Genomic DNA, 57,326 nt, shown 5'->3' on the forward strand with positions numbered 1-57,326 from the left:
TGGGGCTCTGCAAATGGTAAAAATGAAACGGTGGGCAACATGCAGCAAAGCATCTGATGCAGAACTACGGGGATCAGTACGAAAATAGAGTCAGCAACACCCTGCTTTAGGTAACGTCTGACTCTAGAAGAGTCCTTAGTAGACACATTTAGTACACATTATCAGAGAAGTAGAACCAACATTCTTAGTTTTAAACACAAAGCAACTGTGGCAATTGGTCAACACAGAAAGACCATTAGGGTTGGAGGTAGCTCTGCAGTAGGAAAATAAAAAAAATTTACCAATGCATAGAATACCATAAACCACCTTACAGCAATCAAATTGATGTCTGTGTTCTACCTCCTGCCAGAGATTGTCTCCTCATGAAATCATTATACCTGTCTCTCCAATTCAAATCAGCTCTATTATTTAAATGAAACACTATCAGAAGATAACAAGCTCTGCCACAGTGTACAGGACTTGGTGCTTTTAATATCAGAAAAAATTATTATGCAACCGTGTTCTGTTTTTCAGTTATTTTGGCTGATTTCTTACTCAACCATCAAGCTGCTATTTGTAAGGATCCATGGAAGGAAATAGCCATGCTCACCTGCTGGCACATGAGGGTCATTCCCTCCACCTGGTAGGAGCCCCAGGTGATGGTAAGGATACCCTCATACTTCTGATGGGCAGTTGGCTGCTCTCCAACACCATTGGCAGAAAGGCATCTGCACTTCAGAGTGAGGTCAACAGCTTACCTTAAACAGTCTCCACCACTACTTGACTTTCCCAGTCTCACAACTACAGCATTTTAAGGGATTGTGGAAATGGTCATCTCCTTCAGCCAGTATCAAGTCACGGTATCATTGTCCATAAGGTGGGCAAGAGCCTGAAATCAGCCCTGAACTACTGAATCAGCACAGCGTGGTCATGGCTCTACCAGCATCTGCAATTGAGCGAATTTACACAAGAGGCACAAAACCACAATTAAAAGGACTGTACTCAAGATAACTTCCCATTTTTCAACCTGTCCCACAGAAGATCAGATGGGCATCAGGACCTGTGATCAGACAGCAAACCCTCACACCCCAGGTTCCTAAATAAACTTCTAAAATGGGACGCCTGTCAGTCAGCATTTTAAGAAAATCCTATCAGCATCCAAGAAATAGATAGACTAACATTATTCTTGTGTTTCTGATTCCGCCTCAGGTTCACTACAAAGTAACTTGCAGCTCAATAAATTTTGACATGTTTTCATGTTACAAAAACAAAAACTTACTTATTCACTTTTTACCTCATACATCCCAAATCAATAATTGCACCTATTGATCCATGACATAAATTCAAAACATTAATTTACATTGAGTACCATAATCTAATAGGAAGGCAACAACTGAATTTGTTGAAATCGATTTTCCTTTTGTTTCCAACAGAAAATCTTTTGGCCCGTAGAATAATAAGATGCAGTGCACGGAGCCTTTAATTATCAATGAGTATCACAAAAAGCTAAAATTAAATTTCTTTTTGAATATGGAAAGAAAGCGTTGAGTCTCCAGGGCTGATGTTTAAGCAAAAGAAGTTTCTTGTACCTCTTCCACATGTGTATTCAAGCAATGTGAATCATGGAAAGGTGAATTTCAGCATGTACTAAAATCACTTTATAATGTAAATAAGTAGAATTATTTCAGAGATATGTACCTACAGAAGCTATAAAGTAACGCTGAAACATTTTGTTTTGAAAGGGCAGTATTTATTTATTTCTTTAAAATTCCAGCAACATAATTTTAATAGTAAGTCACTGAAGTAAAATCCTGTGGTACAAAGTGATGCTGTTTTTTGTGGTGTAGAAGGGCCTGCCTTCAGGCAGCAGTTGAATGCATGTGAATATAGAGTCAGCACAGTTCTTGCACGCTGGCTCAGAGCTGCTCAGAGTACTGCACTGAGTGCCACATCAGCTAATAACGTAGTTTAAATTTTGATAGAGGCTTTTTAAGTTGAACATAATACGTTTTTTGGACAGGAAGACCTACCCAAATCACCTCTCGTGTGGTAATTATCCAGCCAGCCAGCCAAGAACTTTGCAGGTACGTTTGGTAAGGACTGGCACACTCTGAGGAGACAGCTGGACTATAGCCCCATCGAGACAAAAATCTAAGCAATTGCAGAGAGCACCTCAGCATTGCCACACCACTGGCCTCATCCACACGCGAAGGGAGCAGCTCCGTCCTCAGATTCTCTCCTTTTTTCTGGGGTCTGAACGGGTGAAAGAACGAGCGTGCTGCAAACAGGGAAAGCAAGGGAGGAGAAAAGCCTAACGCTGTCTCCACAAGCTACGCTCCGTCCTGAAGCACACACACAGCCCCAGTGCCTTTGGTGGTAACTCCACTCACTCAGCAGCAAATTACAGTGGCTTTACTTTAAATTTCAGTTTACTACCAATAAAAATAGATAGATTTAGCCATCAATCTCCAGCTAATTACACACAGAGTTTCCCAGCCCAGCTCTCACCCCAGCCTGGCACTGGCAATTGTGTCCAAGATTCGACCATTTCCCTCTGCGTTTCAACTGTCAGAAGAGGAGCCTGCTGCGAGAGCAGCGTTTGCACAATAACTGGGAATTGCGCCAGGACACCCAACCTGTTAATTTGGACAGGTTTCCAAGGAGCCTCTTCATGAAAATATCCATGATGTCAACTGACCCAGCAGGATTTGAAATAAGGCCTAGAACGAAAGGCTTCCTCTCAACCAAGAGCCGCATCTTTATTAAGCGCATCACACATACCTGTGCATCCTCCTGCTCTTTACAGGGACTTGACCACCCTTCTATCCAAATACCAACCAATACTTAAAGCAGGTTACAGGAGTAACTTGCAACTTCTTGTCTCTTCTCCATTTTCCAGCCTTGTAAGCACAGTTCAGCATGCAGAGGCACAGCTTGGTATCAGGCTCCAGGACTGGCCCAACTTGGTGCCCAGAGAGGTCACGCAGACTCCAGACAGGAGAGCGACAAGTGCCTCCGAGGAGGGTTTGTAACCCCCAGCCAGAGACGTGCCTAACCGATGGTGGCCTCACACGGGCTGCAGGGCAGAAGGGAAGACCAGACAAGTAATAGCCTCCTTTGTGCCAGGGTACAATTTACTGAATGAAAATACTAATCCACACATTTGAAATCCTATGGGGCACTCAAGGTTTCCAAGCCCATGAATGGCCTTGTTCAGCTCCAGAACCAGGCACAAGTGTCACCTCAAGACAGAGCGGGCAGCCACCGGCCCAGAGGGCCTCTCCTGCCACCCAGAGCAGAAACTAGGCAGGCACAAGCCACATCAGGTTGAGGTTTTTTTTGAAAGGAGCTGACTGAATGAGAGGGGAGATGGTGCAGAGTAGGCAGGGGAACACACGCATGCTCATACTGACAGCCAGACTAAAAGGTCCCTGCAGCATCGGGGCTCTTGAAGCAGATACCGTCCCGCACCTTCGCCCAGGTTACACCACACCCAGCTGAAACAGCCTTCTAAGTCAAACACAAACACCCAGAAAACATAGTCGGAAATATCTAACTGTTCAGTGGCATCACCTAAATCAGGTAATCAGTGCTCTTGTTTGACACTGCTGAATCAAAGATATTAATACATTTACCAATGTTTTACTAAATAAAAGCTAAGAGTCAGTATCAGTGAACAGCTGAAAATCAACTTCTATTTTTCTATGCTGTTATCATGCCTCCTACCATGGAATATGAGTTCATTTAACAAAGCATTAATCAATGAAAATATATTTCAGGCAGGAAAAAAAAAGTAATTAGCAAAGTTGTCAACATTTTATCCATACGTACATAAAGGAAACAATTATTGACATTGAAAAGAAAGTTTATGGTTTACCAATATGGCTATTTATATTGCTGACTTTACTGTAAGATGGTAATATTTTATAGCCGGTTTCTCAAGGTGAATGATGATTAAAAATTTGTAACAGCCAATTTCTTCAAGAACCCTAAACTGTACTGAGTTACTACTTGAACAAAATGCTGTATTATATTTACTTAGAAGTGAGAACTGACTGCTAACAGCATGGATATATCCTTGGAATTTTGTAAAAGTTCCATGAAATTCATAAACCACCAGTGTGCAACACAGTTTGCACTATTTTCACAAAATCTCAATTACAATTTTATGAGTCTAAGGACTATCAACCTTAGGATTATTTTAATAATTTGAAATACTCAGTAGTTAATACACTTTTTTTTCTTTTCCTAAGCAGAAATCACAAAATAAAAGGCAAAAAACAAACAAAAAAACCCAACAAAAAACGCAAAAAAAACCCTGAAGTAATAGAGAAACAAGAATCAAGGTATCTAGAAATTCAGAAGGCCATCTTAAGAAAATGTGAAAGCAACAGTTCTAAGGAAAGAGAAATAACATTAGCCTTACTGGACTCTCAACCCTCACTGTGAAGTGGTCTCCTGAGAAATATCCACCTCTCAACCTAGAGAAAGAAGACACATAATGAATGCCATTTACCAAACTGCTGAGTGGAATTTAAGATTTTGTGGCCTTCAGCAGTGTCCACTCAATTAACAAATGAGAAGATAAATGAAGATGACTTTTCAGCCTGTTTTCTTATGGCAAGAAACTGCCATGTAGAAATGAAAAGGTCTGTTCCCTGAAAAAGGTGTCTATAGCCTGACGTTCCCAAAAACACTGAATGCATACAGCGAGAACGATCATCACATGACAATACCAAACTCCACTGCAAACTCCACAGCTCCTGAGTGGCTCTGCAGACAGGATCACTGTTCCCATTAAAAGTTCTGATGTTTGAACAGAGCTTCTTCTCCAGAAGAGTTGGCAGGTACTGCTTCCAAGAAAATCCTGAAAACAGTACACTTGAGTGCTGGTCGACTGCCACAGAGAACATGTAAGAAATAGAAACTAGCTATGGGATCATGCTCAGCCTGGCACTAATTAAAGTGATCTGGAAGAACTATAGTTCTTGTAGTGAACCCAACAATTGTTTTGGCCTGCTACTGAGGACAAGGTAAGGCGATCCACATCTCTATTCCCAGCTCCTTCTTCCTGGTCTAGGTGCCTCACCTGAAAAACAGTGAGGTCTATCAAAAGTCACTGTGAAGCAGAACTGCTACCAGCCAATGCTGGTAAATAAACTGGTCTTCCAGAGCTCCTTACTGTCTCTCCTTTTTTTCTAGGGGTTCGTCCTGAGAAAAAAAAGTGGAAAAACTGAGCATTCATTTAGGGCATGCACCTCTCCAAGCAGAATATCTAGCATGTCTACTAGTGATCAACTGCTGCACTGACAAAATTCCTGGTCCCTACCATTCTACGTCTCCTAGAGTTAAGCTCCAAAGCATTTTATTTTAGTAACACACCAGAGGTATGGAATAACAGAAAAAAAGTAATATACTTTAATGCAGGATCAACATACATTGTATCATACCGTACTAAGAGACAACACAGGCAAGGCTGTCACAAAAATACAGGCACTACTAGTACTTTATTTTAGATTACAGGAAATTCTAAAGTTTGAAAGCAGATGTGGAACAGCCACACATACAACCCTTACATTCAGGTACCATAGCCTGAAGGTTATGAGAGGTACAAGAGCAATGAAAACAAATCAAACTATTGTGAACAGTATCCAAGTGCATGGGCCCATCTGTACCAGAAGTATAATTACCAGAAGACGTCAGGTTTGTATTAAGTTTTATTTTCACATATGTACAACTTAAGAAACGAATCTCAATTTGAAAAAGTTCAGAAGTTATCTTTCAACAACACAATGTAGACATACCTTTGAGGCAGCAAATATTACTCCTATTAAGGCCCTTATGAAAGGATGGATATCATGCAAATGCAATTAAAGAGTACATTACATTTCAAAATATGCAAACCAAGTTCAACTTTATCTCTTTCAGAAAAAGAACGTATCAAACACTGTAACTGTGACTCACCAAAGCATTTACATACATGCTTGAAGCTAAGTACACGGACTAGGTAAACTTAAGTAAAATGTAACAACTGTCAAGCTACCTTAACCAGACCACAACTACTACAGTCAGTGATCAATCCCTTCCAACATCACAAGTGCCAATGCCTGCACCAACGATGTCATTTTACATTCACATAAACCGCTGCTGACTGCAAAATTCCATATGCTTTTTCAACCTGTAAGGCCCACATTTTTTACCTTTGGCATTAATTTTTGATCACTGAAAGCACTTAATCCCTCCACTGAACCTGGGGAAGAGGCATGCGCAGAGAGCGCCTGTATCACAGCAGTGCACAGCAGGAACTGCGGGCACTGCAGGAGCTGCATAACGGAAGTTACTTCCATCAGGCCTTTAGAAAGATTCTGATTAACTTCCGTACACTGTACCCCTTGCTTATGATCACAAAGAGTGAAAGCTGCATTTTTTTTTTTTAAACCATAACCAGCATTAGCACTAAATCAAACAAGCAATGCTAATCTACAAGAAAAAATTCTTACTTAATAGTTTAGTATAGTAATGCTACTTGTGCAAACAGTATCTAAAGATGGTCTAATATTACCAGCAGGGAGAAAGCTTCATTCCTTCTCTATGTCATTGTAATACATTGAAATTAAATATAATGAAGATGGTCAGCTGTGTGACTTTTGTTATCATCACTAACATAACTCAAAAATAAAAGGCCTAATGATTTGAAAGCGATGAATATGTGAAAAGAAGAACACAACAACTGTTGTGACCTCTCCCGGGATGTTATGTGCACTGCCCGATGTGTGCAAGGTGCTAGATGACTTTTTCTTTCTTCAAGCCTAATGCTAACACAATCAAATTTTAGTTGTCTACTCAAAAAGAAACAACAAATTATCCTCAAAATTTTATATCATGTAATTTTTTTGGCAACTACCAAATTGCCTGAAGGCCCATACTTTTCAGAAGTTTTGTATCACATTACATTCAGTGCTTACAAATTTCTTACAAACAGTATTCCTCACCTAAGAAAATAGTAGTTAAAAGTATAAAGATTCCTTTATTTCAGTCCATCTAATTTTGAGTCACAGCAGCACATCATTTAGATACTGCTAGGCACATACTGTGTGTATATCTGCAACTAGAAGAATGAAAAAGGAAAAGAAAGATCCATTTTACTTTAATCCTGACCAGCAGCTGTTAGCAATTTTCTTTAGTTATCACTGTGGGACGTGATGGATGGGAAGACTCAATATGCTGAGGAACTAGTATATAGTGTACAAGTGCTCTCAAGGACTGTTGTTCAACAGCACATTCAGCGTAACTAGGAACTACAGACTGTAAGAGATAACAGATAGTTCCTGGGAGCATCTATTATTCTTCAGAGAAGCTGTCTGATCAAGAGGATAATATCTGGAAGAACAATTGCATGATCTCTTGCTATATAGCTAGTATATCATGTCATTGAGGGAGGAGAAAAGTGAACATTAACTCAAGTGGTAACTCAAACCAAGAAATATGCATAAAAGAACAAGTTGAGATACTACCATTTTAAGACTTTCCATACACTTTGCAACACAGAGAAACTGGATACACAAAAACATGCAAGTCAAACAAAGCTAATCTACAATAAACAAAACCAGAATACACTTATTTCAAAGACTTAAAACATTAAAATATTCACCTGATGCTAAATAGAAGCAATGGAATAAGGTCTAGACCTAGCCATGTGATTCAATAAAAATTCAATTGGCTCTTTCAGCCTTTATTTCCCTCCTCTCTTCACTTGTTTTTATAATTTCAGGCCATAAACTTACTGAGTGACATGGGAGCCGAAAAGCAAATGTAAACAAGGCATCTTCCTCTCTCTATGAAAAGCAATGCTCCAGGGATTTGTGATTATGTATGTATGTAGCTGCACAGCCTTTTTCCAGCCCATAATTACACGGGATGTCCTTCTCCCAGGGATAAAACAGGATGTCAGCTACTCCAATACCAAAAATACTATTTGAAAAAGACATCCTTCTTTTCTTGAGCAGACCTTTCCCATCTGGGTTGCATACTCATTTAAAAGCATGCATTGACACCCATCACTAACCTTCTGTCTGAAAGTTGTGCCCCATCATTATTAGACGTAGCTCTCAACTCATCAGATGAATCTCAACAGATGAATCCCCTTTTTTACAAGTCTTACAAATAACAGCCCAGTAAAATAATTAATAACTTGGTCCCCAAACAAAAGCTCCATTCTGAAATATGAAATCAAATTATTAATCTTTCAAAATGCTCAACCAAGTCACCACACCCATTTTGCCCCAAACCTTAAAACACAGACTATCAAGAAAGGCTGGAAATTACTCATCAAGCTTAGAGATTAATCCCAGAAAACTTCAAAGACATTCCAATGTATTTTAAATGACATAGAAGAATATGGGCAGAACTCTGTCCTAAGACTCAAGAACTTTAATAAAGTCCTGAATTTTACCAATACAGAAGAAGGTAGCCAATGCAAAGCATGAAATACAAAGAGCTTAAAGAGTTTTTTTCATCTCAAAACACCTTAAACCACAGAAGGAAGCAAACTGCACTAGAAGAAATTTACAAGTAGTCTTCAAGGGAAGTACCATGTAAAGCACACTGCATTAATCTAGACTTGACATTATGAGGGCATGTCTCACTGTAGCAAGGTCCATACTAAACACCAGATCAGAGACAGAAGATTAAAGTAAAACATTAGATGTCACAGTCACTGTTCTACTGATCCAGGAAAGGCAGAGACTCCAAGGTGAGCAGAAACTATGAACCTGCTTAATAAAGGCCATTCCTGCAAAGTCAAAAAAAATCATACATCCAACACTTTCATCCCTTCATTAAAATAGAAATACTATAAAGGAGCACTCCATAACATATCCCCATTGCTTCTGACTGACATATTGAATCAAAGGCAAAAGCAGAAAGTTAGCAGAGATAATTAGAGCAACAAAGATCTTTTAGCACAAGGCAGCACAGCTGAGCAGCCTACCAACCAGAAGATGAATTATTTTGTTTGTTACTTAAAAAAGCAGCTGTTAGTTGACTACTTCAGTTTATTAGGCATAGGAAGTTCATCTAGAGGTCATTCTGAAAAACACCTCATCCTTTGTTTAAGCATGTATGAAGCCCAGCAGAAACCAGTGATAAAGAAGAAAAAAATCCATGTAAGTATTTGCTGGCTTTGCTTCCAAACATTTCAGAGCAAAATGTCATTTTAATGCTGTTGTGGTTTGACAGCAAACAAGGATGTCAGTCTAATTAGATTTTTTTTGTTCTGTCATGCTCCTGATCCTATCTAAGTACTCCTCTGAAAAAAATTCTGATCGATGATGAAGGCACAATTATACAAACCTTAACATTCACTCTAAATGTAGCTATGCAAAAAAGGAGAGAGGGTAGGGAAAACAAAGGTGAAGTATATTTCTCTTCAAATAATTAAGTCAGTTTATTTTCCAACCGCCATATAAATTTAAAATATGAAACAACAATAATACAGCTATAGAATCTAGGTTTTCTTTCAAAGCAGCAGCATATAAAACATATAAAAGCTAAAACCTCAGCACAAGCTTCAAAAAAACAAGGACTGAGTGAATTTGGCCAAAGACATGAAACTCACAAAATACAGTACACAAAAATACTGGAATGCATAAGATATAAAGCTACACATTTTAGATAAGGAAAGACATTGTAAAGTATACAAAATTTGCAAAATTAAACCATGGGATTTGGGGGACAGTACCATGAATACAAAGAAGTTGGCAATTAATACTTGTAGATGGAGAGAAGAAAGTGGCAGTTTTACATTTAGCATTGTTTTCAGGTTCACGACTTCACTTTCTTAGCATCTTTTTTTCCAGAGTTCTCAGTAGCCAAATCTGCTTTTCTCTTCTGTGACTAAAAAGGGGAAAAAAAAAAAATATTTTATAAATTCAACAAAATGGTGGCATTATTAAAAAAAAAAAAAATTGAAGTACATGACTAACTATTCAAAAAGATGGTAAGGGGCCCTAATGTATTATATATTTCAATTCAGCTTTCTAGGATATAATGGAAGGGCAAACAAAAATCCCAGATTTAGACACTTAATTCTGCTACCCTTTTTATCTTCTTGAAATCATTACATGGTCTCAATGGTACAGGTACCACACATACCATGAATTGGATGAAAAGATCAGGACCTTGACTTATACACAATTCTGTTCTAAAGATGACAACTCTTCAAAATAAAAGAAGCACTTCTTATCATTTCTTCTTCCAGGAACTACTATGTAGGGGAGGAATAACAATCTAAGATTAAATTAAAGCAAACGTATCATGTAAATATGTAGGCAGAAAGAGGGCAGTGCTAAGTTTTCTTAAAAAGTCTTCCTGTGCTACTTAAACAAAAGACTCTTCTAAAAAAAAAAGCCCCAAAATACTATGAATTGGGAATACCTACGTAAAATCTAGGAGAGCTGTGAATAGACAAATATTTCAGTTTAATCTCTCAACTAATGGTTTATACTAAAACAATCAGTGGCTACAATTATCTTTTTCATTTTCTAACAAAATATAATTGAATTCTGCCTCACTAGAAGTAAAGTAAGTGCTGCTAAACATACTGCTGTAACTTTTGCTCCTCTTTTCTTCTTTTCAGCTCTTTCTTTTTCCTCAATTTCCATATTTTCTTTTTCTATTAATGATATGAGAGTATTGCAGCGTCTCTGAAACTCCTAAGGAAACAGAAAACATCAAATTCTCTAAATAAATTATACAAACTCCCTCATTTACATAAATATGTTTAAAATTACTGAATTCCAAAATACTTAAGTTTTCCAAAAACGTTCAATATTCATGTACTAATAAGATTAGCTTAGTTATCGTTCATCTGTCTTTACCTTAGTGTAACCTTCTTTATAAACAGAGAGAGATTTACTGAAATATTCAACTTCCTGACAAGGAGTTTTCAAGGATTGTCTGTATCTTCCAAACTGACACCCCAAAAGACTGATCTTTCATCTTGTTTAGATTAAGCAAATTATAGCCTGCCAGCATACTATGCCAGATTTTAGGAAAAAGACGTCTTCAAGTATATCTTTAAAGCAGAGAGAAAAGGAATCAAAGGTATCTTAAGCAATACTTTTCTGTGGCGCACAGACTAGTTTTTTGTGGTAAGACACTGTAGAGCACCAAACTGGCAAAAATCTATCCAGTCTTAAATCATGAACTCACTGTTGTATTTTTAGTCAAACAGCACCCAAAAGGTAGCAGGCCCTAAATGCTTTTAGCATCAAGATTTCCAAGTCATCTGAAAGTGATCAAGGTTAAATGCCATAGGGTCATTTAAACATTAAAAAATATTTCCAATACAACTCTAAAAGTATCTGCATTGCAGTTAATAACAGTTGGCTTGGTTAATAGAACTCATTTGACTGGGACAGCTTCTTGTATCCCATCTCAAAAAAAAGATGTCTTACCAAATACATAATAGCACTCATTTCTAATATAATTATTCAGTATGTTCTATATACATTGAGAACAGTGATTCCATGGGTTTTTCTTTCCAACTCAAAGCAGGAAGCTTTCTTCTGAGGGAAAAAAGCTGGAAAAATATGTCTTATCTCTATTAAATTCAGTGAAGCAATTTTTGAACCACAAGCTATCCTAAAATTACCTAGTAGCATAAATCTTAACCTACAGCTGGTCTATTTGCAATGAAGTGAACAGGTGACCTTTTTGCCCTGGAATTAGTCTCTATTTTCTCAGCATCTGTAGCCTGTACATTGCCTCAGCCATCATGTTATGTGACGGAAAACGATGCAGCCTGCACGCTTTCTTGATCCTGAACATTCTGAAACAGCCAAGTACATGACTCATCTTTGAGACCCTCAAGCTTAACCACATTCCTTAAGTTCTACAGTTTCCACAGATTCCTCTACGAAGGGTACTCCATGGCCTTGGGTGAAAGCTGTGTAATTCAGAATGGACACAGAGAATCCTGCCACCACAAAAAAAAAAAAAATTCTTCACATTTTTCCTTTACAACCGCCTACTGGAAATGTTCCAGTCTCATGCATGTAGTTTTGCAAACAGAGTACTATAACGAGTCATTTCTACCACATCCATGTAAAAGTAACCCCACGTCCCCCCAGTACAGGTTCAACCATAAATGAGGGCATGTCCTGGTTTCGGCAGGGACAGAGTTAATTTCCTTCCTAGTAGCTGGTACAGTGCTGTGTTTTGGATTTAGGATGAGAACAAAGTTGATAAGGCACCGATGTTTTAGTTGTTGCTAGGTAATGCTTACACTAGCCAAGGACTTTTTAGTTTCCCATGCTCTACCGACTGAGAAGGCTGGAGGTGCACAAGAAGCTGGGAGGGGGCACAGCCAGGACAGCTGACCCAAACTGGCCAAAGGGACATTCCATACCATGGGACGTCATGCTCAGTACATAAACTGGGGAAAGCTGGCCGGGGGGGACGCTGCTCGGGGACTGGCTGGGCATCGGTCGGCGGGTGGTGAGCAATTGTACTGTGCATCACTTGCTTTGTGTAGTATTATTATCATTTTATTTCAATTATTAAACTGTTTTTATCTCAACCCACGAGTTTTTCTCACTTGTGCTCTTCCAATTCTCTCCCCCATCCCACCGGGGGCACGGGGAGTGAGTGAGCGGCTGCGTGGTGCTTAGTTGCTGACTGAGGTTAAACCACGACAGGGCGCCATGCTTGTGCCCTGGAATGTGACAGTCCTGCTGGAGCTAAAATACTCTCACTTCAACCAATAAAAACTCTCAAATTCCACCCGCACAACAGTTTCTAGATAAAAAAGCAACAAGTCTGAGAAAACTTGAGTGCAAGCCATCCCAACATACATTGCATCCCCAAACAGAACAAAAGAGCACCTGTCCCCAAAACCTACACTCTATAGACAAATAGAGATGGTAAAAAGTAAAAGACCAAAGTAGAAAGATGATTGTCAACATGTCAGAAGCATTTTACATTATTTAGATTTCTGTGCATTGCACTCAGACTTAGGAGCTGTAGGTAAAGACTAATGACAAGCTGCTCCATAATAACAACCAGCTGTATCTTTTCTAGTACATGAGAAGCTGGTTTGTGTCAAATTCAAGACAAGCAATTAATCAGAAAGACTAAGAAATAACCTTGATCCATTTGCGTAAGGCACTAAGAAAAATCTTCCTCTTTCCTGGGGAAAAATGCTTGCATAAATACATACATTTATTAAAGTGTACAGGTTCATGGTTAGACTTTCCAGATGGACTACTACTCCAGAACAACATGCTGTGGACAGAAGATGGACTCAAAACCAATTTTCTCCGGAGAATCAGAAGCAGTTGACAGTAAGATGTGACATGCACATGGGTTTCTTCTACACCTACCATCAGAAAGAATCTGCATGATAAATCCTGCATTGAGCTACTGAAATTTCAACATGGACTGATCCATTCCATTTTATTACTATAAAAATACACTTAGAGTTTAAAATGCCTTGCACCTTTAGAGATGAGATTTTATTCAGTGTGGCCTGATACTTTTCTCTTTAGGATGGAAAGAGGTCAGATGTACTTTGCTCACCCCTTCATAGCTATAAAGACTAGTATTGCAATAAGTAAGACGGGAGCACTGAACTATCACCTTCTGCATGACCGAAGGCAGAGATGCTGACTTGGGAGTGAAAGCAGTCCTAAGCTCTGTCAACAGGCCCATATATTCCTGTATTTACAAAAGAGTCATTTGTCTTATACTGGGTAGGGTTTGCAGAAAAGTAAAAGAATATGCATAATTTATGACTTCAGAAAACAGATACATGATTCACTACTGCCATGATATTTTGCATTCTTCCTGCATGGACAGAAATAAAAGAATAATAACAACTAAACTTAAAAGTTTAAACCTCTGTGCCCAGTTAAAAAAAAAAAAAAATTACAGTTCAGGCACCCTCAATCTCTGAAAACTTACATTTTGGATAAACCATCTGGTTTTGGAACAAATAAATGAAGCAGAATTTTTGTTTTCCAAAGAGAAATCTTCAGAAGGAAAAGAAACAGAAATAAAAAGATGGAAGATACATTAGCTATTTATATGGAATTCAAGAGACATCTAGTGGTTAGTAAACAAAGTTTTCTTGAAGAGCCTGGTAGGTCCTTTTCAGAATTATGCTGCCCTTTCTATTTTGTTTCGTATCAGTTTGAATGTAATAAAGGGTAATTTTGAGATCACATGTGAATTTGAGTAGTCTAAGAAGTTTTATCCACTTTCACTGAACTTACTATTTACAGCTTTATAAAGATTTGTATTTATACGTGGTTCATTATTCTTGGTATCAAGTGGCTTTCCAGCACGTTTCTTCATAAAAATTACCAAGCTAGTGCAAAACGGACCCATAGAAATTAATACTTCCAGAAACGTCAGGGTATTTGAATACATAAAATATATCAGTGATTAGCAGTTATAAACTACTAAACCATACCTATCATGACAACTTAAAACATTGAAGAAAATTAAATGCATGTTGAAAGTGAAAGATTAGTATGAAAATACAAAGCTAAAGTAATCTTTTTCAACTGTGTAATAGCAAAAAACCTAAAAATATTAATAGCAATGGATAGAATTTTAAGAGAAAACATAAGCCAAAAGATTCACTATATTCCCAGTGCCTCAATTTCAGCATTAGACACCACAGAACACATTTCTACACTTTAGCAAATGCTTCCTATCCCCTTTAAAAAGAAAATTATACTGAACATAAGGATCTGCAAGAAGTTTTAAATTGAATATTTAACTCCACCCCTGACTTAACTATATGTCAACTAATATTAAATGTTGAGCTACATTTTTAGTTTCTAGTACCCATTTCTATGATTTACTTAAATGGATTCCTCCATAGACAACTTAGAAGAAACTTCATAATAGACTAAATATTGGAGGTTTCTCTCTTTATGGACATAATTTTGAAATCCAGTATTTCTTCAAACAGACATTTTGGCAAGTGAAGGTTGTAATTCTTTTTAATTAAGGGCTAAATGCTGCACTATCCAGAAACACTTTAATTGCTGAAATATCAAGTAGAAGTTGTATCGCGTAATTATAAGTAGCACTGGGAAAAGCAAATACTCCCACCTGTTCAAATACACATTTTAAATATTTTATCTTATGTTTTATGTATTCTTAGTACAGTACCCAGAACTCCAAAAGAACATTTTACAAACAAATCCTGAGGCCAGGAAATGAGGACAGTAAGCAATAATGCACAGTGGTTCTGCAATTGCTAGACTAAACTACTAAAAAAATCCAGATTTGTATATGAAATGACATTTAAGTTACATCACTGCAGCATAGCATTTAATTAGAAATTTGCTTACAAGACAATGGGGAGAATCTATGACAGCTGTATAAGGGACTGTGTGCTCCACTCTTTTGTATCAGCCGCGACCATTATGGTTTTGTATTCACGCAGACAAAAAAAAAAATATTCCAGCTCTCACTCACTGTAAGTGAGTAAGATGAAGTTATTTCCAGTATTATAAAAAAATTTGGAAGTACATTTTTCCCATATAAATATGTTCACATGAAAATGCACGTGTCTTTCTTACATAAGGTGCACAGACCTACAAATTTTACTCTTAAGAAAAAGGAACTGAATCAAGGGAGATATGAGCAAAAATTCCAGAGCAGAGCTAACAGCTTTTTATCATTAAAGGAGTCCCATATTCTGAGGTTGGTAGCTTATTATTTGCAACCACCAAAGCTTCTGTTAGTGTTACCACTTCCCACTTAATGACTAAATTAAAAAAGAATGGCTCTGCTCTTCAGACAGAGAAAGGAAAAGAAATGCAGCTAAAATTCAAAGTACTAGTCTACTTGCTATCAAACTTGTATTATATTCTGTAAGTATGAACAAAATATTCAGAAAAGTATAACTAAAAAGATTTAAGCACTTGTATGTGATAATCCTTATGCACAACTACAAAGTGCATTTTAAACCAATTGCTTCAATGATTAATTCTGACATGAATCACTAAACTTCCTCACGCTTTTAGAAATTAAGTACCAATATTAGAAAAGCTGTTCTTTTCTCCCAGTCTATAATTCAGGTGTTTTCAGTCTTTAATACTGTCCAATAATTCTGAAAAGCAGTCATATTTTAAGAAACTGTGTTTGGTAAAACTTTGAGTTTGCAATGAAAGTAACAAGGGTATTTGTAAGGATAGTCTACCTCTGCATTAATCCCTTTGGGTAACATGGGACTTCAGCTTGGCAGGTTTTCTAATCTGTTTGTTTCAGCTGTATTGTGTTATTTGCTGTACTAAGGGAAAAGGTTATTTCATTAAAAACTAGAAATGAGAATAAAAAACAAAGTTATTCTTTCAGCACTTGTTTCCTAGACACCAATATTCTGGCACAAATCCAAATTTTATGTGATGGTGCTTAAAAAAAGGAACAAGACACTTCACTTCGTTCACATAACTGATACCTACCATTGCAGTTCTAGATTTGATAAACCAGTCAAATCTGAACTGAGGAGCATTGCGCACACACTGCCTTAGTTCCTCGTACACATTTTCTTTGTCAAAGCCCATCTTGTGTAACATGCATATCAAAAATCTGTCTTCCTCTTCTGTGTAATTTTTCCCTTTGTTTGTTCCATACTGAATACGCAACTGATGAAAAGGTGCTTTATACCTTGCAATCTGAATGCAAAACAAAAATAAGGACTATTAAACATACAATATTACATCAAGGATTTATTACATATTAGCGTAGATTACTGATACATTGTATACTATATATGCTATATAAAAAGATAAAACTCCCATCCCCAACTATTCCTTTTCTGAAGGAATTTGAAAGAAGTCAGCTGCAGAAAACAAAAAACCTGCAACGATTACTTTGGCATCGAGAGCTTTCTTGATACTGATCCTCCGTTGAATTCTTGCCTCTCCTCGTTCAATTTGAGCCATAATCCTTTCAATGTCCTGTAGTTCGTTACAACGTTCCCAGAAAACAGCTATAAACGCAAAACATAATTTGTAAAATAAGGTATTTTCCTCTACTCTTACTACTTTACTCCAGCAAAAAAAAAAAGAATGCAGTTTGTGGTTCCATTAAATCTTAAAAGATTTGCTAATGCTCTCCTTTTTACTATGCTAGCCAAGAAATAAACTTGCACAGACCCTTTATTCAATGTCTTTAAAAGTTAACTATAAGCAAAGGTTTAGTAACAACTGTTACAAAGTTTACATTCAACATAATTAATTGTAGTCATGTAAAACTGAAAGAAATTACTTTTAAGGATAGCTTTTTGTAACAATGGTGAAACAGGTTAGAGCTGCTAGTCTAGCAGTTAAAACATTCATATTTCAATTTTCACTAGCTATCTCTAAGGTCAGAGACTACTTAGTCTATCTGTTATAAAAGCTAGTAATTGCTGGCTTCTCCAGTGACATCTTTTAGCCAACCCAAAATAAATTCAACACTCTGAAGGGAACTCTTGTGGAGCTCTTCCTTTTTAAGCTATAGGAAGAACATTGAAAAGTTAAATTTTATGAAGGCGTTTAGTAAAATTAAATGCAAGGATGAAAGAGGAAGAATTCTGTACAAGTTAAAAAGCATTATGTAAATACAAAAGACAAAGATACAGTGTACTATCTAAAATAGCATATATACTCACAGCATAAAGAATCACATTGCCACTATAAGGCAACTTCATGATTCCACAAGACCACATTGTCAATGTAAATTAACTATGCCAAGTTCTAAATTTTTATAAGGAGGGATAAAGGCAGCTGAAGGCATATTTATATGCTGCAAATGCAACCTTTTTACAGAATTAAGTATTCTGAAAAGAACCATCATGTACTTTTAAAAAAAAAAAAATTCTTATACACATCCGAATTCTACATCTTGTAATTTTAAAAGAACATGTAGCAAAAATGATGGTGATACCACATGATTAAGAAATAAATTTCAAAATATCACAAACCTGAATACTCAATGACCTCCTCAGGTGACTTTCCCTCCACCTCACGGGCAATATTGTCTATATCGTCACGACCATATTTCTCATTAGCTTTAATAAACTGGTTAAAATCCCTTTTATTCCAGTTTGTAAAACCCTGTAAGCAGCAATAGATCAAGAAGGCATTACTAGGTAGAAGAGAAATATTTTGCAAAATTTTGTCTTATGTATGTATCATTTGCTCCAATTGGCAATGTCTCTGCAATGTCACATAATTACAGTGGTTAATGATCTTTCAGGATTTCCATAAACTTGTATTATCCAGGGTTTATTACTGAATCATTAAAAGTCTAAAGAGTTATTTTTGTGCATGACTCCACATACATTAGTAAGAGCTTTTTACTCTTCTTTCTTTTTAAACTTTTTATGTGGTATTTCTTTGGAGAAACAAGCTCAATGACAGGTTACTGTAACTTCATTTAAGTCACCTTTCAGCAGATACAAGCAACAAATATCTTAGTATAGGGTGCACCAATGCAAGTGTCATTACAAGTTCTTGGAGTATTGCAAGTATCTAAAGCAAGAGCTCCTACTTCAGACATTTACAAACCTTGAACCAGACAAACAGTTGGATGAAAGCATAAGTATGTCAAGAAACAATCGCTAATCCAAACACAGATGCAATCAAATGGAAACTCTATAGCACTGTCAAACAAAAAATTTATTATGTACCGAAGAAATGAATCCAAAACTGAACAACAGTTAGGTGAGATGCAACGTACAAAAACATCATCCAAGAATGAGACATTACAATTGAAAGACAGGGAAAGGAGAAAACATCAAGAACAAACAAACAAACAAGAAAATCACATGCCTGAACAGCAATTTGTAGTGCATTGAGTTTCTTTCATCACAGAAATACATTTACAAGGAACTCTGTCAGTTCTCCAGCTGAATAAGCTCACTCCACAATTAGATAGCATCTTTACAAGCAGTCTAACATACACAATACAAATATTTATTTTTAATCATTAACAGCAGTACTGACATGCATATCAGCACCAGCTTAAATACTTCCTCTGCTATAAACAGGTGAAATTAATAGTCAGATTGCGACCTTGCAAATTTCTTCTCAACGTACACTACGCCCAGTTCTGTTACAGAAAATTCTCAGAACCAAAAAATCCTGTTACTTTGAGACACACCTTTCTCTTAACAATTAGCTTTTAATAAGCCTACTCAGCGGTATAACAGTCCAAAAAGTCAAGAAACTAGCCAGTGACAGGGATTCAGTCCCAGTATAAAAGGAACATGCTTAACAACCCAACTGGGATAAAATTAAGGGATGTGACATGTCTTATACATCTGTGTAAATACCATCTATGTTGATAGAGGCTTGTCCTCTCTGATTCAAACACTTTTTGATAAAAAAAAAATATGCAAGGTAGATGCGTATACGAGAAACCGACTGATTGGATTTCTGCATGTATTGCTGGGTAGTGCATCTACTATAAAAGTCCTTGCCTCAGAAATGGTGCAGACATTCAAGGAAATAGTAGGTGACTAAGACGTAAACTTGTTCAAGGACAGGAAAGGTCCCTCAAAGCAAAACCAAGCAAAATCTTTACATGTTGTGTCCTTTCTGTAACATCCGTGTAGCTTTCCTGTACATATATATCATTATTAGTATTTCTATTCCATACTAGTAAAAAATGTAGGATTAAATACTTTGGCTGTTTTTATTTTACCTGTGTTAGAAGCTTTTCCTTCTCTTCACTTTCCTCAGTATTCAGAGGCATAGACTCATCTATCTTCTTTTGTTCCTCTTTCTGTACCTGAGCTGCATTTGGGAGGTCAGGATTCCTGGGGACCTAAAAATCAGGGGTATCAATAAGCAGTAGTGCAGCAATGTTATTAAAGATACTGTACACTTTTCTATCAAGCCTTGGTTTACAATTTATAACCACGTTAGATCTCACAGGACTGATATAGTCCACACCCACTAAGCATTTGTTGTCACAGAACAAAAAAAACCAAACCCAAACAAAAACAAACAAAATCAACCACCCCACACCTTGGCTACCCTGAAGAAACCAAATCACAATAAAAATATTTTTTAAAATAACTACCAGAATATTTTCATCAGTATCTACAAAACTGTTGCAAAACTGAAAATATTATCCTCCAAGACAAGGTGATGTATCAAATCCTGTCATTTATCTATGCTTCTTCCTTCTTGTCTCACAAGCTCTTAATGTAAAGTTTATCTTCACATAAGTAACAAAAGGGTCCTGTTCACTTTTTCTTTAAGAAACTTCAGTGCAAAACCCCGTAGAATACATGTAAATGGTAAAATACTTTTTTCCAACTATTAAATATTAAAGCACTGATCTGTACAACAGTTACCAAATGTGTTTACCTAGATTCTACTCTTATTGCTTAAACCCTTCTTCCCAAAAATAGGACTAGATTTTGTCAAATGCATGTTATAATTTTGTTATGCTCTATACCCACCACTTCTACACACAATGACTCGGGGATACTGTGAGAGGCAGAGCCTCACCTAGTGTAAGCTGTCACAGTTCACTGATTTCAGTGACACTTTTCATTAGCTAAGGATCTGCTCTTACATCCAACGGTTTATAATGTTTTATTAAGTACAATGAGATACTAAGTTCTGCCAGGTTTACTATAAAGCTATGCATACTGCCAAAGCAAGGACCAGACAGACAACATTATGTAAACAAGGCCTAGCAACATTTTATCTGTCCCTCTCCACACTGACACCAGTTTAGTATTTGTGGCCTTTAAACTGCACATTGCAATTCCATACCACACAACAGCAAACAAGTCAGAAACCAGTATCCAGTAAAGATTTTGTAGACCTTACATATTTCTGCAGAAAAAGGCAAAGGAAGTTAAGAGCTGTTTTTAACATCTGGCAAAGAAATTTTGTTGGCTTTGGTGGTTTACGTTAAGACTGACACATAAAGCTTGGTCTCTACCTATTTAGTACCTTCTGATAGTATTTATGGCAGTCTTCAGTTTTAGTAATAAACTCTCTTCAGATGGAAAGTTATACTTCCATTTCAAAGCAGAACAAACTTAATCATATTTATCACTTTCACCACCAGTAAACAGTCATACCAAGTTTTTAAGACAAGTATTCATGTTTGACCTATCCAGTCTGACAGGTTTCATTAACAGGACAGAAACACCTCTTTTTACATGCATATTGTCAACATTAGCAATTCTCTCATGCTTATTTGTTGGAGCATTAATTGAATACCTTCTTTCCCTAAGCTAATTATACTTCCTTTTATTCTTATCTTAATTCTATCCTGCCATCCACATAAAATTCTTTTGCTTCAAACTAGATTCTAAGACCCCTTCTGCTTTTTCTTAAAAATGTATTTTGCTAATATTAGTTCTACTCTTTTGCAACACCAATTTCCTATCCGTTGCTTTGTATGACAAGTTTATGTTCTCCAACACATTTTATACGCGATTTCTTCTTGCTCCAACCTGCCATGAACATGGGCCTTTTTAAAGTGAGTTACATGTCTGGAAGTAGGGGATCCATTTGATTTACTCAGCCAATACTGGTGCAAGTAATGAAAATCAACATCAAAACAGAATCTGTGTTCACTGCTTGTTCAGTAATGTCAGTAGGGAAGGGAAATTCAGCTAAGCCATAGTGTGTGTGTGGGGGGGGGGGGGGACGGGGATGGGGGGGGGAAGGTAAGTCTGTTGTCTGGTTTTCTTTTTGCAGTAATAATACATTCAGACTTCTCCACACCTTTAAACATTTTATATACCAGCAAAATGCAAGGAAAATTGATGTCACTTTACTTACCTTCATATCAACACAAAGCCAACTTCAATATTACCTTAAGTTCCTTTCTGCACAAGGTATACAAAAGTTTTAATGAAAAAAATCATACCCTGGAAGGTGATCTCATATTAGCCAAAAATTATCTTCTCACCTTAGACCACATATCACACTTTTGTTTTTGAGGAGAAGTATATGAAGCATCAGAACTGTCTGTCTTTTATCTACTCTATTTTATTGTTAGGAATCCACCACAAAACACAAAGCTACAGATACGAAAGTTTTAATGAAGGAAGGAATTACAGATTACTTTTTCTGTTCCGCAATAGAACAGAAAGAGGCGAATAAAGGTTTTAAGCCATTTCCTTCACAATGAGAAGCACTTTGCAAAACGTAACAACAGAATGATATATTTTTTAGTTGCAGTCTCATTTACTTCATTTAGCTATTGTCAAGGTTTCAGTAAATCTGCAAAGAGGAATACAAATACATTTCACTAATCTGAAGAGGAAAAAAGCATCACCTTATATCCTATGGTCTTACGGTAATACAGAATTTCTTTTTCCAGAAGTTCAAATAACCGTGGTGGGAAAAACTGGAAATCCTGAATATTTGGTTGTTTTGGAGGTCGTGGAGCCTTCAAAAATACACAGATACATTAACATTATATAAGCTTGATTTCTGTGCAATAAAACCGCCATAATTCAGCAGCAGTGGCAACCTATCACTTTGCAAATACGTTCATTTTATTACCAGTATAGGGTGAGAGCAGGGGATGCAACATGGGAGAGGAGAAGAGCAGAACAACATAAAAAACCCTGCATACTTGCCAACTTCTTACCTTCGGGACTTTCGGTTCACTAACACGTAGGGCTTCTCTGAAATAAGCGTCAACTGCGTAATTAGCTTTGCGTTCTCGTTTTGGAGGCTCTATCCATTCCATCATGCTCAGCTACACGCAGAAGAGAATAAAAAGATATTAAAGTAACTGTATGCTTTCTTAAAGTCGCAAAAATAACGACTAATGTGGCACCGCAAAACAGGAACGTGTTTTTGCACGGCAAATCTAATGGTTGTGCTCAATATGGGTACTACAACAGAGCTAAAAAATAAGCTAGAAATTATAGCTGATTATAACACATACTTAAACACGTAAAAGATAATACACAAGTAAGGCAGTGCAGTGGCATGGATAGATCCCTTTGCAGTATTCTACTTACTTCAGACACCTGAGTAAGGTTATGATTCCATCTACCAAAACACAATGGAAGGACCGGGGACTTGAGCTCTGAATTCTATAGTATCTTGTGATATGAATGAATTGCTTCTCTAAATAGCACAATGAATAACCTCTACAGAGGCTACAGCATTGGCAAAAAAAAAAATCCATTAGCAGCGAGTTAATCTTAACTAAATTACTTGAATTAAACTTACTAAAGCATATTTCAAGACTATGCTGTCTTCAAAACTAGCTGGCTTCTTGTAATGAAATTATCAACATGAAAAAATAATCTTGTGTATATACACACACACTCCACTCTATTCTCATTAAATATTTTATTTTTCTAAATGTTTCTTCAAAATTGTAAGAAACCTGGGTTAGAAGGGCATTCTCTAGTTAACAAGTAAGAGTTCACATATCTGATTCCAGATAAGACCTAAAGGATATCTTGACTATACATACAAAACACAGGCACAGAGGTAACATTGTGGGACCCTGAGTAATACCTCTTTGTTTGTATGATCCTTCTGTAATTAGGTAAATTGTTGTACAAACAGTTCACATTAATGCTTGTGACTAAAACCTTCACTGCAAAAAAGACTTAAGTCCAAGTTCCACATGTAACATCATTGTCAGGCCTGTTTTTACCTCTGGGTTATGTGGCAGTAAAATAATACTGACTGCAACAGTATAGTAGGATGCAACATAGTATTTTTGCTGCAGAAAGGACAAAATTTGAGCAATATTGTCAGATTTTACCGTGAAGAAAAACAGTGGGGCTGAAAGCTAATTTAATAAAAATTCAGAATATTGATGCTTCTGCAGAGCTACGTGAATTTTTCAGTAGCTTCTTACTTCTCTAGAATAACCTTTATAGCCATAACATTTCTAGTACGGCCTTCATGCTTGCACCTCTAAACTGAAGTCTTAAAGACTAAGAAAAATTACCTTTTGTTTTTCCCTATAATCTTCACCTTCAAAGTTGTATAAGCTCATCTCTGTGTCCATAGTGAAATTTCGTAAGGAGCTCTCCCCCATTTTCTGCAATCGTTCATTCATTTCAGCTGTCTAAAAATACAGGAAGATACTTTTAGGCTCACTGAAGCTGTTTTATCTTTTCTGAAAAAAACAGGATTCATCATTATTAAAACATTCTCAATGTCTTTTTCTGCTTTAAACTTTTACTTACTTTTTTCTTGTAAGGAGAGACGCCCATAGTGCTTTTCAATTTTGAACAATTTGACTCCAAGACTTCCATTAAACTAAATTTATTATGCTGGGATGTAGCCCTACAACTGTATGATTCAACTTTTAAATTTAAAACGAAATTTATGCCCAGCTCTTTGGAGACGAAATGGTCGTTCATTTTTCCACAGAGCTACCTATTCCCTAATAAAGTTCCATAAAGGTTTTGTGTCTATCAGAATTGTTGGCATAAAACTTACATCTCTCTAAAAGCCCACAAAATAAACAGTGCTTAAGATACGGTGCACGCAGTCTGAACTTTGAAAATAATTATAACTTACTAATTCTACCCCTTCAAAACTTTCATAAGCTTTAAAATATTTACGAATAGTAAAGTAATAGTTGGGCATAAAAATAGATTTACATAATCAGATTTAATTTATATTTTGTGCATATATATTTAATGTTTGACACATGTTGAATTCTGTACGAAACTGTTCTCTAACCTTCTTTTCACCTCTTTCTAAAATAGTGGTTATATCTTCTTCTGTCAGCTCACTGTCTTTGGAAGCAAAAACATGCGTGGCTCCATGCCGGATCATCTGCAGCATTTCATCTTTTGCCAGTTTGTTAGACTGTTGGTCTATGAGCCTTCCTAAAATTAGAAGAAACGTTGAAAGTTACAATACAAAAGTTCTAGTAAGACCATGCAAACAGTGGATTTTTTTAGTTCACTGGCAGAACAAGAAAGGAAAAACAAAAGAACCATACAGAAAAAATTACGTTTCACTTGAGCTGAAAATAAACAGAAATCGGGAACTTCAGGGAAAATAAAAAAATAATAACTTTGGATCAAGCCATAACAAAGAATGTTTCACATTCAGATAATCCAAATTTTATGTTTAAGATCTTACTCTTACAAAGTTAGCTGAACTTTTAAGATCAAAATCCTATTTCAAGATGAAAAATGACAAAGTATTCTGTAATAACCATTAAAAAGTACTTAAGATGTTTAACACTCACTTTACTGATTTCAACCCAAATCTCTGAACATTTTTCCCAAATTCTAATTTCTGTCTCAAAATTTCATTTATCCTATCTCATCTCTTCACAGACTATCAAAATTTTGACCATCATCCCTTCAGGAGCCCACCCTTTTGGAAATACAACCAACCTTCAAAATCTAGCTTGAGAACCTTAGTTTTTGACAAACTATTCTTCCAAGAGCTTCTAAACAAAGACACACAAAGCAGTTTTAATGTTCAGTAAATTCATTTGTGGTAAGAAGCACATCTATATAATTCTTTTTGTCTATCATGGAACATATCTTTTTTTTTTGTCTTCCTTTTTAACATATCACAAAAACCAAGTAACATCTATTCAGCTGTAGTTTGCTCATTTACAATCTTAGTATAAGTCTATACCCACATTATTTAGGAAAACGAAGTTTTTTCAAAAATTTCAGCTGAACAAATGAATAACTTATACATTATAGTTTCTTAGGTTGATTTAGTGTACTGCTATTATACACAAGGCCTGCTTTCTCTCATACTGTACATTTGTACAGTTATTTAGCCCATACTTTAAGGGACTGAACAATTCTGTTGCAGACAAACATATATAGCAGTTGATACCTTGTTGTATAACTATAGAGTCCAGTCTCAGTTTTATTTCAGCTCTTTCTACAATCCTCTCTTCAACAGTATTATCAGTGATTAGTCGAAACACCCGTACTGGTTTCTTTTGACCAATACGATGCGCACGATCCTAACAAACATAAATCAATGAGTGTTCAGCAACAAAAACTCACAAGCAATAGACAGTTAGCTTGCTATATAGCAGAAACAGCAGACTGAAACTAGCACATATTTCTTGGTTCCTTGCTTATTCAAGAGTATACAAAAACGTAAAACCAGTATAGTAATATTCACTCATATCTGGCTATTACACCTTTTAAGTTTGGGTCAATTCTATAGTAATAAATGCGTCTACCTCATTGTAAATGAAGATAACTGAATGTCTGTCTAGACTGCAGTTGGGAAGTGGAGATACAACGGTATATACATAAACACATCTGCACTGCTTTCAAACTAATTCTCTCACTTGACATAGGTATTGAAACTTTGGCATCCCTGGCTTGAGCATGTTAATTGCATGGGCAAGGTCCATGCAGCCACAGCTTCAATACTGTAGTTGTCCCAAGCTAGCTACATTAAAGCATCAATATGCAGCTCACATAGTACAGGTACAATACACAGCAAATGAGGTTATATGACTAACATACTATACTTATTTGTAACAAAACTGGTGTTTATTCTCTCTGGAAAACATGAATAAAAGTATTATTCTGTCCTCTTAAATTAAAAAAGTTAAACAGCTGGCCTTCAAGCTGTCGGTACCAGGATTTTCTGACTGGCTTTTAAACACGAGTCATTGAATCTTTTATTCTCCTGCATAATACTCATTTCTTTCTGAAAATCCTACTAAAGCTCACATATCACACTCATCAGTTTCCAGGAAGTCAGTCTACTATTGGTCGTCAGCATGCATATCGAAAGGATGAGTTATTCACAGTAAATATTTGATGTGTTTAAGGGCATTAAAAAAAAAAAAAAAAAAAAAACACACACCAAACCCAAAACCCACAAACCACAGAACAAACATCCCCCAATCATGCCAGAAGGATCATGTGATTTTTATTCCACATGAAACAAATTATAGACTTGAATTTTTGATATTCAGCACTCAGAAAGATAAGATTTTAGTATGTTTACTAAACATATCTTTAACCCAAAGATAAGGGTTTTTTTTTCCCCCGGTGTCACCACCGAATGATATTACACTTATGCAGAAACAAGGTGGGTTGCAAAAGCATAAGCTTCCCAAAAGGGAGGAATTTAAAGCTGCACGCTTTTAATTCTTCGCTATTATTTTGGAAACAGCCCTCTTATTCATTTACTGTTGTCTTCTGGAAAGACAGAATTAAGAATAATTCTACAGATAAACAATATCGATACAGTATTTTGACAGAAGTAATCTTATTCAATTACAAAAATAATTAAGACAGATATTTACAGAGAAAAATCTACAGTTTCTTCCACAATTCTGTTCATGCCCTTGTTATTCAATTCCTTAGTTTCTTGGTATCAAATACAAAAAGTAAAGAAAAGTGACAAAAACACAAGTTCTGGAAACACTCATACAAAATAGAACAATGACAACTTTAACAAATGAATGTGTATTAGGGAGTTAACTCACCATGGCTTGCAGATCTACTTGAGGGTTCCAATCTGAATCATAGAGAATAACCACATCAGCAGTTGCCAAATTAATTCCAAGACCTCCAGCTCTGGTACTCAGCATGAAAATGAATTTACTGCTGTTGGGAGCATTAAATGTGTCTATTGCTTCCTAAAAGAAAAAAGTGTCATTAAAGTACCAGAGTTTTCAAACAAGCTTCCAATATGTTGGTGGCTTTTCAATGAAATTTCTTTGACATTTACAGAATTTTCATACCAAAACCAATTTTTTATAGAAGTAAGAAACTGTAGGTTTGCACAGGTGGAAAAATCCATTCTGAGTCCACAAAATATTACATTTTTCATTTAGTTGAGGAACAAATGAAACCTACTTTACTGTGGACTTTGATTAGGAAAAACATATACCCTTAGCAGCCTTTTTAAACTGTAGCATTTTTCCTTTACTTTAAACAATAATGTAGCTACTTATATATATATGTGTGTGTGTGTGTGTTAATAATAACTTCTTAATAATCTAATATGTAAACCAAAGAAATTTCTTGTTTATATACAACTTTCTCACCTCTCTTTCTTCGTGTGGTGTCTGTCCATCAAGTCGGCAGTACTCATATCCACGCCACATGCAATAGTCTTCCAAAATATCCAGTAAGCGAGTCATCTGACTAAAAAGCAGAACTCTGGAACCTGACAGAACAACACAGAAGGTTTTGTCATTGGTTTTATGTTTTCACATTCATCTTATCACAGAGCCTACTACAGAGCATGAGTAGAATTCTATGTGAAATATTCTGCACTATGCCTAACTTACTCAAATAAGCCGTTATTCTGAAGTTGCTTTTCTGGTATTGATTTAACTTCTCCTCAAGACAGGTTATTTGATAATTTATACAGAAGAAATACACAGCTGAAGAAACAGAACACTTAAAGCCATGGTAAGATAAGTAGCTGACGACTGATGTGCACAGACAAACTAATCCTCTCGTCAGAAAGACAGCAGAAGGGAGGCTCTGCTCTTCTTCCTTTCCTTCTGCTTCTCCATATTATCAGTCTTCCTCATCATTCCTGTAAGACTTCCTTCCCTCCATGTGTTAAGATCTACAGAAAAATGGTTTTCAACAGAAACCTCACTGAAAGTAATGAATGCATTCGCTGGAGGAAAGACAAGAATGGATCTATGCAATTTTTGAAAGGTAGTTTTACTTACAACAAGCATTCAGATCACTACTGTTCATAAATGGTACTCACCTTGCTCTCTGAGTTTTGCTAGCAGTTTATCCAGAACTAACATTTTACCACTGTTAGTGATGAGATGTGTGTCAGTGGTGTAAGGAGGGCCCGGCTCAGCACCATCAAATAGGTAAGGATGGTTACAGCATTTCCGCAGCTGCATCAGAATATTCAGCAGACGCATCTTATCCATTTTCCCAGCTGAATTCAGGATATCAATATCTTTCATCAGGATCCTGGTATACCTGAAGTTTTACAGGCAATTTTGAACAACTCTCAGGTTTTATTCAATATTTAAAACATGAATGAAACCCTGCAATATCCCAATTACTTATTTCTGGATGTAGGAGTTTGCTTTGTTTACATAATAATAAGCTATATTATTATGAAACTTGGCAAAAACATCTGACTGATAATAACGATTTATAAATCCATACCTAAATATGAAAGGCAATTTGTCTGTGAGGGACAATGATCTGTCATTTACTGGGTTATCTTACACTTCCATTTTAGGACTACGAAGCGGATCAAAGATATCATTTATGTGACTGAAGCTGCTACACTGACCTGGCTCCTTTTCTCACATCTCTTCTGGGTATGTGGCTCCTCAAGCTTTTATTTTAATTTCAGCTCAGACTTTTACTGGTGCATGCATACTTGCATCAAAGGAGGAAACTTAGTAGGCATATGTTCTTTCAAATAAAATTCAGGAAGGAAAAGAAGTTTCTGTTTTCTTCCTCCCAACCCTTTCAACTACCCTTCCCGAGCAATTTGTAACTTGTACATCTTTAAAAAAAGCCCCAAAGACAGCTATAAATAGGCTTCTCCATCTGACTGTCTTAACATGCAACTACAAGGAAAAAAAAAAAAAAAAATCAGTGTGAAGAGCTGTAGTGTTCTTTATCAGAAAAGAATCTTACTTTGATGTAAATAACTCACCATTCCCTCTGCATTTTGCTGAGCCCAAGATAAATTTTTACTTCCTTCTTCGGAGGCAAACTCTTTTCTACTTCAGCTTTTATGCGACGTAATAAAAATGGCTTCAAAACCTACACAAATTAAAGAGTTTTTCCACAGATAAATTTATAAAATTGATTGCCTCAAATACAAAATGAACAGATTCAATTATCTGATATTTATTCAGAACTAATCAGAAACTACTGCTGTCACAGTGACTCCTTCAGAAAAATTCTGCTAAAGTCTGCAAAATGAAGTTGTCCACTAATAGGCTAAGTCCACACGTAAATATGTAACACTACATAAAGATTGCCATATTCATCCCAGTCGTTATCCTAAGCAAGGGCCAAACCCATACGTTTATAAAATCTATTTATTACCTTTTAACATAAACTCTGTTTCATTTCCACTAGCAGCATATACAAAATACAACATTTCAAAGATAAGCAATGAATGTTGTACTTCTTTCTAATTTGTTTTGTTACTGTATGATGAAAAATGTCTTTTATCTCATGCACAGTAAAACAAAGGTAAAGGCATGCCTTTATTCAGACTAGCATGACGTGTATCAGTATACTATTCACAGTAATAAGTGGTTTCAAAAAGATCTCAAAATTCTTCATTTTCACATTTTATGTATAGATTTTGACTGCTTCAAACAGTAATGTTACAAAAAGCAGTATCTATAATAGTAAGTTCCAATATTTAATTCATGAAAATTCTGCTGGGCATTTCTGTAACTAAATACCTTCACGTTCATCTTCTCAACTTTGAGATGAAGGGAGAAATAATCTGTTTTTCTTTTTTACGCTGTGTATGCTAACGATGACATGTGATTACAGCTTTAATTACTTACAGCATGAAGTCTTTCTACAAGTTTCTGATCACCGAGACAATTTTTAGTGTCGAACCATGAGTCAAAATCCTGTGGTAAGAAACAGCACGATTGGTATGAACAGTTTATCATCTGTAGTTTTAACAGACATATTGACACTCTTTCACTCCAGCCAAGAGTGGCACAAATCTTGAGACAAATGACTTCTGTGAGTGAAAGAAAAATCAGTCTGCAATTCTGTGCCAGCTCCCCAGCACGTTGTAACATTCAAGTCAACTGAGTAACTCCGCAGACAAAATACTATTACTCTGCTTAATTTACAATGGTTTTCCACGCTCATCACTGCAGTGTCCAAGTTCTTCCCCTTAGTGCTTATGTAGTGATGGGGCAAGAAGGTAAAAAAAGAAAAAGAAACCAGAATCCTTAAGTAAATGAGATGGACAACAGAGCAAAAACAATGGAAGCAAGCAATACAAGTACAAGGAAACATTAGCAGTAAAAGAGGAGAAAGATGACTCAAATTCTAAATGAAAAAAAAAAGGCTTATGCCTATTTGGATGCTTCATATTCTTCATTCTGCATTGCTTTTGCAAATTTTGTTCCACTTTGCATAATTCTTGAACTATTTAAAGTATTACATTCGCTATTATTGGCCTGAGGGCTTATCTGCAGTAACAGAATGCACTATTTTAACTAGGCAGAGCAAAAAAAGTAGTTTACAGCCACAGAGCTTCTACTGAATCCAGGTCTTCCGCATCATATGTCTCTTACTAGGCTGGTCATTCTTCTCTTCTGCAGAAAGCAGCCTGGGAATCAAAATAACAAGAACAAGACTGTACTTCCAAACCTCAACTTACATCTGCAGAATTGAAGACATCAGGTAAAAGAAAATTCAGTAATGCCCACAGCTCGTGGAGGTTATTCTGCAAAGGAGTTCCTGTAAGCAGCAATCGATTTGTTGTCTTGAACTCACGTACAATCTCTGACAGCTAGAAATACAACAAATAGTTATCATCATCGTGTACATTTAAGCATAATGAATTTTCATCAGTTTCTGAAACAATGACAACTAAATTTAAAAGACAGTGAGCTACCTATGAAATTCGTATTTACCACCCAATAGCTCACAGCTTATATTTTAAAAAAAACACCACACCTAACACTTAAAATCTGCTAAAATCAGATGGAATCTTTTGTGTCAAGTTATCTTCAAAATATCAAATAATTTTGAGTTTACCTTAGACTTCTCATTCTTTATTCTGTGGGCTTCATCAATTACCAGGTACCTCCAGTTAAATTTTTTGAAGACCGATTTCTCTTTAATTACCATTTCATATGATGTAACACAAACATCCCATTCACCAGGCATCATAACATCACGGATAAAAGCAGCCTAAAGCAGAACAATTAAATCAATAAACATTTATAAATATGAACAATTTATATGGAATTCAGTGAAACCTATCTCTGCCAACATTACTGATGTGCTAAGCTAGCACACAAAAGAAGACTCTGAAACATCTTTTCAGTAACTGAAAGTTACTGTAACAAAAGCCTTCAATCCTTTGTACTTTAGGCACAGACAGATCATCAGCTGGGGTTAAGCAAAACACAAATTTTCTCCTATTCAAAATAAACTATTTACTCTTCAGCATAATTTTTCTGTAATTTAGATATAGTACATACTACCAATAGGGGGGAAAAAAACCTCTAAACTAACTAATCCAAAGACACAATCCACAAAAAAGTGTTTCAAAACAACTCACCTAGCCCACTCCCATCTTCTCTCTTTCCTATAGATCTCCCTCCTCTGTCCCATCTCTGTTTTGTAAGGGATACATATCTAGGCATATAAATCCTTTCACATGAAAGAGTACCACCCTATGGAAAAGCCATGCATGCAGATCTCCAAGAACTTACTTAGTGGGGTACACAGATCACCCCAGCTAGTAGGACTGACAGAACTGTTCAAGTCCACGGCCTTGAAGAACTACCTAATAAAGGAGTGTTCTGTACAATACCATGCACTGACTTACAAATGCAAATGTAAGCTCAGAGGTGCTTTAGCCACCACAGAACAGAAAGATTAAGTAGAAAACAAGGACATGAAAAGTTATGACAATACAAACATAAAACTCTGAAAGCAAAGAAAGTACAAAGTGAAGGTGCGCGCTTCCCTTCCACACAATCTTAATTTCATTCCATGGAACTAGCAATAAACACACCGTGGTACAAATATTATCAGACTTCAAATTAAAACAATCTGCAAAGAGCAGTACAGTCAAATCCAAGACTATAGCACTGGAAGGAACTCCCCAAATCACTGGCAGAACCAGCAGTTCCTCTCACAGAATCATTTAGGTTGGAAAGGACCTCTAAGATCATCGAGTCCAACCATTAACGTAACACTACGAAGTCCACCGCTAAACCATGTCCCTAAGCACCACATCTACATGGCTTTTAAATACCTCCAGGGATGGGGACTCCACCACTTCCCTGGGCAGCCTGTTCCAGTGTTTGATAACCCTTCCAGTGAAGAAATTTTTCCTAATATCCAATCTAAACCTCCCCTGGCGCAACTTGAGGCTGTTTCCTCTTGTCCTATCACTTGTTACTTGTGAAAACAACCCCAGTTCCCTCAGCCGCTCCTCATAAGACTTGTTCTCCAGAGCCCTCACCAGCCTCGTTGCCCTTCTCTGGACACGCTCCAGCACCTCAACGTCCTTCTTGTAGTGAGGGGCCCAAAACTGAACACAGTATTCGAGGTGCGGCCTCACCAGTGCCGAGTACAGGGGCACGATCACTTCCCTACTCCTGCTGGCCACACTATTTCTGATACAGGCCAGGATGCCATTGGCCTTCTTGGCCGCCTGGGCACACTGCCGGCTCATATTCAGCCGGCTGTCGACCAGCACCCCCCAGCTCCTTTTCCGCCAGGCAGCTTTCCAGCCACTCTTCCCCAAGCCTGTAGCATTGCAAGGGGTTGTTGTGACCCAAGTGCAGGACCCAGCACCGAGCCTTGTTGAATTGCATACAACTGGTTTCAGCCCATCAATCCAGACTGTCCAGATCCCTCTGTAAAGCCTTCCTACCCTCAAGTAGTAACAGGCAGCCATGCAATCCATATGAGGAGACACAGAATTCACAGGAACATCCAGCTCGTTGATCCCCTTCAAGTTAGAAAACCACCCTTTATCTATTTTAAGGCCTTTGCTATGGAAGATGAAAAGCTCTACAACAGAATCCTAGTTACAAGGCAACACATGGACATAAGACAGAAGTAAAGAGTGGGAGAAGTCACCTAAAAAAGGTGAAGAAAGAGATAAAGTGAGGACAATAAAGGAAAGTTAATAAACACTGTCACAATGCAAACACAGAAGAGATCAAAAAGAAAAAAAGGTGCAAAAATCAAAGAGGAAGACAACAGAAAAAGAGGTCAGACCGCTGTACTTTGATCCTAGTCTATTATTTCACCTATTGATTTGCATTTTTTCCTCATAGTTACAAGCATAACACTTTGCATTTTCAACACTAATACAGTTAAAGATTACTAAAAAATACTGTAATTAAGGAAGTAGCTTAGGCAGAATTCCACATACCCAAATGCTAGTTTTTGGCAAACAATGCATACATCTTTGAAATGTAGAGCACTTACTCTGGCGTCTTTATCTCCAATAAGGCAAACAGCACGTAATGATGGAACCCAGCGTTTGAATTCATTCATCCAATTGTGCAAAGTTGATTTTGGAACCAGGACCATGTGTGGCCCAGGAATGTTTCGGTAATGCTTCAGATAGCCTAATAATGCTATTGTCTGCAGAGTCTTACCAAGACCCTGCATTGACAAAGAAGGGGGGGAAAGAAACCTGCTGAAATGAAATACCATACAGAAATAGTTTCAAACAATTTTCCTACTATAGAATTCTGCCACTTAAGTTGTTTAAAGCAAACTACACAGCAAATGTTTGCACTACAATTTCTTTCACTGCATTACAATTCCAGTTGTGAAATCTAACTGTTGCAGAATGATGCATACTACTGCATATACATTAAATACTATAGGCACTTTAATGTTGAATTTTGCTCAATAATTACCACAAAAATTCCAAAAGATTACTGCTTACCATTTCATCTGCCAGAATGCCATTAACACCATTTTCATACAATGAGATCATCCAGTTCAAACCTCTAACCTGATAATCTCTTAGTGTTCCTCCTTTCACATCTGTAAATGTAAGATTCCTCTAAGTAGAAAAATACTAATTCTAAGTAGAAAATTTTAATTGCTATCTGCTCAGATTTGAATTACATCAAAGCAATCAGAAAACTGTCAATAATACTTACATGAAGGAGACTCCTCAAATCGAATACACACATTAGACGTTTTTCGACTCTCTGACAACAGCTCTTCATCTTCTTCTTGTTCTGTGCGCCTGTGACGATAACTAAAGAAAGAATCCAAGATTCACGTTTATATGAAATAATTTCAAAATACTGACTATAAAATCAAAAGAGAAAATCATTGATCTACAATGTGTGTGTTCTAGTACCCTGACCAAAATCATGTCCTGTTATTAAGTTATTCCTTATGGTTCATCGCAGCTTTAATTAGACAGGCTGATATGAAGCCCTCTCCTCCAGAACCATAACTATACTCTGACAACAAGTATCATGAGTTCTCTAAGGTACTTTTTAATGAGCAACACAGAAATAGAAGACACACATCCGTGGTGACCTTAGAATCAATTACTTGATAACTATACCATTCAGAAGAATCACATATTCAATTAAAAAAAAAAATTAAAAATTTATAAAATAGAAAATGCCATTTTGTAAACGTTCCAAAAACTAGTTGCTTGCTATTACAAGACCCCTCAGAAACACTACATGCCTGCATTACTGACTAATATAGACAGACCGGTGGAGCGAGACAATTGGTGCTGAGGATCAAACATCCACACTACATGCACGTTGTCTTGTTTTAACTTGATCTAGCTCCACTCTGGTCCCACTGACATGTCCACTAGCAGCTGGAACACATCAGGTGCATTTCTGGAGTGCATCTTCTAGTTCAGCGTTATGCAAAAGAAATTCAACTCAAATCACTCCGCAATATGGACCAAAGCATGGTAAGTGACAAGAATCAGGGAATTTACTTTAAAAGTGCATTCCTGATCCAAGGTCATACTGATGTTGATGAATCAGCATGCATACACCAACAAGCTTTTAAAGAAATTATGATACACTATCAATAGGAAAAGTTCTGGACTTACTTAAAGCACAATCTCTATGCTACTAACTAAACAGATATGTTAAAATGCATAATTTGTTTGAAAGCGTAAGAAGTCGGAAATAAAAATAAAACATACTCCCCAGCTGAAATCAAACTCTGTTTTTCATCTTTCTTCATCCGTGGCCGTCCCAACTTGACTTTCAATGGAGATGTTGGCGATTTTTGTGCTGCAGGCTGAATAAAATGTGCAAAAAGTTCTGTCTGCTTCAGAAGGAACTCAAACCTTTTTGCTCGATCTGCTTTCTAGTTTCCAAAGCGGGGAGAGAATTAAAAAAAGAAAAATCAGTAACTTTTCTTCATAAAAAAATGTATTTTTATTAAGAAACAGAATTCAGACACTTGTGAGAACAACTTATATGAGGAGAGACTGACAAGACCATCTGCCTACTGTTAGCCAACTCGGAGGCTACAAGCATCATGAAATAGCTCTCAAGCTGCTTCAGCTTACAGCTAAGCATGAACTGCTTTAGAGCACCCAATTGTAACATGTGGTAGTTCAAATGATCCTTCACGAATACCACAGCAATTCTGGAAGACGTGGCAGGACTTGATAACCTCATCCCAGCAACGCATCCCCATTCAAAACTCAAAGATTAGTAAAACAATGCAAAAAGAGTTTACTTGTATAGACTGCTTAAGTCTGCATGGCACACCAGCAACTGTGAAGGGATGCTTTAAAGGGCTGTCTACAAAAGATAAAGAAAAAACTACGGTTCTGACTTATAGTAAGGGATGAAATCCTAACCTTGCTGAAGTCAGCAGCAAAACTTCCATCAGCTTCAAGGCTATCAGGATTTGACCCAAGACAACAATGTGGTAGCTCTGTTTTTAGAAGTATGACTAAAGTAACGGATGCACCAGCACAATACTGCTTTCGCTGAACTTTGTGAATTTTGCTGTCAGATTTCCAGTTTCAATCATAGAATCAAAGAATCGTTTCAGTTTTGCCATATCAATGAGGCATATGCACTTCACTATATAAACACAGCAAAACATATGTCCTTCTCTATATTTAAAAGACAACATGTTACATAATTTAAGAAAAATACGATAAAATGCAAATTCTGACAGAATGCAATTGTTGTCAGTTTCTCTATGCCATTTCTAAGCATCATGTAACACTGTACCACTTAAAGCAATTTTCACGTGATCTCATTAAATATCTTGATATAAACTACAAAAGTGAAATTGTAGTTCTGTACCATAACCTTTCTAAAAAAATATACAAACAACAGAAAGCTTTTCTGCAGGTAACTTATATGCAAGTAAAAGTGCTCTCACAGCAGTAACACAAACCAAAGAAAAGGGCAATAAAAAGGAACCTGATGTGCAATGCATGATCTTGCCACATGAGGGCAATGCATTTCTTTTAATAGCGCATCACTTACCAGCAAATAAACAACTTTACAAAGCTCTCCTGGAAAAAAATTAGTATTAATTTTCCCTTGCATTCATTATCGGTCCATTTCTGTAAATAACTTGAAAACCGAATAAACTTTTAAGGAAAAAAACAATTCTAAAAGGGGGAGTAAAGACGTGGATGTTTACGCTCATACAGGATAAGAGCAAATCCATTCAGAGGATTTATTTTAAACCAATAATACATGATGGTTTTGGCAAGCTAACCATAACTGGTAAGGTTCTATATTGAATGCCACAATATACTTTTTTGCCTGCAAAATTATTGGCTGGGTGTAAGCAGCGTGCCTTGATAAACAATAAAGGTCAGCTCACGACTGCACAATTGATGAGAGGTAAGATTTTGAGACCTTTGCCTCTTAGAACAACTGAACTAACAGTCTAATTTAGGAAAGATGTAAATTCACCATGTATTACTGTGAAACCAAGTTTAGTTATTTACTCAACTCATTCTTAACAAACAGATTTACTTGTGTGTCTTCTCTTTGGCTAAAAGTTAACTTCATACAAGTAGGTATCAGTTTTCCTATGTCTAACAGTGATACTCTTCCCTGGCTTCTATGGTATCCAATCCTTTCAGACTCTACTGTAATTATTAGGCATCCATTTAACATTAAAGCTTTTAAGAAAAATGCAGCAAGATACAGATACCAGCTTCAACCAAGAACTTACTACGTGTCATTCAAGAACAAGTCTTGTAGCATCCTCCTGGTTTCTGCCTCTTTGTAATACAGAAGTTACCCTGTTAACTCTCCTCTCCAGCACTACAAGCTCCCTTCATTTGTGTCATGGACAGATCCTCTTTTGCATTGTTATGGCACATATGTTATGGGGCATATCAACATTTAACACCTTTATGTTTTTCTATGATGAGAAACTGGCAGCTTCAGTATTTCTCTCATTTAAGAAGTGGCTTAAGGATGACTCCAGGGGTCACCAAATAAAACTAGCAGAGACAGATTCAAAACCAGAAGGGGAGAGTTCTAACTATAAAATGCAATTGAATAGAAACTCCTTACCACAGGAGGGTGTGGATAACTAAACCGACATGAGGGCGAAAAAAAGCAAGCAGACAAATCCGTGGGGCGGGGGCGACATCCACTGACAACTACTGAGTATAAAAACCACAGCCTCCAACTCCAGAAATCATGCAGACAAAAATACTTGGAAGAGTGGGACAGTATTTAACAGAACTATCGTTATCTGCTTCCTCTGCTCTCATATTCTTCACTGAATACCTACTGTTAGCCCCTGTGAGAAACACCACACTGAACTAGACATTTAAATGAATCTTGATTCATTTTTCTTTGCTGACACATCCAGTCTGCAATAACTCCTTGTAACTGTGTTGATCTAGTTCAAGCAAACAAATGTCATAAAAAGCTGCAGTATGTTTTGTCATGAAAACACTTACCATCTTCTCTTCATATTCTGGGTCAATTTCTTTTTCAGGTCTAGCTGCCTTTGGAGGAAGTTTGAGTTGAAACGGGGGATCATTTTTCTGGAATTCAAATTTTAAACACTTTATAAATATCAGTTTCTTTATTTACTAAAGTAAAAAGATATCAAACTGAACAAACCTACACACTACAAGTATGCTACTTTTTAAAAATAATTATTTCAAAAATGAAGTGACTGCATTAATCATATTCCACCCAAAGCAGAACCTGATATCCATGATGAAACTAAAGAGGGGATATGACCATATAAAATGTATGTTGAAGATTTGTCTCATCCTCATGTTTATCTCCACAAATATGATCCAAGTGGAAAGCACTGAAAGAAGGTACTGAAAGAGGATGAAGTTTAATCTTTCAGAGATCTTGCTTTAAATGCATAATTAAATTTAGTATCTTGAAAAGATACTTAAAAAAATTAAATGTGATTTCTAAATGTAAAATTCCTAACTGTAAGTTTCTGGCACTTGCATCTTGGTTGAGTTTTGTTTGTTTGTTTTCACTACTAGATGAATAGTCAGAGTTCATTTGGAAATACAGGTTTAACTACACTTAGCCATATACCTAGGAAGAGACACAAATTAAACAACCAAATCGATCCATGCAACAATCCACTGCATGATATGCTATTTGACAGTTAACAAAGAACTACCTTATTTACTATAAACAAAAGAAATTTAAGAAACTGTAACAAAAATGGCTGACTTTTGTAGTTTATAAGATTCATTTCTGTCTTCAATTGGGAAGCTCAAAGCAGGTTTCCACAACTTCAACTGCTACATCGCTACATTAAAAAAAAAAAAAAAGAAAAGCTGGCAAAAACCATGATGTTGGCAAAATATCTTTTTTAAAAAGAGAATCGTGGGAGAAATGTTTGGTGGATTTTTTTTTCCCCTATTTCAGTCTTTGAAGTATGCCTTTTTACACACCTCCTGCAACTAAAAAAAAAATATTAAATTTTTTTGAGATGTATTAAATTATAAAAACGTTTTTGAAAAGCACTGAATAATCTGAAAGGAACTGCCAAAGTGCATGTCTGTATAAAATGTAACAGAGCAGACTCTTAATCTGACAAGCAGTTTAAGTATGAGCCTACTATAAATACATTAAAATGAAATAATAATTAATCTAAACTATTCAGGGTCAAGTAGCAAAACCAGACCAAAATGGGACTAAATATGTAAAAGTCTGTCAAGCAACATTACACTTAAATTTCAGAACTGTTACTGATAAATATATATGTCAACTTACTCCTTAAGCAGTCATGCATGCAATCATGCAAATGGGAGGAATATTTTCTCAAGTCAGAGATCACCTTTTCAAGTTTTGGCCTAAAGGCATAATTCTCTGCAAAGGTGAACAGTACTAAGTGCATAATGAAGTTTTTTGAGAATTTAATGATTTTATAATGCATGAGTTCTGCTTTGCAAGGCCAAATAATGTTGCAAATAGGTAGCATTAGAAATGTTCTATTCACTTACAGCTTCTTCAATCATAGAAGTAATCAGCTCATCTCAGAAAGCAATGTTAGGAGAGGACCGTTACACCAACATGCCAAAGAGCAGGTCATACATATGTGCATTATATTACTATATAACATACACTCCAGTAAGAGAGACTGTCAGTGCTAGTATCAGGCCCAAACCTTACTACTAAAGTGACAAAATACTCCTTAGAGGAAAACAAAATTGACAGTAGGCCATTTCAGATGTCTCCCTCACTTCCCCTAGAAATAAATTACATAGATACATGCTACTGGAAAAAAGTTGTCTGCCTACCTCAGGTAAGCATTAAGTTTCTCCTGGACAAAGCAGAACAACTCAGTATTATGAGAATCCCTTTTACTGCAAGTTTTCCAAGTAAAATGTAATGCAATATTATCTTTCTAAGCCCCGAGGCAGATGGCTCTAATGTCACTTCTGTTGTTACTCAGATTTTCCCAGAAGAAAACTTACGGTGGCATACAAATGAAATTTATTCAGAAATAAGTATTTGTGAATAACACACTCTAGAGTTAAAGAAGCAAATGAACTGACATGTAAAGTTACTGCAGCCCCAGCACTATAAAATCACATCCTACACCTACCTTTCAAGACAAATTAAGTTTCCCTGCCCCCCCACTCCTCATTGCAGTGTTTCTGTCGAACATTGATGGCCCCAAAATATTAAAAATAACAAATGGGAGACTGTCAAAAGCTGATGAAAGAGACAAACAACTTAAGACACATGCATCCCAATATCCCTTCTCTTCCTCACAACTTACAAGCGAAAAGAGTATGCTGTAGTTTCACTAAAATACTATTCTGTGCTGGTGGAGCTAGATGGATAGTAGGGACGAGCATCATATCCAAACTTGCTTCTGCATAATGTTCTGAGTTATAAAAATCTAGACCTTGTCAATTATTAAATTCTGATAAGAGTAAGAATACTTCTCTCTTACTACCAACTGGATCATGTACCTAATACAACACAGAACCACAAAATATTTCATCAAGTCTGCGAGAGTTTTACCCTAGAAACTTTACACAACACATCTTCACCACTTAAGAGGGCTGACTTAAGAGGAAACAGGAGGATCAGCAGAAGCCTCAGTGCAAACAATTGATTAACCAGCAAACAAAGTACTTCTGTTTTTAACGCAGGGAGCTAGCTGGTAACAATCTGCCGCTACCCTAGAAAAGTTTTCCATTAAAGATTAAATCCTACATAAGAGTCCCCTGAAAATCGGCATCATTTAAACATCTTACAAGAAACATGACCACGCAGCAGTTTCAAAAATAACAGACCCTGAGTATTCCAAGGATCCAAAATACTTCCCCTTGAAATCTCTACTAACTAGCCTAAACAGAGCTACTAACTGAGTAGGCTCAGAGAGAGATTTCTATCTAGTAAGTGCAATAGTTAGTCCTAAATTGGGTAAGTCACATGAACACCTAAATAAATGACTGGGAATAAGAACTGCTGCTGCTTTAGTTGACTTTACTCTTGTAACCTATGCTATTGAGAACTTTAAACAGATGCATTAAGAATAATCAGAAGGACCCCTTTTGTGTTTAACTCTCATATACAAAGTGGAAATACACATTCCAAATAGCCATTAAGTTAAGACACTGTTTTGGTACTACTACAACAAGAAAGACTATTTATAGTGAAGTAAAACAGCAAGAGGGGAACAGAGCACAACAGGTTGTATTATATGCCATTATTATGCAGATCGTGTAACTAACCATATAGCTATGTAACAGACCTGTGGCCCAACGTGAAGTGAAATTCTGCAGTCTGAATAAAAACTCAAACAGCAAAATCTTTTTTTTTTTCCCCCCCTTTACGAAACATATTGACCAGTATGGCACAGTAGCACAATGTTGATAATATTCGAAACCATTCACTGCTTTCAAATGATTTCTCCAGGCAGGCATTCTCTAAGCATTTAGTACCAACTTTTTATCAGTTGACATGCATAAAATTTTGCAGAATAAGTTGCATCCAATACAGAAACTTTCCCCCCCGAACAGTCGGGTAATGTTCAGAATTACACTGTACTGTATCTCATAGCTGTTTGTATGCATCAGTAATGAAATAAAGAATCAAGCATTCTTTTCAGGCAAAACTGGACTTTCATCAACTGGAATTAAAATTCTGCTTGCACTAATATCAGTATTTCTGCAATTTTATCCAATGTCATAAAAATATGACACACAGTCATCATTCTTACTAAGTTTTTATAAGACTCATTCTTCAGGTTAAATCTTGTTCAGTTTCCAAGGATACCCGAATACGTCACTTTTTACATTTCTTGTGCCTTAGCCTGTAGTCTTTTTTCCAAAAATCCGAAGGGAGGAGGCTGGCAGCCATACATGCTCTTTTGAGGGGTTTATTCAGCACCACGGTTGCATTTTAGCTGGGCAGAGGGAAGGCTGAAGCCCTCAAGCCTGAGGGCTGGGACAGACCGGTTCAGCCGCGAACTCTCCAAGCCGCCACCGCGGCCCCCCCACCCCGGGCCCTCGCCCCTGCCGAGAGCCCCGGCTCCCGCCGAGCCCCACGCCCACTGCCCCCATCCCGCTCCGGGACAGCTTTCCCTGGGGACAGGGGAAGGGAAAGAAGAGGGCGGGGGGCACTAGAGGAGGGGGCCCTGCAGGAGCGCACAGGCTGCGGGGGGTCGATACGGGGCAGAGCCGGCTGCATGGCACGGGAGCACGGGCTAATCGGCCGGTACCGGCGTGCCCGGGCTGCACGGCTGGGAAGAGGGCACCATAGGGTACGGATGGCGGCAGCTGCCACGGCCATGCCGAAGCACAGACCCGGGGGCCGGCCTGCACGGCGGGACCGAGGGGGGGGTGTGTCCGGGCGGGGGCCGGCCTGCAGGGCCGCCGCGCAGGCCGGGCCGCGGCTCTGGCGCGGCCGGGCCCTCACGGACTGCGGCAGAGGGGCCGGCGCGCTGCCAGCGGCCCGGGCGGCCCCAGGGTTGGGCGGCCGCCTCAGGGCCGGGACGGCGCGGCCCGAGGGGCGGCTGTAGGAGAGGGCGGCGAGGCCGGGCACGCTCGTCCCCGGAGGCTCCGCCGCCCGCCGGGTCCCCCCTGCCCGCCCCCGGAGCGGTACCTCCTCGGCGCCGGGCTCCTGCGCAGAGGCCGCCGCGGCGGAGGTGGAAGGCACCTCGCCGTCCACGCGGGCGGCGCCGCCGGGGCCGGTGCCGGTGTCCATTTTGTGCGCGGCGGGTGCCTGAGCCACCGCGGGGGGGGGGGGGGAGGGGGGGGCAGGCGGCGGCCCCACCGTCCCAAACACCGCGCGGCCCCGCCCCTCCCGCCGGCCCGCCCCGCGCTGATATCGCGATACTTCCGCGAGAGCGGGCAGGGGGCGCGCGTTTCCCGCCTGGCGCTGGCGGTGGGTGTGCTGCGCGCGGCGGCCCGGGACCAGGCGGGGATCAGCGGCGGGGATCAGCGGCGGGGCGGCCTCTGCGCCACAGGCGGGGGAAGGAAGCAAGGCCTCCTGCCGCGGAGTCAGCGGGGCCTCTGGGGAGGCTCCCGGGACCGATTCCTGGCCGTTCCCCACTGGGTGCTGCACAAGGGGCTGCCTGCAGCCCGCAGAGGCCTCGCTGCCTCCCGCCCTCAAGTGACACCACAGCTCACAGAAGAGAAAGCGCTCAAGGCCGCTACATACATAGAAGAGACAGCGGTCAGGGCCGCTACATGCGTAAGCGATAGCTCTGGACATGCCCAAGGGCAGTGTTACGATGTACTGCGCTGTCTCAGGGCCTCCCAGGCATCCACTGTATTTCAGAGACAACACTGGCTTGGAGGGGCCTGAACTGGTGCAGCCATTGCTGAGGTCCTTTCCATGTCCTGATGGCTGCCTTTGTAACCTCCAGAGAGCAGCCAGCCTGTGGCTCATCTGCAAGGGGCAGGATGCGCTCTCCTTCCCATGTCTTCCCAGACAGGAGCCCCTGTGGCCCTGGCACAGGCATGTAGAGCGTGCGGACTCCAGACCTGTCGTGCAAGAAGGAAGCGTGGGTGCTGACAGAGCTGACAAAAGTATAAGGTGCTCCAGGAGCCAGACAGTAAAACAGAATGTTACGGGGCAGAAAACTTTTTACTTGCAGTTCATTTTCCTTGGTTCCAAACCTCATTGCAAATAGCAAGTGTGTTTTCCTAAGTGCCCCAGGCTGTACCTGAGAGAGAAAATCATCTGCAGGGCTGAGAGGTACCAGTGGAGCTCCCAAAGCAAGAGTAGCTTATGGGAAAAAAAATACTTTTTTCTTAAGCCATTTCAAATTCAGCAGTGTTTGTGTATTGCATATTGAAAATTGCACTCACGAAGCCGCTCAATTTAGTTACCCTCAATGCACACATTTCTGGCTGTCCATGCAAAACATTCAGATTCTCAGCTGCTGAGCTGTAGCTTCGCTCATACTGCTAAAGGATTCCAAAACAATCCTTGAGATGGCAGACTTAAAAATTTGAGAGCTCTGAATCAGCCATTTTACCTGGTGATTACTTACAAAGGCAATATTGTGAGCATTTTGTCCAGAGAAATAGATGAAACCCTAGCCTTGTAGGCAGGATGAACAATAAAAGCTTTTTCATTCCAGTAAAAAGCTCAGTAGCTGTTATCAAGATCTTTTTGCATAACTCAACAACTAAGCTGAGCAAATGGGTTATTGCAGCTCATATACACTGCATTTAGAAAGACCTCTGAGACCACTTTTCCATCCATATGTTGACTCCAATAAGGTGCCATTTTGTGAAGAGTAACTGTATGTCTGAACTGTTTCCATGACTGCCTGATTACTCTGAAATTCAGTATCTAAGTTGTGGTCCAACACAGAAGATTTAAGCTCTAAACCCCCCTTTTCCATGTTGTGAAACAGCTGCAAAACAGTAACAGTGCTGTTCCAAATTATTTAGCACCCTATTGCCTTCTGTGTCTGTTGCGCAGTTTGCAACAAAGCAAGGCCCACAGCGTCTGCAGGAGCCGTTCCACGTGATTTACTTTTAAAAGCTTTGGGAAGTACATTTTTCATAGCACAATTGAGAAGAGTGACATGACTGGTTTTGAAAGAGTACTCCAAATAGCTTTTCCAAGCAGGGCTATCTAGAAAATGAAGTTTACCGTTAGCTATGCAAAAAGTCTCAAAGGTAGGAAAATTCCAGTCTAAGATGTGTTTGTTCTTAGCCTTTACGGAAAATAGCTCACTAACCATTTTTAATATTTGACTTTCCTACTCCAGTTTCAAATGCTTGTAGCTTCTGTTTATGCAAAACATTCTCAAGTGTTTGTCACAGCTTGCTTTTTACTTGAAATTCACAGGAACGTTACATGCTGTACCAAACAATCAAGCTGCTGCTTTCATGAACGATCCCCTTTGGGTATTTTTTGCTTGTGTGCTTAACATTTGCATTTGGCACTTTGCATAGATGTTCTTAGTTGCTTCTCTTAGACTATGTTGTGTACTCCTGTGGATCCACAGGCCATTGGCTGAAAAAAATCACTTAGTCTTACAACAGTATTATCATGTGATAATCTAATTAATTATAAAAAAAGTAGTGAAGTGCTTTTTTGTACTTACTTTATATACTTTTTTTTACTCGTATCTTTTCTAATATATTTGCAAAATTCCACAGAATTTCTCCAATTGTGGTTTTTTTCCCCCTGTGGCTGGGAGGCAGGGGGCTAGCTGTCATGTTAAAATTGTAGATTTAGGTATTAGCTCTTTGTTTTCCCAGTTTTATTACTCCTTGTTTTACAGTCTGCCAGACACAATCACCAGGGCTGAATGTGTAGTCCCCTACACACTAAGGTTTCACAGCAAGTAAGAAGGCCTCCTCTGTCCAACTCAGAAAGATGGCACTTGACATATTGTATGATGAGAATTATGTTTTCTTGTCAGCCACAAAAAGAGAAATTGCATATACTTAGGCTCACTGTTACCCACTTTTATGTTTCAGACACTGCTGAAATACGTAAAGAGTTGATGAGATACAGTTCCAGGAGCATTTTCATATACTATCCAGGTAAGGCCGTAAGATTTTTTAAATCCCCTTTCCCAAACAGGGGACTAATTGTAGTGGTCTTAATTTCTCTAGCACAGATATATTTGGTTTGGGTAATTTTTTAAAATAAATCTTAGTATTCTGTGGAATTACTTTATAGGCCAAGTTGTTATAAAAGCCCCTTTTGTGTGAGTTTGTGTGGATGGGCTGTATAGGTACCTACCTATGGGTGCGGATGGAGAAATGTTACCAAAAAGCAGGCTGCAGAAAGAAATAGTACGTGCTGAGAGATAGCGTGTGAAAATCCCCCAAGAACTGATAAACTTTAGAGACCAGTAGATCTGTGGAATTCACAAGAACAGACAAACTCAGTACACCAAGAGTCTGCCAAATCCGTACAAGGCCACCAGCACGCACAAGCATCAGCAGGTTGCGTAACTCGGACCACAACCAAAAAGCGGTGGCTATGGCTGCTAAATACAAATGAAGCCGACAGGGCTATGCATACACCTGCTGAAAAAAGAGGAGCCCTTCAAAGACTCTCCGAGCACCTTGGTAAGCGGGGGGGGTTGGCCTCCCAACTGTTGCACAAACCAAGTAACTTCGTGTGTGTATGCGTAATTGAACCGTGTGAATGCGTTGTGTGGAGAGTTATCTGCTGTTAGCAGGAAAAACTTGATTCTATGGATAAGAACAGCTTAAATAATAAAAGGCGTCTTAAATACCGGTTGTGATTTGTGTCTTCCCTAACTTGAAAACCCAATTTACAAGTGGCAGTACCGCTGTCAGATGCCACTAGGTGGCAACACCGACCTGTACTCGCCTGAGGCCGGCTGCGGGAGTCCTGACTTCAAGGTGATCCGGCAGCCCATGCGCTATTTCATATGAATGCCACTCAGTTTTAAAACTGATTTGATCAAGAATAGGGGAAAAAAAATACGTAAATTAGACTTGTAAACCATCTTTTACCTGCTGTTGTTTAATTACTTCTAGAACTGTATCATGTACATTCAGTACCTTCCCCCAGAACGGCAAAAGTGTCTTGTTGAGAAGGGCCTTGGCTAGGTAGTATCCTCTGACTTTTGGATCTCTTTGATCCCTTGTGCACATTCAGGAGGCTCTCCATTAAATGCCATGCTCCAAAATCCACATCTACTACGCTAGTCAGTTCTAGCTTAAATGTAGTAGCGATGAACTTAAACCACAACTGTGTAAAACATGTTAGCTGTAAGGAATAAACAGCTTTATAGCTTGGAAACAAACAGGATCTGGGAGTAACAAAAGTGCTATCTCTGAGGTGTTTGCAAGTTGACTTGCATAGTTGCCACCTTTATCTCTGTACCTACATTAGCCTAGCCAAAGTGTGAGCAACCACAGTGCACTAACCACACGTTACCCTGACTGCAGTGTCACGATCTTGCTTAAAAAGCTTCTATCGAGTGTTGCTATTTATATATTGCTTATATTAAATACTTCTTTTTTCATCTCAGTTGTTAACTGGTTCAGAATTTCATGGTTGCCTTGGTTAAAAGGACATTGGTGACAGGGCTGAGGAACCAAGTGTTCAAGGCCCAGGGGCACTAATACACCCTGGCCACCCTCCTCTGCCCATGGGGGCCAGGAGCCCCCTTTAAGCTCAGACCTGGGCCTTCAGGGCCTGTCTGAGCTAAGTCCTAGGGCACAGCAAGGGCTGGCTGCTCCCTGAAGGATGGGGAGCCAAGCACAGTAGCGTGGGCAACAGGGCAGGGGCCTCGCCAGCTGGTGTCCAGCCCCACAGCACCTGGGCAGGGAGGGCAGGTCTAGACACGGTAGCCAGGCTCCACCGCCAGTCCAGATCATCAGGTGAGTTTGTGGTGACAAAGCAGATCCAAGGTCAAGCCAATCCACAGGTCATAATCACATCTGGTGAGGGCAACCAGGATCAGGCACAGTCTAGTGATCAGCAGGCAGGTCCAACATTAAGCTGAGCTGAAGGCCAGTCCTTCTACCGCACAACTCGGGCAGGGACTGAAGGTCCAGGGCTGAGCCCAAATGGGCCTCCAGGGCCTATGGGCAGGGAGTGTGAGTAAAGGCCCCAGGTGAGGCTGGCCAGGATTATTAAGGCTTATTAGTGCGCTCAGGCTGCTAGCAAAATCATACGTCTCTTAACACAGCAGAAAATAGGCAATATTTTCCTTGTCTGTATTTCAAGCATCTTCTAGACAGTACTGCTCTCAAACAGCTTTCCCTAGGCTTTTTCTGTTGTTCATGCAGGCTCCTATGAATGTGTCAGGGGTTTCCTTGTATCTTCTTTGTCTTGTTTCATGGTGTTTCTGCCTCTTACATCCTTTCCAAAATGTAGTTTACAACGCAGCCAACCTAACAGCAGTCTGAAAATGGTGGTCTCACTACCCTTCTCCAGGTGGGGTCTCGCTCTGTGCTGTCCTGTGCAGGCAGTGCCATTCATCTTAACATAAGGTGAGCAATATCAGCAAGGCTGACCCAGCAGAAAACTATTTCCCGTCTTTTATAATTTTCCTACTGGTTTAATGCTCTAAACAGACTTGCTGTATGGTCATAAAAATGCCAGAAGTGATACAAGGAAAGCAGTGGGAGGAGTTCATAGCTAGGGACAGGAAGGAGAGCGAGGCTTCCCTTCCAGCAACAGCTGGCTGCTGGGATGTGAGTAAACCCGGACTAAGTTCACACACTGGCATATAATCAGACTTCATCTACCACCACTATCTCTGTCTCTTGGTTCTCAAGTCAACTCACAAGGTGAAAACCTTTCGCCACACATCTCTTGCGCCTGTGGTTTAATATGTGCCTCCTATTGTTTAAGTTGTCTTAACCATTTACCTGCTCCCTCATTTGGCCTATGCTAAAGGAGGACATTGTATGGAGAAGCTGTTTTCCAAATCTCGTAGGAAGGACTTCTTTCAGTGAAGAAATGACTGTTGTTTCTGTGAAGTCTGCTGCCTGGCTGGAGTGGCTTCTTTGGCAGAGAAGCCATCTCTGCCAGTTTCCGTTATTACATCTTCTGTTGCTGAGAATTCAGAAATGCCGCCTCCGTTCATACGTCAGTGGTTATGTCCTTGCAAGTAACTTTGGTTATGTATGTACAGCCCTGTTTCATTCAGATCCTTAGTTCGTAGGTTCCCTTCTAAAGTTTATCCACTTTAGGGTTCCAGATTTTTTACTTCCTCATAGGATTAGAAAGAAACCTAGGCCTCCTCCTCTAGAGCTTACAATACAGAAACTACTTCTAAAATGAGCTCTTGGTTTATGCGTCACTCATTTGTAACCCAAGTTTTGCTGAAGATGTCATTTCCAAGGATGTCCATTGCTGCAGAGCTGCGTGGCAGTTGAGCAGATAAGAGCAGTCCAGCCCCTGCGTGATGTAGTTCATGGCTGCAAAGAACAAGTGATTACCTGATCCTGCCTCGGTTACAGGCACGAGCACATCCAAGCAATGTATTCTAATAGGCTTGACATTAAGTATTCTTATAGAAAGGGGATTTTTTTTGGTTTTTGTGGTGCAGGCTTCATATTCATGCATCAGTTTTCTGTATCAAGTTTTCGTTTTGCCCAACAGACAGTCTCTGGAGTTGCCATTAGGGTTTGCAAATACAAGACCTCATTCAGCATTGAAAACTATACCAAAATAGCTAATGTATCCTTTGTACCTGGTTCAAAGAGCTGATAGCTGTACAAACACTCATTGGTTTTTCCTATTTTGTATGCAATATTGCATTTTTAATTCCAGGTTTTAGCAACAAAAGCTGTAATACTGCAAAGGCTTCTAATATGGCTGTATTTCCCAACCACACAGGTTTTTTGCTAAACCTTTTTTCACTTGGTATCCACTTTTTTTTGGCTGCGTGTTCATTTTCTCAGTGGGAGAGCCAGGAACTCTCACAGTTTGGTAAATTATGAAAGTGTCATCTCGTCATGGATGTGATGAGCCAGGTTTATGTGATCACATAAGAATGTGTTAATTTACTGAGCCTCATCAGGAACTTACTGCAAAGATACCTTAATTGCCTATATGGATACCTTTAGTCCTTTGCAACTTTGAAATTAAACATAGTGGCTCCTTCCCCCCACACCATGTTTCTGCGTTCCTGAGCCCCTTGCACTGTTACCGGTGTTTCTGCAGGTGAGCGGTGGGTTAGTTCAAGGTTCTAAAAAGCAAAAATTGAGCCCAACGAAGAGAGTTACTAATTTTTTCTCAGATCAGCACAGCAAAACAACTCAACTGCCCACACACACAAGGGCCAGTGCCAATACAGCAGCGAAACAGACACATGGCAAGATGGAGGGTGGGATTGCAGCCACGCTAATTTGTATCAGTTTAAGCTACCATAAACCAGGCTTTAATAAACAATGTTATAATTGTGTATGCTGTCATGAACGCCAGATTTTGCCCACCTACAAACAACGATGTCACGCAGATTTAACAATGATCAGGGATTCCTTTGGAGGTCATACAACAATTCCTGATGTAATAAGCTACGACTTTGCCAAAACCTGGAGCGTTGCCTCAAGAGAGCCCCTGACCAGAAGAGACTAGTTTTGTTGAAAGTGAAAGGCATTTTAAAAGTGATTTTAGATCAAAGCAAAAGCTGTCAAAAGAGGTTTTTCCAACTGAAATGAATCTGAAGCACACTTTGCTGTTCACTGCATTGGCATCCTTTCCTCTCCTAACCTAGGCAGTGGTTTTGCGATATTGAAAACCTGTAAATAACCTGCCCATAACAGAGACAGAATCTTACAAAATGTTGAATATTTGTGAGTATCCAGCAAGCAGGCCAGTGCAGTATAGCCTTTAACTCTCTTTAATGATGGTTGAAATTCTTTCTTCACAAATTCTCTGCCCAAAATAAATGATCTCTTTTTTAAGCAAAAGCCTGTTTCTATGGGTTTGATTTCACACTGTTTTCCCTAAGCTGATCACAGACTATTTGTAAATGTAACAGTTCTTGTTCAAAGGTTTTAGCATGCACCAGGATTTCCTTTAAATACAAGAAATGCGCAGAAGGATACTGTAAAGTCCTGCCTCCATTAGCCTTGCAAACATGGCAGATGCATTGCATAAGCCAAAAGCCATCTCTTCAGTTGCCACAGGCTTTATCCTGCTGTGAAAATGCTTTTAACCCTGTCCTTTTTTACCATTTTTACTTGCCAAAATCCACTCCCTGTGGAAAACTAGACTGAACCTGTTAGATTTTCCAGAGTACTATCCATTTCTGCTGAAGGATCTGTTAAACTAGAGTAGCTGTTTTAGTTTATCCTAGTCCACATAGAATCTGTTTCTGCCTCTCCCCTCGCTCCCCCATTTTTTTGCTATTTTGCTCCTCTGATTGCCTGGGCCTTCTTTCTTCCTCATCCTGTAATGATTCTTCCTTTTTTGTAACAGTCACAAACACACAGCTGCCATCAAACCAATTCTTCCTTTCCTGCATTTACATTCTTCACACAGGGCAACCTTTTACACACATAGTTCAGAAATCTGGTCTGTTTGCTCTAACACCCTCTACTCAATCCTAATTAAATAAAGTAGTATTTCATTTTTCCTTCAATTACCTAGAAGGGGAGGGTATCTGTTTCACCCACTGTTTTGCCATCTGCATGAAAATTTCTCACAAATCACAGTGTAAGAGGTAGGGTTCCCATAACTGTCAGTAACATGTTTTTGGGCAACATAGGGAACAGAGGCAGACAGTGTCCCACGTTAATTTTCCTATGTTCATTTTCTCATCACTCTGGAGTGTTCTCTTGTCTCAGTAAGAATATTTTAGGGAAACCGAGACCTATCCTGCACTTCTTGATGAGCCTTCCACATTTGTGAGTCTGAAAATAGCTAAGTAGATTTTTTTCACTTAAACATAAAACTACAGACTTCTTTAAGCTTCACATCCAAACTTCAGGCTGCTCCGGATAGTTCGGAGTGAACTGGTTTCAGCAAATCCTCGCTTTCAGGAGATTAAAATTAAAATTTAATAATAATTTGCTATTTCTGATCTGGAAGAGGCATGTCATAATCTTGACGTCAAATAGGTTATTTTGGATTTCTGGCTGTTACAGATTTGACTGTGTCATATCACCAGAATCCATCAGCTGTGCACAGGTGAATTCCTCCAAATTGCCGTGTAAAGTTAATCAGTGGACCCTCTCACACGTGGGCTGAGTAGTATTCATCGTTGTTATATATGGAAAAGGAAGTAGATTTTTCTTAGCTTCTAAAAGTAATTAAGACAATTGGAAAAGAAATTTTTGATCTTTAAAAAATTTACCATCTTCTCTACTTCTTTATCTCCTCCCTCAGCCACAAGGATTATTTGCTGACCTTGAGGGGCCATTGATAAAATTACCCCACGAGGAAATCCTCAGAAAAGGGTTGATACCGATGCATATGTAGAGAGTAACAGCCACGACTTGCTTGACTGGCTGTGTAGACATCACAAGATTGTTTACTAGTCCGCAAACAGAAGCTGAAAAGTAGCAAAAGCGCAATTTTTCATGTGTGCTTCCGTGGATGATGGAGAAGAGGGAAACCTGTCTTCTGGCAAAAGTGCCAGACCAGAGGTTTGTACCAAAGTGGGGCTGTGTTTGTTACCACCCCCACTTTAGAAAAAGGCAGTTGTACATTTGCAAATAAATACGCTATTCAGCAGAACGCCAGCTCTTCCACCAGTTATTTTCCTGAATGGGAGACAGGAGACTTTCCTATGAGATGCTGGATGTCTGCTGCTGTTTCCCAGAGGAGACTAGTGCCAGAGGGCGTTGGTCTGTTTTCTGAAACGGATTGAGAGAGTTCTCCCTATGTGTCATGAGAGCTTTTGGTAAAATTAGATTCTGCCCTGTCCATAACAATAAAGGCCATACCCACATGCAGCTTACATAGTTCATATACTTCCTGGAGCAAAACCACAGCAATGTTCAACTGTCTGTTTTCTTTTTTATTTTCACAATGGCTCCTGCTTCGAAAGCAGGTATCTGACCGTTGGGTCCCGCTGCGGCTGAGAGCCTGTGGGTGAACGACTACGCAGCACGGTTCAGGCAGAATATATTTGTCAGCGTAGTGCAGACAGGTTCAGCATCGTTCTGTGCCAGTGGTCAGGCTCCAATTTTTGTAGTTAATTGTTTAAACAACAACAAATGGTGTTGCTCTGATGATCTGTGTGTTCCTCTATTAGACCTGATTTGTATGGTGAGGACAGGCTACTGAAAGGAAGAGAAGGGGTTGAATTATCCCCTGTGACTTTGCTGAATTTGTCCTTGTGAATGGAAAGAGAGTGAAATATTTGTCTGCAGGGGGGAGCAGAGTGGTAACAGCCAGGAACAGCTGGAACATATATACTGTGTCATGTCTTTTTGTGGTACTGGGCTTTTCTGCTTGCTGTGGGAATGCTGCAGAGGCATGTTAGCATTTTGCTGAGTAAGTGTGGTGCGAGCTCCATATGTAAACAGGGATCAGTCACTAGATGAGAGAAAAGGGCTGTTCTCCCAGGGCTATGGCTGTCTCTTGCATGCATCTCAACCTTCACAACCCCAGCCAGGTTTTGTAAATTAAATGTGGGGCTAGATTCTGGGAAAAATATATGCTTGTGGGAATGCCAGTCTAGATAACTCCAGTGTCTCTTCCTGCTTTGATACCTATAAATTTATGAATGAAATAAATCCTCCTGATTCTTCCCATCCTCTCCATCCTGATTATTCTTCTGCCCACAGGGGAGCAAGAACTTTCACTGCTCTTGATATTAATAATAACACCACCAGTTGCTCTGCAACATGGAAATGGGGAAGCTTAAATAGCACACTTACTTCTTTAAATCAGTTGCCTATAGGGTCATGAAGGAATTTCCCATCAAACGCCATCAGCCAATTTGTTCTCCTCTGTTTTATTAGCAGTCAAGTGTTGTTTTTCCCTGAAACATCAGTAGCCTGAGTTAGGAAAGGAGAGGAGTAGGCCAGTACTTTCATGACGAGCAGAGAATTCCTCTTCGGTATCTGCCTGATGTGAATTGCACACACATTCAGGGTCAAACTGATCATGCTTACTCTGATCTTTGCTAGTGGCACGTGTGAGGTTAGTGTGGTGAGGACAAACACTCTGACATGATCCAAATAAAGACAGATTCTTGAAGTTTGATTGAGGCACACCAGTACATGAGTGACCTGTACAATTTGTGTAGGATAGAGAATGATTTTACCTTCTGGGCTTTCAATTTTATGTTTTACATTTTATTTGTTTTTACTTTCTCAGTAATCATGTCTACAGTTCATACCCATGAAGGCTTCTCAGCTTATGACTTTATTCTAGGCAGCATCACATCACGAAAAAAATTCTCTCTTCTCAGAATTTGAAGATTTGCTAAGCCTGGCTCTGATCTCATATAGAAAGAAAGAGAATTTTATCCTAACTGCAAGTCATTTTGGTTTGGTTTCTTTCAGTGGTCAGTCATTTTTGAGAACATTCCTGTAGCTCTGCCTACAGCAGATTTGGAGAGGCAGGCACCACTGGCTGATGCTACTGTTACCAAGCAAAACCTGATCTCTTTCAAGGTAACTATGCGATATGTATAAAATAAAAGCTTAAAAAGCAAGACAAATAAACCTAAGCAAACATAGGTAATTCTACACTTTCAACCCTTTTGGCATTGCAATAATATTAAGAAAATAATTTTTATTTTTAAACCTTTTTAATTGGGTTTTGCCAGTGATTTCAGCATATGTATTCAAAACATACTTGAAGTCTGAAACTAAATGCTAATGGATAAATGCAAAAGCTGGAACTAAAATAGAACACCCCAAGGGTTTTGCAGAAATGTTCAGCCAAAATAAATTTTTCTTTGCTCTTCTTTCCCTTCACTTTCCATTCTGTTTCCAACCTCAGCTCACTCTCTACATATGTCTTCAACTGTAAGATTTTTAAAACAAAGACCCTGTCATTCACCGTCATGATGAAGGATTTAAGTAAAGAATTTTATAGTTTAGAAGCGGTTGAAAAATATGTGCATGGAGCAGGACAAAAGTGAAATCCCATTTCTTCCATCTGGGCTAGATACCATTCATTTTTAAGCCTGCCATTGTCCAACACATACATGAGTGACACATTATCAGCACAATGAAAATCATTAGGGTAAGAAAATAACTTTATTTGCTCTTTTAATGTTTGGAGCACAAATACCAAGAAGGGACAGCAACTTTCATAACAAACATGTTAGCCCCCACATGCTCTGCTTAGTTATGATTTCTGGCTTCCTGTATTTCCCCTGAGGCTACTGGCACCATAAGTAAACTGGCACAGATTTTATTTATTCTGAATATGCTGAGCTGCAACGTGCAAGTAGTTTGGCAGGTGCTTCACAAGCAACCAAGCCGTTCCAGCAGTGAGGACAGGAGCCGTCTGACAGAGGAGTGACACATCTAGCAGGGAACAGAATCGATGTACCCCTCCCTGTCACCATGGCTACCACTCAGCAGGCTTTTTTTGGGCAGAAGTGCCAATTTAAGCAACTGCTGATTTCTTATTACTGCCCCTGCATCACCCCCTCCGTTGGTCAGGTACGAGTGTGTAGCAGGCCACAGCATTTATCCGGTGAGGAAGCTAGTCCTGATCCAGCTGGAAAATAAGCTCTTTTTTTTTGACTCATTCTTTTCCAGGCAGTCAGTTTTCTGATTCAATTCATCCCGTAGCCACACAAATATACTGTGCCTGTGTAACGGGGAGATGGCAGAAGGGCAGGGACAAGTGCCTTAAGAGATGGGGACTACTGGTGATTTAAGCAGCAGTACCACTGAGCGCAAGCAAAGACGGAGCCGGAGCTCTCTTTAAGGCTGTGGTTTGGTATTCAGTATTTAGATCCATTTGGCAGTCCAGGTTCCTCACCACCCTGTCCTGCCCCCTCCCCTCATAAGTTGTTCCTTGTGCAGCTGCACAAGGAACCTGGCAGGGGAACCCATCTGCCTGAAGAATGATCCAGTAACAAATGGGTACTGTTAGGACACTGCAGGGATAACGCGAGAAGTATATCACAATTCATTTTATTTTGGCAGACTAACGTTTTAAAGCCTTCAGGTTTAAGGCTATAAAATCTGTCAGAGTGAGACAGTCAAGTCACATGTGGAAGGAAAGTCACACTTTCCTTCCCTAAAGTGTGACTCTCCTTCCCTAAATAAGTTCCATGGCTGGATGCGTCTCTCCAAAGAGAAGTGTTACAAAGCCTTGTTCACAAACCTGCTATTAAACATGTGAAGTTGTTAAAACATCACTGTGGGTAAAGGATATATGGAGCTGAGTGAGGGTGGTAGTAGAATGTCAGGTTGGGAATTAATATTGCAAGGCTGCGTGAAAGTGACTTAGTCTCAAACAAAAACCTATCTATCTAGAGGTGTCAGAGCACATTTGAAATAAATTGTTTATAGCTTATTCATGACAGTTTTCATTTATGGTAAGATTCTTTTAAGATCAGTGATAATGTAAAGCACTAGCAACAGGGATGCTATGAGTTTATACAGATTTATTTATACGGTTATGTAAATGTACATAGGGCATATATTTATAGTACATATTATATTAAATACGATAAATACGTATTGCCACAACATTTTTGCTTAAAATCTTGAAAAAAACCAAGCACGGTTTCCAGTTCGTCAGATTCCAGCAGTGACACTGCAAGCTGTTGTCAGCCTGCCCTGCCGAAGACCTCCAGCACAGCTGTGAAAAATTCTGTGAAGACGTTAAACTCTCACCCAGGCCTGATACCGCTAAGCACACCTCGCAGAGCCAGGCTCCACCGCGCGTTCTGTGCCTAGGCAGAGGCATACGAGACTCCTGAGAAATTACAGACTCACAGAACCCGGTGAAGAATCGCCGCGTCCACTTTAAATCTAAGTGAAAGTTACAAGCAGCTTCTTAAAAATGAACACAAGCTGCCCCGTCCTTGAAAAGCCAGGAGTTTCCCATCCTGGAGAGAGCACTAACTCCAAGGATATCAGCAATGTTACGCACTCTGCGGTCATATTTTTCAGTTGTGACAGTGGAGTGGCAACCTGTCTCCCTGAAGTCACTTCTGAAAAAGCCTGTTTCTAAAAAATCTGCAATGACGTGACCAGAAAAATCAAGTTTATTCGTAGTAAATTCATACAGGGGACCACATGCCACTGAAATACCTTTAAATCCACAAACCGAAGAAGTTTGGAAGCAGGGGACCGGGCAGATGGTGG

General features: G+C 38.9%; 1 protein-coding gene across 1 annotated transcript; it reads right to left on the minus strand.

Moving 5' to 3' along the window:
- Nucleotides 1–5,374: 5,374 nt before the first annotated feature.
- Nucleotides 5,375–43,350, minus strand: SMARCA1 (SNF2 related chromatin remodeling ATPase 1). The gene is made up of 24 exons (XM_076347349.1): nucleotides 43,228–43,350; nucleotides 38,586–38,672; nucleotides 35,829–35,995; nucleotides 34,804–34,904; nucleotides 34,584–34,684; nucleotides 34,115–34,294; nucleotides 31,697–31,852; nucleotides 31,317–31,448; nucleotides 30,481–30,549; nucleotides 29,607–29,716; nucleotides 28,686–28,912; nucleotides 28,003–28,124; nucleotides 27,439–27,591; nucleotides 25,815–25,947; nucleotides 24,687–24,835; nucleotides 23,944–24,063; nucleotides 22,615–22,725; nucleotides 22,297–22,410; nucleotides 19,690–19,812; nucleotides 17,966–18,098; nucleotides 16,872–16,990; nucleotides 16,461–16,673; nucleotides 10,581–10,691; nucleotides 5,375–9,873 (listed from the first exon to the last, which is right to left on the minus strand). Exons 1-24 carry the CDS (start codon nucleotides 43,327–43,329, stop codon nucleotides 9,802–9,804), a joined length of 3,105 nt encoding a protein of 1,034 aa, XP_076203464.1. The 5' UTR covers nucleotides 43,330–43,350; the 3' UTR covers nucleotides 5,375–9,801.
- Between the last annotated feature and the right edge of the window lie 13,976 nt (nucleotides 43,351–57,326).

This window comes from Aptenodytes patagonicus, chromosome 9, assembly GCF_965638725.1.
Source record: "Aptenodytes patagonicus chromosome 9, bAptPat1.pri.cur, whole genome shotgun sequence".
NCBI lineage: Eukaryota > Metazoa > Chordata > Aves > Sphenisciformes > Spheniscidae > Aptenodytes > Aptenodytes patagonicus.

Bases quoted from the DNA above. Each gene is read 5' to 3' on its own strand.
- SMARCA1 (XM_076347349.1), bottom strand. From the start codon at position 43,329: ATGGACACCGGCACCGGCCCCGGCGGCGCCGCCCGCGTGGACGGCGAG. The intron at 35,996-38,585 runs GTAAGTGTTTTC...TTTGGAAACTAG, and splicing joins CAGAATATGAAGAGAAGATG to AAAGCAGATCGAGCAAAAAG. The intron at 18,099-19,689 runs GTAAAATAAAAA...TGCTGCTTACAG, and splicing joins AGGAAAAGCTTCTAACACAG to GGTTTTACAAACTGGAATAA.